Source organism: Dendrobates tinctorius, unplaced genomic scaffold, assembly GCF_039654945.1.
Source record: "Dendrobates tinctorius isolate UK_male_01 unplaced genomic scaffold, ASM3965494v1 ptg000060l, whole genome shotgun sequence".
In the NCBI taxonomy this organism is placed as follows: domain Eukaryota; kingdom Metazoa; phylum Chordata; class Amphibia; order Anura; family Dendrobatidae; genus Dendrobates; species Dendrobates tinctorius.
Window position 1 is genome coordinate 49,395,905 of NW_027361728.1, and position 72,089 is coordinate 49,467,993.

At 42.7% G+C, this 72,089-nt stretch overlaps 1 pseudogene; it reads right to left on the reverse strand.

Annotated features, from left to right (window-relative positions):
- Positions 1-23,741: 23,741 nt before the first annotated feature.
- On the reverse strand, positions 23,742-26,782 carry LOC141092813 (polymerase delta-interacting protein 3 pseudogene; annotated as a pseudogene).
- Positions 26,783-72,089: the final 45,307 nt, after the last annotated feature.

The window sequence follows — 72,089 nt, forward strand, 5'->3', positions numbered from 1 at the left end:
GGTTTTTAACAGGGAGAAATGCAAAGTACTACATCTGGGCAATAAAAATGAAAAAAGCATATATAGAATGGGAGGAATAGGGCTAAGTGACAGCACATGTGAAAAAGAGTTGGGTATACTAATAGATAACAGACTGAATATGAGTCAACAGTGTGATGCAGCAGCAAAAAAGGCAAATGCAATTCTAGGATGTATTAACAGAAGCATACAGTCTAGATCACGTGAAGTCATTATTTCCCTCTACTCCTCTTTGGTCAGACCTCATCTGGAATATTGTGTCCAGTTTTGGGCACCACATTTTAAAAAAGACATCAACAAACTGGAGCAAGTTCAGAAAAGAGCGACCAGAATGGTGACCGGTCTGCAAACCCTGTCTTATGAGGAAAGGTTGCAGGATTTGGGAATGTTTAGTTTGCAAAAGAGAAGACTGAGAGGAGACTTAATAGCTGTCTACAAATATCTAAAGGGCTGTCACATTGTAGAAGGATCAACTTTATTCTCATTTGCACATGGAAAGACTAGAAGCAATGGGATGAAACTGAATGGGAGGAGACACAGATTAGAAATTAGAAAAAACTTTTTGACAGTTAGAGTGATCAATGAGTGGAACAGGCTGCCACGAGAAGTGGTGAGTTCTCCTTCAATGGAAGTCTTCAAACAGAGGCTAGACAGACATCTGACTGGGATGATTTAGCAAATCCTGCTTTGAGCAGGGGGTTGGACCAGATGGCCCAGGAGGTCCCTTCCAACTCTACGATTCTTTGATTCTATGATTCTACGTCTGTGTGTGTATGTGAGTATGTGTATGTATATGTGAGCATGTGTGTGTATATGAGAGTACGTGTGTGTATATGTGAGTACGTGTGTGTGTATATGTGTGTACGTGTGTGTGTGTATATGTGAGTACAGTACATGTGAGTGTGTGTATATCAGTATGTGTGTGTGAGTACGTGTGTGTGTATGTAAGTATGTATGTATGTATATGTGAGTACATGTGTGTGTATGTGAGTACGTGTGTGTATGTGAGTACGTTTGTGTATATGAGTGTGTGTGTGTACGTGAGTACATGTGTGTGTATATGTGAGTACATGTGTGTGTATGTGAGTACATGTGTCTGTGTATATGTGAGTACGTGTGTGTGAGTACGTGTGTGAGTACGTGTGTATATGTGACTACATGTGTGTATGTGAGTACATGTGTGTGAGTACGTGTGTGTGTATGTGAGTACGTGTGTGTGTATGTGAGTACGTGTGTGTGTATGTGAGTATGTGTGTGTATATGTGTGTACGTGTGTGTATGTAAGTATGTGTGTGTATATGTGAGTATGTGTTTGTGTGTATATGTGAGTACATGTGTTTGTATATGTGAGTACATGTGTGTGTGTATGTGAGTGTGTGTGAGTACATGTGTGTATATATGTGAGTACGTGTGTGTGTCTATGTGAGTACATGTATGTGTATGTGAGTACATGTATGTATGTGACTAAGTGAGTGTAAGTGAGTACATGCGTGTGTTTATGTGAGTACATGTGTGTGTATGTGAGTACGTGTGTGTGTATGTGAGAATGTCTATGTGAGTACGTGCGTGTGTATGTGTGTTTGTGTGTACTTGTGTGTACGTGTGTGTGTACGTGTGTGTGTACGCACATGTGTGTGTGTACGTACATGTGTGTACGTACTTGTGTGTGTATGTACATATGTGTATGTATGTGTGTATACATGTGTGTATGTACATGGTGGGCAGGCAGCGCCGGGTCCAGCGGCGGCGGGGGTCTTGGCGGTGCCCAGCCGGCAGGAAAGACCACGGCTTGCGGACTGTGCTGGAGATGGGGTGCGGGCGCCACTAGAGGGCACCCGCACCCCATCTCCAGCACAGGCCGCACGCCACGGTCTTTCCTGCCGGTTGTGACGGAGGTGGGTGGGCAGGCAGCGGTGGGTCCGGCAGGGGAATACAGCGGCGGGAGGGTCCTGGCAGTGTCCCACTGGTGGTACTGTGGAAGGGCCTGGTGCCACCAACGGGTGCCATAATGAAATACCCATCACTTGGGAATTCCAATATGGCAGTCGGCGTACTTCCGGTGCGGCGCGGTGGATTGTGGGATTCGGGGACATCCAGACGGAAGTGGATGTTGGACAATTTAAGGCAATTATATATATATACACTGTAGATGCTTCTTATGTTTATAATGCTTTGGTGTCTGTAGAAATCCCAAAGCATAATAAGGAACATTCAATTTGCAGCTAATAACATCAATGTGGATAAAATTTCCCTAGTAAATCAGGAGATTTGCTAATTCAGTCTACTCTATCTGCTCTTATTTTGATTTTTCAATTAGTTTCCTGAATACAGAAAATTTGCAATAGTGAAAGTGCCTGTGACATGTTTAAAATGAACGAGTAGAGATGTCATCAGATATAGATTACTTGACACTTCATTGTAATTTCAGTCTAATTTTTGAAGACGTGTATGCTCCATATCCTGAGGAATCTCCACTTTATCCCACTTTATACAAAGGACATATGACAATTCTTGCCTAGTGTCATTCTTACATAAAAGAACTCTGCCTGCGGCTACAGGCTTTTCTACAATCATAGAATTCCTTACTGACTTGTAGTATTCGTGTAATATCAGTAGGGAGTCCATTTTAACATTTAAAACACTAATTTTATAGACTTTCTATAGAATTGACATGACTTTCTCTTATCCTATGTAACTGAAACTGCTATAGATAGTTTTTTTCCTAGGAAACGAAAAACACTACTTATCATGGTTCAATGTGCTTTGACCCTTATATAAAAGCAATGTTGACATCCATGTTGAGTCAGTGGCATTTTTTTTCATAATAAATATGAGGGTTTATTATCTATGGTAAAAGCATTTTTGTTATCTCATGAGAAAACCTATGTATCTATTGAAATATACATAATAAATGAAGATCTGTTTGACAAAACAATAATCTGTGTGAATATCAACCCCATTAATAGTTTTAATTAAAGGGATGATAACAAATGGATTTTGGGGAAGTAGAACAGTTTATCACATTGTGTAATGGCAGTAAATGGTACTGCAAGCTTCCTCCCATTAACCCTTTAGTTACAGCCAATTTGATACTTAAAGACCAAGGGAATTTTTACAATTCTGAGCACTGTCACTTTATGAGGTAATAGCTCTGGAACGCTTCAACATATCCCACTAATTAGGAGTTTGTTTTTTCTTGATATATTGTACTTTATGTTAGTAGTAAAATTTCATTGATAAAGCTTGCGTTTATTTATGAAAAAACTGAAATTTGGCAAAAATTTTGAAAATTTTACACTTTTCAAACTTTTAATTTGTGTACCCTTAAATCAGAGAGTGGTGTTATGCAAAATAGCTAATAAATAGCATTTTGCACATGTCAATTTACATCAGAACAATTTTGGAAACATATTTTTTTTCGTTAGGGTTAATAGCTGACCAGCGATTTCTCATTTTTCCAGCAAAATTTAGAAAAAAAATTTTTTTATGGACCACCTCACATTTGAAGTGAGTTTAGGGGGTCAATATAGCAGAAAATGCCCATAAATGACACCATTCTAAAAACTGCACCCCTCAAGGTGCATAAACAGATACCCTAGCTAGCCCTGATGCCCTAATTGCTTCAGATGGTGAAGATTCTGGGGCCACGTACCTTGCCTTATCTGGTGAATCTGCTCTCAGTCTGTACCCTTCCCCTGCCTAAGGAAGAGAAGAGTACTAGTGTACCGTAATACACAAACCAGACTAACAAGGTAATGCAAACAGGTATAAAGGAAAATACCAATCATATAAATATATTCATTCAAGCAACAGAGGTAAACTCCAGGGAGCAGAGGATGGGGTAAAACCAAAGTAGGAGAAGGAGGGGAATTATCACACACCCAAAAACCTAGCAACAGTCTCAGATAAATCCACCAAACGCCTTCTCAAAAAGCAACCAAAAACCATCATCTCCTAACCATGCAGCATAAGCCAGCTATGACAATGAGTGATAGCCAGGGCCCAGATTATATACACTACCAATTGCTATTTCTGCCCCACTTTGAGAAAGGAGTTTCAAGGAAAAAGAAGTGGACTTTACAGTTCCAAACATTCCATCTGCCATATGCTCAATACCACATACAGAACAACTGCAAGTTCTAAATGCACTAGAAACATTTTCAGTCGAGTCAAGTGAGGAAGAAGACGATGCTTGATGTCATGAAGCATCTTCCTCTCATGACCCAGTGTTTCTGTCAGCAACTTCAATTGAACCACACCAAGATATTACGTCTATGGAGAAAAGATATCAAGTAAAATGTAATCCATCAATACTTGCAGAATACTGTTTGATAATTTTAAGAGATGATCTGATGCAGGAGTACAAGAGACCAGAAAAAAAGAATTGTTAATGAATGAGGACCACATTTTGTAGTATAATTTCTATAACTGTTTATAATTCACAATAGTGTTTAGAAATGTTTTAGCTATTTGAATTGTGGCTAAGTTTTCGCTAAATAAATATTAGAAAACTGGCATAATAAAATATTCTGCATCTTTTCATTTGCAAAAATAATAATGTTTCAAAGTATTGAAACTTTTATGCATTAATTGTATGTAGCAATAAAAGGAATACACTTTATCGTTGAAACAAGAGCAAACTAAAAATTCTTATTGTCAGATTTGAATTCAGGTCGTCAAAATCTTTAATAAATGGCTTATTTAATAACTAAACCTTTCAACATTTTTGCGTAATAACAGGAAATTCTGTGTTTCCTAATTTATGAAGCGTTTGCTAAACTGTTGGTTACTAACTAGATGGTTACCAATCTGTTGGCCCTCACTGAAGCCTGGATTCAGAATTCTGACACGGTCTCCCCTTCTGCTATTTCTCATGGTGACTTACATTTTACCTATTCCCCAAGCAAACTTGATGGTGGAGTCGACATACTTTTGTCCCCCCAAGACACTTTCCAGGTCATTTCCTCAATTCCATCACTCTCATTTCCTTCTTTTGAGGTCCACATCTTCAGGATCTTCCATCATATCCTCAGAATTACCAACTCTTATCCTGGGAGACTTCAACATATATGTAACAGCCCCACCTCCCCATCTGCATCTCAGCTTCAAACTATAACCACTTGCCTTGGCCGCTCACAGCTCTCAATCTCTGAGACACACAAAGATGGTAACACCCTTCATCTGGTTTTTGTCTGGATCTATTCAATCTCCTACTTAGATAACTAGTGGCCTAGTGTCCTCCCACTTTACAAAAAAAGGGAAAATATCTGTCAGGAAATCAACTCCCAGCCACCAAATGCTGTGACTCCCATCCCTCCCCACATCTCCTCTTGTTCACTCTCCACCATTTGACCCCATCACAGAAGAAAAAGTCTCAGGGCTCCTCTCTTCTTCTCGTCTTAATACATGCACTTCTGACCTCATTCCCTCATACCTACTCCAGTCTCTCTCTACAGTCGTCACTACTCACCTAACTAAAATTTTCAATCTCACCCTCTCCTCTGTTATTTTCTCCTCCTCCTTCAAACACTCTATCATTATTCCATTATTAAAAAAATGACTCATCCTGCACAAATAACTACAGACTAGTCTCAAATCTCCCTTTCATCTCCAAACTCATGGAGCTCCTGGTCTAATCTCGCCTTACCTGTTACCTCTCCACTCACTCTCTCCTAGATCCATCACAGTCTGGCTTCCACCCCCTACATTCAACAGAAACTACTCATCAATGTGACCAATGACCTTTTGACGGCAAAGCGTAATGCTGACAACTCTCTGTTCATTCTTCTTGATCTCTCTGCAGCTTTCAACACTGTTGACCACCACCTCCTACTCTCTATGCTCCATTCAACAGGCATAAAGGACACTGCTCTCTCCTGGTTCTTTTCCTATCTTTCTAACCGCTCCTCAATGTATCATTTGCAGGCTCCATTTCTTCTCCTCTTCCTCTCACTATTGGTGTCCCTCAGGGTTCGGTCCTTGGTCCTCTTCTCTTCTATCTCTACACAGCCCTAATTGGACAGACCATCAGCAAATTTGGTTTTCAGTACCATCTTTATACTTATGTCACATAATTATACACTTCATCTCCTGACCTAAACCCCAGTGTACTGCAGAACACCAGTGACTGTCTGTCCACCGTTCCAAACATCATGTCTGATCTCTATCTGAAATGCAATTTTTTCAAAAACGGACCTCCTTCTGCTCCCGTCTACTGACCTCCCTAGAGCTAACATCTCCATCTCTGTGAATGGCACCACAATAATGCCTAGGCAGCAGTTGAGCTGTCAAGCTGTTATGTTTGACACTGATATTTCCTTCATCTTCCAGACACAATCTCTTGCCTGCTTTTGTTGCTTGCAACTGAAGAACATCTCTAGAGTCTGCCCTTTTCTCACCATGGAAACAACAAAAACCCTCACTGTTGCCCTGATCTACTCCCAGATTGACTATTGTAATTCTCTATTAATTGGCCTCTACCACACTTGACTTTCCTCTCTCCAGTTCATCCTTATTGTAACAGCCAGGGTCATCTATCTGGATAATTGTTACTCAGACGCCTCTGCTCTATGCCAGTTATTGCACTGGCTACCCATACATTAAAGGATCCAATTTAAACTACATGTTCTCACATACAAAGCTCTCCACAGTGCGAAACCCCTCTAAGCTCCTCCCTTATTTCTGTTTATCAGCCTACCCATGTGTTACGCTTCGTAGGTGACTTTTGACTAGCATCCCCACTAATCCATACCACCCACTCCTAGCTCCAAGACTTATCCCAAATTGTGCTAATCCTCTGGAATGCTCTATTCCAAGAAATTAGGACTATCCACAACTTACACAGTTTTAGGTACTCCCTAAAAACACATCTGTTTAGGGCGGTCTATTACATTCCCTAATTGAATTCCTTTTATATATAGCCTATTCACTATTTCTCTGAAAATAATTCTCCATCAAATTCCTCCACACCGAAAAGCACTACAATTATTGGTTGGTGTCTAGCTCATACAGCCTTTATTTATACCTCATTCCTTCAAGATGCCTGGACCATCATTGTAAATAAGTACCTATATTTTGCATCTCTACAAACTCATTGTAGATTGTAAGCTCTTACGAGCAGGTCATCATTATTGTGCTTTAATATTGTATTATCTTTAACTTTGTTACTTATTACTGTTGTGTATGAGCTGTTGAATTGTAAAGCACTGTGGTATTTTTTGGCACTATATAAAGATTATTATTATGATGAGGTGACCCCCTAAGTTCTCTGAAAGAACAACACTTTTACATATTCTTGGCCCTTTCACTTGTGCTAACGACTAAAATAGGCCACATCACCTCACTTTCTAACTGAACGACCCATTGTGTTCCTGCCAGTGCCAATATTTCAAGGTCAACTGGGTATCTTCTACATGACCATCATTTTATACATACTGGAGTACACATCTTCCTGCATACCACTTCTAACTCTCCACTCTGCTACTCTTGCCACAGCCACTGTGCAGCACCACCAGCCACACATAGCTTGGCTGCCCATTGTGTTTCATATTGACACTGTACTACTGATGCTGGGAAAAAAATGCACCCTCCTGAAAGTATACAATCACGGGTCAGCTCTAGCAAAGCTGTAAAAAAAGTTAAGCAAAAAAAATACTGGTACAAAATGTATGCAAAGCCAAATGTGTCATGTATGCAAAGCCAAATGTGTCACATGCAATATATATGTTTCCTAATTTCTGAAGCTTTTGCACAGCCGGCTGCTGTCAACTGTATATATAACCAGATACCCCTCTCTGCTCCCTGCAGAGTCAATACTTCCCCACTTGTGTATGCCCTGCAAAGGAAAGGTCAGAAAGGTCAAAATTATTCAAAATTGTCAAAAGAAAATTGTTTAATTAATTAATAATAATAATACAATCTTAGTGGCAGCAAGCCATAGCCTCATCAATTTGAAAACAGTGCTCCTGTTTTGTCTATCTAAAAAGAAAATTTTTTAGGGCTTGAGAAAAAAGCCTTTTCTAATTGCCTAATCATTTTGTGATTAGAAAACCAGTTGTTTACCCCCAAACAATGGATAATTTTTCACTCCTTGTTGATAAACAATAACTTCTACAGTATACCTCTTTTGTCTTTATAATTAAAAGAATACTTTTTGGCATGCTTTTGAAAAAACTTTGAACCACCTGTTTATAAATTACAGCATGCATATGCCCCTAGAAAGGGATAATTTTTTGACCATCTACACAATATTAATAGACTACACATTCTAAAACTTGTCAGAGACACCGCACTACAATTGCTCATAGAGCCAGTGCGCGTGTCCTGAGTACAGAAGCAGTGCTAAGAGTTACCTGGGGAGCAGGGCAGCAGAGGTGACAATGCGTGCTACAAGCTAATAGTGTCAGGGTCCATTCAGCGCTGGAAAGTAAAGAGGCACGGGACCTGCGGACACTGAAAATGAGCAAGCTTGCATGGGACCTATGGTCATGTGACTGCAAGGGGGCGTGGCTTAGCGTCCTGCTTTCAGATATGACAGTACAACTCAGAGTCAGGCAAAACGGAGGTCACAACAGTACGGGCAAACGGAGTACAGGAGGGACAAACAGACGGGAAGTCAGACAAAGCCAAAGGTCATACACAGGATCACAGTACAGTACCAGGGATGAGACAGAGCGGATAATCAGGGCCAAGCAGAGATCAAAACCAAACAGACATAGGAGGTACCAGGCAGAATCCAAAGCGATATCCAGGGAACAGACCGAGTCATACACAGAGAATCAAGCAACCAGAACACAGCACTAACACACTCAGGGGTCACCACACAATGCCAAGGGCAAGAGTATAACTGACAGGGATGGGAGCGTCCTGAAGCTATAAGAAGCCTCCCCAGAACCAGGGAGAGGCCACAATCATAGCCCCAGGTGTGCAGGTAAGCCTGCATCAGGATCACAACCTTTAACCCCAGAAATGCCAGTCATCAGCACTGGTTCCAAACATTAACCCCACGTGTGCGAGTCAAACCCGCACTGAGATCATGACAGTACCCCCCTCTCAACGGGGGGCATCTGGACCCCCAGGCTTGCCCGGGTACTTAGCATGGAAAGCCCGTACCAGGCGATCAGCATGCATCAACCGGGCCGGTACCCAGGACCTGTCCTCCGGTCCATACCCCTTCCAATGAACCAGGTACTGTACCGACCGCCATACCAACCTGGAATCTACGATATGACCAACCTCGTACTCCACCTGCCCCTCGACCAAAACAGGAGAAGCAGCAGACTCTGAGTCTCCCCGGACTGCTTCAAAAGGTTTCAGTAGAGATTTGTGGAAGACGTTAGGGATCTTGAAAGAGGGTGGAAGGCACAGCCTATACGCCACTGGATTGATTTTTTCCACAATCTTGTACGGGCCAATGAATTTGGGTCCTAACTTGGCTGACGGAATCTTTAACTTAATGTTTCGCGTGGAGAGCCAAACTTTCTCTCCAACCTGAAACGTGGGACCAGGTGTTCGTTTCCTGTCCGCGAAAAACTTATACCTGCCTTGAGACCTGGATATACGCCGCTGGACTTCTGCCCATGTATCTTTTAACCGCTGAACAGAGTCCTCAGCCCCGGGGCACCCCGAATCCAGACGAGAAAACTCACCAAAATGAGGACTGAACCCATAGTTAATCAAGAAAGGGGACCTACCAGTGGATTGACTCACCCGACTATTGAAGGCAAATTCAGCCAACGGCAATGCATCGCACCAGTCACTCTGTCTAGCAGAGGTTAGGCACCTGAGGATCTGTTCCAGGGACTGGTTAGTGCGCTCCGTCTGCCCATTGCTCTCAGGATGGTATGCAGACAAAAAGGACAGAGACATACCTAATTTTTTGCAGAAAGCACGCCAAAACTTAGCCACAAACTGCACACCACGATCAGACACCACATTCAGGGGTACCCCATGCAACCGGATCACATGCTGCACAAACAACCTGGACAAAGTCTCAGCTGACGGTAGTGGGAGCGTCCTGAAGCTATAAGAAGCCTCCCCAGAACCAGGGAGAGGCCACAATCATAGCCCCAGGTGTGCAGGTAAGCCTGCATCAGGATCACAACCTTTAACCCCAGAAATGCCAGTCATCAGCACTGGTTCCAACATTAACCCCACGTGTGCGAGTCAAACCCGCACTGAGATCATGACAAAACTGCTATGTTTGATTATTGCTGATTATTACCATCCTTTTTTTCTAGACACATAGGTTAAAGTTGCTTTGTCATTACAAAGGCTATGTTTGCATTTCACAGCACAAAATGAGTTTAATAGACTTCAATGTGAATCCAAATTGTTATATACATGTTTTACAGTAAATTAAAGGCTTTATTATTATGATAATCAAATTGTTTGGAATATTTCGCAAAGCCAGTAAATTCAAATGTCAAAAGACATACTCATCTTATGATCCCACCATTTTCATGACCTTTCCTAAAAATAAGTCAATTAAAATCTGAAAAATTCCTGATACATGCTGCGCAAATAACCGGCACTAAACATTGGAGCCTGGGCGCATGATTGAATTCAGATATTTATTTATTTGTAATTTACCAGTGTTTCAGAAAGATCATAGTTTGAAGATCATTGTAGAAGAGATGAGTCCGCAGTGGTGTGCTGGCTTCTCCCTACCCCATTTCAAATGACTGACAGGTTTCTAAATATGTAATCACATGGGGAAAACATGTAAATCACTTGGAATGTGGATGGGAGAAGTCGCAACAGACTCATCTTGTCTCTTCTGGCATGTTCTTCAATCTGTGACTTCTCTGGACAGGTTCCTTTTAAAGTAGGGTCTCAACATTTTATGCGTCACATGCACACAAGACATTCTGGGAAAACTCAAACATTTTTTAATTATTTTAACTTTTTTTAATTTAAAAAAAATTAGAGATGAGATGATCAAAAATAATGAAAAGTCATTGTCACAGTGGCCATGACATTAATCCTCACCTGTCATCCAGAGTGCTGCAAACCTCCTTCTACCTACCAGAATCCCCAGCATTGTTTTATGTTTTAGATATCCCAAAAAAATGGAAGAATACGGCGCATCACAAGACAAATAAATGCAAATAGATTTTCTTAATGCCCATATGGCATAAAAACAAGAGAAGAGACAGACAGGTGTGAACACCAAACCAGTGATGCATCAATCCATAAAAGGTAGCATGATAGAAAATTGGTACATGTATACAATGTAGCACATCAACAGTAATGACACATAAGAGCATGTGCGTTAAAAAAGGCTACAAAGCAAACAAGAAGGATAAAGTGCTATGTGCATATCTATGGTTAAGTAAACCTGTGCTGAATGAGGTATTGGAATAATCATGAACCTAATAATGAAGCTGAGTAGACATAATATTGTAATATACCATATGGAAATGTGTATATAGGCGCATACAGGAAATGCTGCCTATTATATCAGTGCCCATAATTTAACCAAACTGTATCACTCAGAAGGTATCCGAGGATTCCAAATAAAATTTATGATAATAACCCTAAGGTTGGCACATGAAAAATAACAGCCTGGAAAAATAGCACAATATCTGCAAAACATGCACCAGATAAATGTAAACAATTATCAGCAAAGTGTTGGATGCATACCTGGGGGTGAAAGAGCAACCCCGACGCGCGTTTCGCGTCAGCTTCCTAATTTTTCATTTTTTAATTATTTTAACTTTTTTTAATTTAAAAAAAATTAGAGATGAGATGATCAAAAATAATGAAAAGTCATTGTCACAGTGGCCATGACATTAATCCTCACCTGTCATCCAGAGTGCTGCAAACCTCCTTCTACCTACCAGAATCCCCAGCATTGTTTTATGTTTTGTAGGTGCAACACACACTTGCTGTCATGGACCTACTAATAAGAATAGGTCTCAGTGATGATACTGGCTGGAGAAGGAAATCATGACTCTGTTCAATGGCTATGGACTTCTTAAGTAAACACAACCCTAGGGTCTTGCGAAACTTTTAAATCAAATTTGTTAATATTGCATTTCAGTTGGAACAGCCACAACAAACCTCTCAAAAGTCATGCTTTAATCAACCTAAGACACAAACTTCTGCATTGCAAAACCCTTTGCCATAATTTGTACACTGCAAGAACACATTAAATCCCCCTTAATGACATCACTGAAAGATTTCTCTGAGACATTTATGGCCCCAGTGCCTGTATAATCAATGGAGCTCCATATTTGCCTTAACAATTAGGTCCCAAAAGGAAGAACCCTGATAAATCTCATACTTAAGGACAAGCTATGATTGTTGAGCTATTGGAAAAGCCCTTCAAATGAATATAACAATTGATAATTATTGCATTATGGTTACCAATAGAAATTAACATTCTCAGAGAAAAAAAAATAGGCAAACAAGCAAAGCATTGCTTGCATTTGTAAGTTTTATTATACTGATTTTGGTGCAAAATCCTAGTCAAACTATTAATTCTCTTGTACATATACACTACAAGACTATATGCTGTTGATTTTATGAAGTGCCATGTGTTAATGGCATTGTGTTGAGTGACCACAGTATTCACAAGTCTGTCAAATTAATGCCAATAAGGGAAGTACAATTTTTTGAATTAGGTTGGCTTATATCCAAAATATTTGAAAATAAGATAAAAATGTCTTGATAAAGTTAAATAGGTAACGCCTACCAGTCTTAGATTTTATCCCTTCACCTCCGGCCAATTTCCCTTTTTTCGTTTTTGTTGTTTACTCTTCTTCTTCTTCCAAGAGCCATAACTTTTTAAATTTTCAGTCAAAATAACCAAATGAAAGTTTATCAGCACATAAATAACAAACTTCGCTGATAATTTTTCTGGAGTGAAGCCCATTTGCTAACCGCAGTTGAATCGGGCACTCCAATGGCATGCAGTGATGAAGGAGAGCGTAGTTATATTAAGGCAGCGGTAGTATAGGCGCCATACCTTGAGAAAGAGGGACGGGTCCCTCAAAACGAGTCTCGATTGGCCCCGTGTGTGTCCGGTACTACGAGCAGGTGACGTCATGCCCCCCCGCTTGCTACGCTGCCACACGGCGGTGCCATCGGCTAAGGATGACCAGCGGATCTTACAGCCATGAGCGTAAGGGGAATCTTCTGAGAAAGGGGAGGAAGCTCCCTTGTTCTGGACTACATTCATCTTCATCTGCACGGACTGAACAATATTGTAATCAGTAACATCAGGCATGTACAAGTAAGTGCCATTTTCTATACTGCACGGAGATTCAGTGATTTTGGAGCAGCATTCACAATTTGCTACTAGCGCGACAGCCAAGTTTGTTACTTATGTGCTGATTGATTTTCAGGCAGGGTTGCACACTTTACCTGCCAGGGTGCCAGCGGCTTTTAACAAAACTGCATAAGGCCAAGCGCCAGTGTGATCTTTTACACATATGAAAGTTAGTTTTTTTTGCCGGACGAGTTGTACTTTGGAATGACATCATTCATTTTATCGTGTGATACATTGGAAAGTGGGAAAAAAATTCCAAGTTCATTGAAATTGCAAATAAAATTACAATTTCACATCTGTTTTTTGGATTTCTTATTTACCATGTTCACTATATGGAAAACTGATGGGGCAACATGATTTTCCAGATCAGTATGAGCACACAATAGCCAAATATGTATAGGGTTTAATTAAATGGTAAAACAATGTCAGAAATTTAGAAGAAAAAAAAATGTTTGTATTGCCATTTTCTGAGACCTGTAATGTTTTCATTTTCCTGGGTATGGGGCTGTGTGATGACTTATTTTTTGCACCTTGAGCTGATATTTTTAGTAGTATAACTTTTAGATAGATAAGATGTTTTGATTGCCTCATATTGTATTTCATTGTCTTTTTAATTATTTTTTCCTTACGCCTTTTACAAATCAGAATAATTTATTTTATATTTTTATAGATTTGACTTTTACAAACACATCAATACCAAATATATGTATTATTATTTTTTTAACCTATTCACCACTCAACCTGCTTTTCACCTTCCTTACCAGGCCAAATTTTACAATTCCGACAAGCGTCATTTTATGTGGTAATACCCCTGGACCACTTCAACATATCCCATTGTTTCTGATATTATTTTTTTGATATGCGTTTTACTTCATGTTAGTGAAAAATTTAAGCTGATAATTTTGCATTTATTTGTAAAAATATTGTTATTGTGGAGAATATTTTGAAGGCTTCAAACTTTAGATTTTTATGCTCTTAAACCAAACAGTTATAGCAAACAAAATATTTAATGAAAACATTTATCATATGTCTACTTTACATAAGCATCCTTTTTTAAAGATAATAAAAAAATTAGGAAGTTAGAAGGGTTAAAAGATCATCAATCTCTCAATTTCCAACAAGATTTGCAAAGCCAATTTGTTTAGGGACCACATTACATTTGAATTGACTTTCAGGAGACTATATGATAAAAAATACACAAAAGTACCAACATTTTAAAAACTGCACCCCTCACAGTGCTCAAAATCACATTCAATAAGTTTATTAACCCTTAAGATGCTTCACGGAAATTAAAGTAATTTGGAAGGAAAATTGAAAATTGTACTTTTTCCATCAAAAAGGTTGATTGCATTTTCACAAGGATAACAGGAGAAAATGAACCATATAATTTCTTGCACTTGAGTACACCGTCACATTCGGATTCGTGATCGGAAACACAAACATTTTTTCTTAGCAGTCGTGAACAGTAAAATCACATCAGGACCTGACAGAATAGAATAGATGGATTACATATATTATATCCACATAGAAGAGATAGATATATGGATGTCAGTGACATATATAATTAGCACAATGTGTGTGCAGCTTGCTGTACATATATTTAATTATTAAAAGTTTATTTTTCTGAAAAAATTGGCATGGGCTCCTGTATAATTTTCATAACCAGCAGAGGGAAAGCCAATGGATGAGGGCCAATGTTTATAGCCTGGGAAGGGGGTAATACCCATATAGCTTCCCAAGCTATTAATATGAGCTCACAACTGGTATACTTAGCCTTTACTGGCTATTAAAATGGGGGACCCCCAAAAAATGATGTAGGGTCCCCCTTTAATTAATAACCAGCAAAGACTAGGCAGACAGCTGAGGGCTGATATTTATAGCTTAGGAAGGGTCATGGATATGGTTTTTAAGAATCCATTATATCAAACATAGGTCAGAAAAACAAGTGTATTATAGGAAGAATCCATATTGTAGCTGCTCATTGAGTCCCAATGCGCTGTTTGTTCTCATTCTTTGAATTCATTTTGCTTTCTTCTGCAATATTTATTTGTTCCAGTCTCCTCCTCTAGGTGATGGTGCAATGACCTCAATAACATTGGCTTCTTTTGAATGGTGTTCTACTTTTCAGAAGTGCACAAAATTGTGGCCGACTGTTGTTTTATGCACTCTTAAAAAGACAGACACGACTGAATAATAAGAGAGACAGAGTCCACAGTATCTCCATCTGCCTCAATACAGGCAATCTTCTGCCAGGATTTCTGTCTGAATCATGTATTTCAGAGATTTAAATGGAAACCCTGCTTTAAGTGTTGAGGGCTGAGAGAAGGATAAATGTGTGGCGAGCCTTACTGCATTATACTGCATTCCAAAGACATAATGATAGGGAATTTAGATTGTGAGCCCCATCGGGGACAGTGATGATAATGTGTGCAAACTGTAAAGCGCTGCGGAATATGTTAGCGCTATATAAAAATAAAGATTATTATTATTATTATTATTATACATGTCAGTGCTGCACTGACAGTCACTTAGACCATGCTCTGATCTTGGTCTCAGGATTAAGGAAGGGAAAAGTAGAGGTCACTGAGGGAGCGGCGGGAAGGTAGATCTGAGAGGGCTTAGTGTCAAGAGGAGATCCACAGCAGCTCCAGCCATACAACTCCAATGGAGGACAATAGCGTTAAGGGTTAAGAGACATGGTTAGAGGATCTCTAGGAACACCAAGACATAGATGTATTGCTTCAATCCACCGGATTGAAACAACACATCTGTGTCTTGGTGTTCCTAGCACTCCTCTGACCATGTCTCTTAACCCTTAATGGTCTAGCAGAATTGTCATAGCTTGGTTACCTGTATGTCATCATGATAATAATAATAATAATAATTTTTATTTATATAGTGCCAACATATTCCACAGCACTTTACAATTAAGCGGGGACATGTACAGACAATAAATTCAATACAAGTTAAGACAATTCAAACAATGACATTAGGAGTGAGGTCCCTGCTCGCAAGCTTACAATCTACAAGGAAATCATGATGACCTCAGGTTGCCACAGAAATTATTCTGTCCTAGTGATGACATAGAAGAGTTGCTAATTGAATGGAAAAGGAAGCCCCCTCCCTCACGCATCCTTCTAAATTCTGTGATTGATATCAATCCCAAGATTTAGGGAATTAAAATGCCTGGGGTGGTGCGGGAAATGCTCGTGCCAGTGACAGCCAGGTCTATGCCTTAATTTAAGCTGAGCACCTGGCGGCAATCATACGGGCACACCTCCTGTGCCCTGCGTGATCGCCATGATGTACACATACGTCAAAGTTCGGGAACCCTTCCGATCTATGATGTATGTGTACATCAAAGTTGTGAAGGGGTTAAATGTTTTATTTTAATGGGGCGAACATGGGAAATTTGAACATTTGTTGGAGAGGTTTGAAGGGATGAAGCTTGAGGAGGAAAATTTGCATATTCCAGGTGCCTTCTGGGAAAAGCAAAGAGTCTCCCTCAGCAAGAAGATCATTGGGTACAGCCGGGACCAGCTGCCTGGAAAGCATCACCAAACCAGGGATTGAAGCTTAAGGAGGACAATTTGCATATTCAAGGTGCCTTCTGGGAAAAGTGAAGAGTCTCCTAAAGCAAGATGATTATTGGGTACAGCCGGGACCAGCTGTTTGGAAAGCATCGCCAAACAGCGTTACTTACGGCACGCAAATTTTTGCCTCTGGGACATTATTTCAAGAAAGCTTGGCTGATTGAGTAGATTACACAAGAAGGTTACACACAGTAGATTACACAAGAAGAAATGCACACAGCAAGTCAGCAGGATCTAGGAGCAACATGGCAGATGTAACAACCTATATGGTGAGCTGCAACATGTGCTACATGTTCACAGATCGACCAGAAGAAGAATCCAACTTCAACTGCCAGAAGTGTAGACTACTGGCCTTTTTAGAAGAAAAGGTGCGGGGTCTGGAAGAAAAAATTGCAACTTTGAAACTCATCAAAGCAAATGAAGACTTCCTAGACAGAACAGAAGCATCTCTACTGGTCACAGAAGGTGAAGAAAGTGGCAGAGAACCTCCAAAGGTAGACAAGTGGAAGCGTGTGACCAAAAGAAGCAAAAGACCATGGAGACATCACCAATCACACAGCTGAGAAACCAATAACAAGGCCTTGTGGAAGATGAAGATGGCACACCTAAGGATGAGGCACTACCTGCAAGCAAAGAAGAAAAGGACGCACAGCAACACCCAGAAGGGACAACAAAAAGTACAGTCAAGAAGCAAAGAAGAGTGGTAGTGGTGGGAGAATCACCTACTGAGAGGCACAGAAGCAGCCATCTGCAGACCGTACATAATTGCAAGGGAAGCATGCTGCCTCCCATGTGCAAAGATCAAGGATGTGACCGATAGGATACCAAAGCTCATCAGTTCCAAGGATGACCACCCATTTCTTCTGATACATGTTGGCATCAATGACACAGCAAGGAAGGACCTACCGACAATCTGCAAGGACTTTGAAGAGTTGGGAAAGAAAGTAATGAAACTGGATGCACAGGTAGTTTTTTCTTCTCTCCTTCCAGTAGACTGGCATGGCACCAGGAGACGGAACAGGATCCTTGATGCAAACAACTGGCTAAGATGACAGTGCAGAAAGCAAGGATTCTGATTCCTGGACCTCGGTGTGAATTACCTGTACAACGGACTCCTCGCCAGAGACGGATTACACCAAAAGAAACCTGGTAAACACACATTCGGCAGAAGACACGCTACACTCATCAGGAGGTTGTTAAACTAGAAGAAGAGGGGACAGGAAGAAACACATTAGACTCAAATATGAAACCAAAAAAAATAATGATGAAGGCTTTGAGGAGGTGGCAAAGAAGACCAGAGACAACATACTCGGAAGGAAGGTAAGAAAATTTCAAAAACAATCTCCAGGGAGGAGATTAGAACAAAACAGAATCCTCTAACCTGCATGCTCGCAAATGCCAGAAGCCTGACAAACAATATGTAAGAGCTTGAAGCAGAAATATCTACGGGTAACTATGACATAGTAGGAATAACTGAGACATGTTAGATGAAAGCTATGACTGGGCAGTTAACTTACAGGGATGCAGTCTGTTTAGAAAGGATAGTAAAAATCGGAGAGGAGGAGAGGTTTGTCTTTATGTACAGTCTTGTCTAAAGTCCACTTTAAGGGAGAATATTAGCAAAGAGGATGAGGATGCTGAGTCCATATAGCTTGAAAAACATGGAGGGAAAAATAGTAACAAAATTCTCATTGGGGTCTGTTACAAACCCCCAAAATATAACAGAAATCATGGAAAGTCTGGTACTAAGGCAGATAGATAATGCTGCAACCCATAATGAGGTCCTTGTTATGGGGGAATTTAGCTACCCTGATTTTATCTTGGAAACAGAGACCTGCGAAACCCATATAGGCAACAGGTTTTTGCTAATAACCAAGAAAAAATATCTTTCACTATTGGTGCAAAATCCAACACTTTTAGACCTAATACTATCTAATAGACATGACAGAATACTAAATCTGTAGGTCGTCGGGCATCTAGGAAATAGCAACCACAATATTGTACAATTTCAGTTGCTTTCGCTAGGGGGACTTGTCAGTGAGTCACAAAAACACTGAACTTTAGGAAGGAAAGTTTGACCAGCTTAGAGATGCCTTTAATCTGGTTAACTGGGAGAATGTCCTCAGAAGTAAGAATACAGATAATAAATGGGAAATGTTTAAGGACATCCTGAGTAGGCACTGTTAGCGGTTTATACCTAGTGGGGATAAAAGGACAAGAAATAGGAAAAACCCAATGTGGCTAAACAAAGAAGTAAACAGTAAAAAGAAAGCATTTAAACTACTAAAGCAGGATGGCACTGTTGAAGCTCTAAAAAACTATAGTGAGAAAAATAATTTATCAACAACACTAATTAAATCTGCCAAAAAGGAAACCGAGGAACACATTGCTAAGGAGAGTATAACTGATCCCAAACTGTTGTTCAACTGTATCAAACTGTGCAAACATTGTATTGCAGAGTTTACTGTGTGTGTAATTTGAGAAGGAAAGACTCTTCTTCTGACAGAAAGCTTGGCCACTGTAAGATACATCATACCATGTCAGGAATACAACCCTAAGACATACACCACTTGAGAACACCACTACCCTAGTTAGTGACACTATTTTGCTGTAAAAAATAAAAATACAGGCCACATATTTTACAGTGTGGTATCTCTGTCACACGCCTCACCTATCTGTGGGCTAAAAATTGTGTCATTTGAGGGACCCACAAGATGTTGAGCAGCGATGATGCCGTAATTAGCATCACCAGCCCACTTCTCAGTGTTCTGAAATGCTCTCTGCTCTCAATCAAAGAGTATGCATTGCAGGCAGAGATTGATGAGATGAAGCAAGAAACCATACAGGGTGATTACACACAGCCCAGCCTCATCTCATGCCAATTTGGATTGGGTGACAATGAGGAAGAGGAGGAAGAACAGGAGCTACTTACATGCGCTATAGATGGTATTACAAGCACAACTCTCATACCGTCTGTTCAGAGTGGATGGCCTGAAGACAGGGAGGAGGAGGAGAGCATGGTTAGTCTTCCTCTTGGTGAGGACACAGAAATCTTGCCTGTTAGCAGTTAGGCACACATGGCTGAGTTTAGGTTGTGCTGCCATTCCTATGAGCCTCGCATTCTCAACATTTTGGGTGACAGTTATTACTGGTTGGTGACACTTCTAGACCCACGTTACAAGGAGAACTTTCAATCTTTTCTTCCAGAGTCAGACAGGTGTACTAAAATGGTGCAGCGCCAGAAGGCCCTTGTTGTGGAATTATTAAAAAAAATCCTTTCTGAAAATTCTGCCTGCAGACATCACAGTTCATTGGACAACTAAGGAGTACAGGCAAGAGAGACACAACTCCAATCCAGCAGAGGCAGGGGAACACTGGCAAATTTCTGGGAGATTTTCTCAAGATCCTCCCATCACAGTGGCCCTGAGGTGTGGGATATTCTCACTAGAAGTGAAAAGCTTTGGAAAATGCAGAGGGAGCAAATTGCTGACTGTACCATCGTCCCCAGTGATTTCTCTGTGCCTTATAATTATTGGGTCTCAAAGCTGGATACATGGCATTATCTGCATCTCAACGTCTTGGAGGTCCTGGCATGTTCTGCCGCTAGCATTTTGTCATAGCGCATTTTTAGTGCAGCTGGTGGAATTATAACTGATAAGCACATTCACCAGTTAACTGAAAATGCTGACAGGCTGTCTCTTATAAAAATGAACAAGGGCTCGATTGGGCCAGACTTCTTTACACCACCACATGATAACAGCGAAACATAACTTCAAATCCAGTGTCATTTTTTGGGAGGTATATTCCCATGCACCTCTTCACACCCATACATGGTGTGAGGCAGCAACCGGAGTCATATGTGAGGGTCGCTATGTGTCCCCCAGAATGCGCTCAGAAGCATATTATATCCACTGGAGTGCCCTGTCAACCCAGCAATGTGCCTGTGACTCACAGGGCAGAATAAAAGTGAGTTTGAGCCTGGTCAAGTTATTTGGACCAAGGAGTTTATTCAGGAAAACCCGATATGGGCTTTTATTTTTTAAATGGACTGCAGGAAGGTGGTGGGGTCCAGTCTGCTTTCTCCAGCCCAGGTCTTATAAGTGGCCTATAGCCACAGATTGGAGAAAGAAAAAAAAACCCGGCAGAAAGGGTTTGGGTGTGTCAGCTCTGACTTGCACAGAGACAGGGCAGTGGTCTGCAGAGCTGTCTGTGTGAGGCAACACAGGGCCAAGCTGAGCCAAGGTCTGGCACCCTTTCTTACCCGGGCAGTACAGTCGCTCACTGCAACTGGCCACAGACTGTTTTTGTTGCTTCCCGGCTGCGATCCAGAGGATACAGCGTGTTGTAAACTGTGAGTGTTTTTTTGCGGACATTAAACACATTTTTGTTGTTTGAACTTGCTGGGTCACTGCCTCATCACTGCACAGCGTGGACACCGCTGCTTTACAATGGGTATACACTTCCTGATTTTGGCTATTTGCTGATATCCTCCTCCTTTTCCTCATCCTCAGCATCCCCCACCACTAGATCACCAGAGCGAACATGTTCCATGATGCAACAGCCATGCTATCCTTTTCAAGAGTGTTTATGATGCCCATAAAAAATTTTTACACAGTAGGTTGATGTGTACCCCCTGGGTGAAATGTTTCTGTATGAGCATTACAAGTATAGGAGACAGCTCCTTTAAACTGGGAAAACATTTTTCAGAGGCCATCCTCCACGTCTGCTCTGATACCAACTCTAGATCACCAGGGCGAACATGTTTCCTGAATCAACAGCCATGCTATTATTTTCACGGGTGTTTATGCTGCCTGTAAACAAAATGTTGACAAAGTAGGTTGATGCATACCCCCCAGGGTGAAATGTTTTTCAGCCCATACACTTATTGTAAGGCCATTACAAGTATAGGAGACCCGCACCTTTAAATTGGAAAAGTAATTTATAGGAGGCCAACCTTCACATCTCTTCAGCCATCCTATTCTTTTCAATGGGGTGTTTTTAGTGTCAGAAGAGTTCACTTATCATTTCTCTTGCCCCCCCTTCCAACTGAGGAGTCCAAATAAATATCAATTAAAAAAAATATATAGGGTTGTACTGGAAGAGCGAATAGATAGTTGTGATAAGGTCCTGTGCCCTGCCTACAATAGAGATTTTTTTATTACCAGCATTAAGTAGAAATTTGTAAATGCAGATGAAGTTGATAGAAAACCACAATCTGTGTCCTCCCAGCATTCCTCTGTACACATCTCAGTATTTAGATCACTACTAGCATGATCTATTTCCCTTCAGCATTTCTCTGTATTCAAATCACAGATATAACAACATGCTTCAGCCGCAGGGCCCTGATCTAGCACATCCATTACATCTACTCACATCCATAACATCTACGCATCAATATAGATGCACCAAGCCCATTACCCCGCCAAGTTCTCCTGGCAAAAAGCATATGCTTAATTCATCAAAGCCCCTGCAAGTTATAAGACAATATTTTTTATTTAAATACAACAAATATTTCAACAATAACATAAGTTAATAAACTCTGAAATGTACAATTAGTTTACAATACTACAACACAAATTAAAGTAAAACGGCGCTTCAATTCCTGTTACTGGTTTTCTTCAGTCAAATAACCTTGCCTGGGCGGAGAAGAAATTTGGGACAAAAAAGATTGTGGAAACGCGGGATACTTGGGGGGGTGGATCGTCAGGTTTTGCGGAGGACCAATCCTCCACACAGGCGTGCTACGAAGTGGCTCTGGCATTTGTGTCCATGACTGCTCAGAAGGATCACGTTCGAGTACACTTCGTACTGTCGAAGACTCATCCAGTTGACCTGCTGCGGCTTTACTTAAAGTTTCAAATATCACCCTTTCGGCATGGCTCCTTTGTCTAGCATCCAGCTTACCCAGTCTAGCAGCCACAAAGTTAGCAAAAGTGTCGATGCTGGTCTTGGCCTGATTAGCCAAAATTTGATTTGCCAAAGACAGAAGATCACAAGATGGCTGCACGGCAACCTTTCTTTTTCGAGAAAGCTGTTATCCACGAGGTAGAGTAGAGGGTGCTGGCTCTTGACTATACCCCTCACAAGGGTCCTCAATACTGTGCTCACTACCCGTGATGTCCTCAGTTGTTGGAGTAACAAGTTCTTGCTGATGGGGCTGCAGAAAAAGAAAATAATGGATAAAGCAAAACCCCCCCAAAATTTTTGAACATCATGCAGCACAACACATAATTAGTTGGCATTGGATATATCATGACCAGCATGGGTTAACTCAAGATAATGAGAACAGAGTCGGGCAAAAAAGAGTATAGTAGTGTACTTATCTGAGCTGGAAGGGAAAATGTTTGTTAACTGCAGAATTAAACAGGTAAAACCTTAGTTACTATTTTCAATTCAACGATAGGAATGCACATACAAATTTAAATTGCTATATTCTGGGAAGCAAAGAAGGTACTTACACCTCCAACCGGGGAGTCTGGATCATTATGGATCGCAGGGTCTTCTTGAAGGGTCGGCCGCACCAATGATACCGTTGCCTGTGGTAGCTCCTCGTCACGGATGAAGCCAAGCAAGTCATAGTACCACAACGAGGGCACATAAACCTCATCCGTGCCAGCACCAGACTTCCTTGACTTCTCCACCTTGTTGAGCTCTTTATTATACACAGTGCGTATACGTTGGATTTTTTTGCGAGCAAGGCTTTCATCCACCTTCTCGCATGGATTATGCCGCTTAAAGAGGGCAATCATTTTCTCGTATGCCTCCCTTTTTTAATTCTATTACTGTAATCGGCCGACTTAATTTGCCAAAGGCAGGGCAGAGACCGATACAGCTCGATAAGTTCACGAACAAACTCCTCAGTATTGTAAGACATCTGAAATATAGAAAAGCATACAGTGAGCATACATGTAAAATTTAAAAAAAAAGCGCCCTACTGTAGTCGTGAAAATGTGGGTGTGTGCACACGAGTCCACCTAAAATGGCTGCCCATCCACAGATAGAAAAAATGCCCCTCCCTCAATAGCAATGATAGCAGAGAACTTGTAGTTGTTCGATTAAATTGATCAAATGGAAATGCATTTGAGACCACAAAGGGTTCTTTTAGAACCCCCCCAAAAAAGTTGGATGCGCACAACTTATCGGCTTTCACGGGTGTGTGCACACAAGCCCACTTAAAAGGGCTGCCCATGCAAAAGCATATGGACACAGCCACGCCCTCCCTCCCTCACTAGTGATCACAGCTGATAATTGAAAGGTGTTCTTTAAATTACATCTCATTTGAGACCCCAAAGATATCTACGGTGCACAAAGTATAGGTGTTCAACAATAACGTGGAAGAATATAGAATTCGGTTTGGAGTCACAGCCGATGAACGCTACTATGATCTGTAAACCAACACGCAGGCAGGAACAAATAACAGAAGTGCTGCTATGTTGCCTTTGTTCACAGGGACAGGAGCAAAGAACAGAAGCGCCACCAATCAGAATGCAGTAGTGACCACCAATCGGAGATAAAGGGGTGAGGAAAAGGCAATGCTAAACCACGCCTGGGTGCCTACAATGTCACAGAGTACAGCCCACATCATGATCTGCATCGTCAGAACAGAAGTAGTGTGACAGGGTTTCAACGACCACCGACATCGTTACAAAAATCGCAATGGGTCGCTGTATCGTTGCTGCGTTGTTGGGAAGATCTGTCAGTTTGACATCTCACCAGCGATCACATAGTGATGCAGCAAAGATCCTTATCTGGTCGTATCGTTAGCAGGATCGCTGTAGCGTCGTTATGTGTGACGGGGCCCTAAGAGTCGCCTATGATTGTAGAGTTCTGATGACATTTTCACAGAATGAAACATAAATTAGGCATAACATTTTTTTTTGTCTAGAACACAGTCGGTGGACACTTAGTAATTCCCTCCCCATTTACTGAAATATGCAGGTCTTCATATCCATTTGGAGGAATCCAGATATCAAAACTACAAAACAACAAAGATTATCTTTTAAGCAGAAACAGATTATTGAAAACATTTAAACAAGTTATTCAACTTTAAGCCTCCCTTCACATAACAGTAGAATCATAATCATGCTCGATCAGAATACTAAAACAAGGGGAAAATGGAAATTCTTGATGCAATAACGCAACTGCCCCATAACGAAGGAGAACTGTACTACAATGCTGGGAACAGGATTGATTGTCCAATGTCTGATGCCAGACTCCTTCAAACATCAACTTCCTGCTAGAATCATAGAATCGTAGAGTTGGAAGGGACCTCCTGGGCCATCTGGTCCAACCCTCTGCTCAAAGCAGGATTCGCTAAATCATCCCAGTCAGATGTCTGTCCAGCCTCTGTTTGCAGACTTCCATTGAGGGAGAACTCACCACTTCTCGTGGCAGCCTGTTCCACTTATTGATCACTCTAACTGTCAAAAAGTTTTTTCTAATATCTAATCTGTATCTCCTCCCATTCAGTTTCATCCCAGCGCTAAACAAAACACAAGAAGCAAAATGAAGGCTTTTTTTAATTAGTCTCTGGGCCCATATGTGACTTGGGAATCTCTCTTACTACAGTCTCCAATTTGTGTTTTTACTCATCAGAGCCTAATCTTAAATGCAGTTGGTTGGATGACTGCTGATGAAGGATGAGTATTTAAAGAGTGCTTTTAAGACAGTATCAGGATCAACTTCAGCTGTAGGATTTGAATGAACACTGGAGGAGGAGGTTGTTTCTTCTAGATTCACCTTCCTTATTTGATGGGGTGTCACTTAATCTTTGAAGGATGGGCTGGTCTGATGTTATCACGCTACCATTCAAATGAAGACTGCACTTCATTGGTTGTCCATCTGGGTATCTGCTGTTGTATTTTTTGTAGGCTGTATCTTTCTTTCTTATAAACACAACCTCTGCAACTTCGTAGCTAAACAAGCGGGCAAGCTTCAAGGTACCATGTACACATAAAAGCTACATGATATCTTCCTTTGTGACTCTTGGATTCAAATTATTAATGGTCATTTTTTTGCCTTCTAAAGGGCTAAAGACAGATTCTTTTGGAGTTTGCCCTACTGAAGAAATGGCTTCCTTTGTGACAAGTGTCTGTGAAACGTTGGTTACAGCCTTTGTGTGCAATAAAGGTGGCGAAGACTGATGCTGAGTAGACATGGGAGCAGTGTATGCAGCATTCTGTACCACTTTAGCAAGAGGTAAAGTTTGCCCAAGAGAAAATGAATATCCAGATATTCCCGGCATTTTTTGCACAGTATTGGCAGCTGTGATTTTCATCTTTTTGGCAATGTGGGAAAGTTCCAAGTCATCATCAATACCATTATCGTCAATTTCTTGTAAAGAGGAAATCTGTGATTTCCCTGGTTCGTGGTTAACAATGTTTATTCGCATCACTTTAACATTGTTCAATATGCCTGAAGTTATTTTCAGCTGTGAAATTTGGATGGTCTGGGTAATATTTATGGGTGAAGATGACGAACCTTGTGCCACGGGTGAGTTGATAGTTACGGCAGGTGCATTCCTCTTTAAACTTAGTTTTTTACGAGCATCCATCAGTTTGGTTGGTTGTCCTACAACACTGAACTGCTGCTTTCTAGAATTCAGCATCTCATGAGCATCTTGCACTCTACCCTTTATACGGAAATGTGTGTCTTTAGCAACAAATTTTTCAAGGGCATCTTTTATGCCTAGCTTGAGACGCGCATCTGCTTCACCAATCTTTTGAGGGGCATCAAACGCATTCCGGTAATTGGTGGTGGGTAAATGACTAATCATTGTTAGCTGGATCCTGGATCTCATGCCTCCCATAGCCCCCCTGTTATTAATCCTGTGCGTTCCCATTCCCGCCATCACCATGCCCCTTTTACTGATCATTTCATCCAACGACACATACACCATATTTCTGCAACAAATCTGCACCTTCCCAGCAGCAACTGTGCAGGATACCACATTATTGCTTCCAAGGGTGTTTATGATGCCTGTAAAAAAAATGTTGACACAGTATGTTGATGTGTACCCCTCAGGAGGAAATGTTTGTCAGCCCATACACTTAGTGTATGAGCATTACAAGTATAGGAGACCCGCTCCTTTAAAATGGGAAAACATTTTTCGGAGGCCATCCTCAACATTTCTTCCTTGTGGTTAGGAGTGCGTGCAAATTTGGGGCAGGCCTTGTATTCACTTCATGGGTAAACTTTATGTGACTTAAAAAAATCATAATAATGGGAAATTGGTTTCATGTGGCCATTCACTACTTGGGTTCAAAGGCTTATTTGGGTGCATATAACTTTGGCGCAAGGCAGGCCTTGCGTTCATTGCATAAGCAAACAGTATGGGAGTACCAAATGAATAATGCAAACTTCGCTTTCCTGTGGCCATCCAGTATGTGGGTTCAAAGGCTTATTGGGGTGCATGTAATTTTGGTGCACAGCAGGCCTTGGATTCAAAGCATACACAAACAGTATGGGAATACCAAATGAAAAATGTGAACTTAGTTTTCCTGTGACCATCCAGTACGTGGGTTCAAAGGCTTGTTGGGGTGCGTGTAACTTTGGGGCAGGGCGGGCCTTGCACTCAATGCATAAGCAAACAGTATGGGAGGACCAAACCAAATGAATAATGCGAACTTCGTTTTCCTGTGACCATCCAGTACGTGGGATCAAAGGCTTATTGGGGTGCATGTAACTTTGGGGCATGGCAGGCCTTGCATTTAATGCATACATAAACAGTATGGGAGTACCAAATGAATACTTGGAACTTTGGTTGCATGTGGTCATCCATGACATCTGTTTAATGGGTTGTTGGGGTGCCTCCAAATTTTGGGCAGCCCTGTCACTCAATGCATACACAATAACAGTATAAGGGACCCACTGTTTAATAATGGGAACAACAAAGCATAGCTGGCTGATTTATTTATTTATTATTATTTATTTATATAGCACCATTGATTCCATGGTGCTGTACATGAGAAGGGGTTACATACAAATTACAGATATCACTTACAGTAAACAAACTAACAATGACAGACTGATATAGAGGAGAGAGGATCCTGCCCTTTCGGGCTTACATGCTACAGGATGGTGGGGAAGGAGATGGTAGGTTGGTGGGTTGCAGCAGTTCCGGTGTTGGTTGAGGTGATATCACCGGTAGTGATGAGAGAGAAAGAGGTAGCGGGGTCATTGCAGGCTGTAGGCTTTCTTGAAGAGGTGGGTTTTCAGGTTCCGTCTGAAGGATCCAATTGTGGTTGATAGTCGGACTTGTTGGGGCAAAAAATTCCAGAGAATAGGGGCTATTCGGGAGAAGTCTTGGAGGCGGTTGGGTGAGGAGTGAATAAGTGTGGAGGAGAGAAGGAGGTCTTGGGAGGACCGGAGATTACGTGAGGGAAGTTATCGGGAGATTAGTTCAGAGACATATGGGGGAGACAGGTTATAGATGGCCTTGTAGGTCAGTATTAGTAATCTGAACTGGATACGCTGAGGGAATGGGAGCCAGTGAAGAGATTTGCAGAGGGGAGAAGCAGAGGAGTAGCGAGGAGAGAGATGAATTAGTCGGGCGGCAGAGTTAAGGATGGACTGGAGAGGTGCGAGGGTGTTAGCAGGGAGACCACAGAAAAGGATGTTGCAGTAGTCGAGGCAGGAGATGATGAGGGCATGCACAAGCATTTTAGTAGATTGAGGGTTGAGGAATGGACGGATTCTGGAAATATTTTTGAGTTGGAGGCGACAGGAGGTAGAAAGAGCTTGGATGTGCGGTTTGAAGGACAGGGCAGAGTCAAAGGTTACTCCGAGGCAGCGGACTTCTGGTATGGGGGAAAGTGTGATATCATTAATTGTTATAGCTAGGTCGAGTAAGGAAGATGTGTGAGATGGAGGAAAGATGATGAGTTCAGATTTGCCTACATTGAGTTTGAGGAAGCGAGAGGAGAAGAAGGAGGATATGGCTGATAGACACTCTGGGATTTTGGACAGCAGAGAGGTGACGTCTGGGCCAGAGAGGTAGATCTGAGTGTCATCATCATAAAGGTGATAGTGGAATCCGTGGGACTTTATGAGTTGCCCCAGACCAAGTGTATAGATTGAGAAGAGTAGGGGTCCTAAAACAGAGCCTTGGGGGACTCCAGCAGAGAGAGGGTGGGATGAGGAGGTGGTGTGGGAGTGGGAGATGCTGAATGTGCGGTTGGGAAGGTATGAGGAGATCCAGGATAGGGCAAGGCCTTTGATGCCGAAGGAGGAGAGGATCTGTAGTAGGAGGCAGTGGTTAACTGTGTCAAATGCAGAGGACAGGTCTAGAAGCAGGACTATAGAGTATTGTCCATTTGATTTGGCTGTAAGTAGGCCGTTAGTAATTTTGGTCAGGGCTGTCTCAGTGGAGTGATGGGGGCGGAAACCAGATTGTAGATTGTCAAAGAGAAAGTTAGATGATAGGTGGGAGGAAAGTTCAGCGTGGAGGTGCTGTTCCAGGTTGATGGCTCTCTAAAGATAGTGATGGCTAACTGCTGGCCCTGTAAAATTAGACTTTGTGACTTTCAGAGTCCCTCCTTCAAAAATTAAACAGGATGTCTCTGATGATGTGTCACACACCACATGGCCAAATAAGTTTGTGAAATGTGAAAATTACATTTCCCAGTGAATGCATTTGTCTTGGTTGAAAGCAATGCTAAAGTTGAAAAACACATCAAAACGCTATGTGTGAACATAGCCCAGTAGTGAAGGAACATTTTTGTTTTGGGTTATTTATTTTGCCCTACATAAAAATTATTACCCTGGAAATGATGTTCCTTAACATATTTCCAAGGAAAATACATTTTGGTTTCATTTTTGTATGTTTTATTGTGCGCCTGTTTAAATGTCATAAGTAGTGTTGAGCGATACCATCAGATACCCTAAAATATCGGATCGGATGGTATCGGCCCAATACGAAAAAAGTATCGGGTATCGCCGATTCCGATAGTCCCATTCAAGTCTATGGGACTTCCGGTATCGGAATAAGAAAAACCCTTTTCTGTCCTTGTACAGCCTCTCAGAGGGGGTGTACGGACCTTCCGGGGGTCTGTGCGGACTGCCGGGGGTCTGTACCGACTGTCCGGGGGTCTGAGCGGACTGCCGGGGGTCTGTAACGGCCTGCCGGGGGGCTGTGCCGGCCTGCCGGGGGGCTGTGCCGACTGTCCGGAGGTCTGTGCAGACTGCGGGGGTCTTTACCGGCCTGCCGAGGGGCTGTGCCGGCCTGCCGGTGGCCTGTACCGACTGTCCGGGGGTCTGTGCAGGCTGCGGGGGTCTGTACCGGCCTGCTGGGGGCTGTGCCGGCCTGCCGGTGGTCTGAACCGACTGTCCGGGGGTCTGTGCAGGCTGCGGGGGTCTGTACCAGCCTGCCGGGGGGCTGTGCCGGCCTGCCGGTGGTCTGTACTGACTGTCCGGGGGTCTGAGCGGACTGCCGGGGGGCTGTGCCGGCCTGCCGGTGGTCTGTACCGACTGTCCAGGGGTCTGTGCAGGCTGTGGGGGTCTGTACCGGCCTGCTGGGGGGCTGTGACGGCCTGCCGGTGGTCTGTACCGACTGTCCGGGGGTCTGAGCGGACTGCCGGGGGTTTGTAACGGCCTGCCGGGGGGCTGTGCCGGCCTGCCGGGGGGCTGTGCCGACTGTCCGGGGGTCTGTGCAGACTGCGGGGGTCTGTACCGGCCTGCCGAGGGGCTGTGCCGGCCTGCCGGTGGTCTGTACCGACTGTCCGGGGGTCTGTGCAGGCTGCGGGGGTCTGTGCAGGATCGTCCAATGGGACTACAAGTCCATTCGGGCGATGCTTGCTACCATGACGGTGATTGACACATTAGCCAATGATGGGACAGTAGTAGTCCCATTATCCAGCCTATGTGTTGAATATACAAAAAAATACATACTACATGCTACATACATGCTATATACATGCTACATACATGCAACATACATACTACATACATACTACATATATACTACATTCATACAACATACATACATACTGCATGCTACATACATACTACATACATGCTACATACATACTACATATATACCACATGCATGCAACATGCATACTACATATATACTACATGCATGCAACATACATATATACTACATATATACTACATGCAACATACATACTACATATATACTACATGCATGCAACATACATATATACAACATATATACTACATGCATGCAACATACATACAACATATATACTATATGCATGCAACATGCATATATACAACTTATATACTACATGCAACATACATACTACATATATACCACATGCATGCAACATGCATACTACATATATACCACATATATACTACATGCATGCAACATACATACTACATACATACTACATATATACCACATGCATGCAACATGCATACTACATGCAACATGCATACTACATATATACTACATGCATGCAACGTACATACTACATACATACTACATATATACTACATGCATACTACATATATACCACATGCATGCAACATACATATATACTACACATATACTACATGCATGCAACATACATATAAACAACATATATACTACATGCATGCAACATACATATATACTACATGCAACATGCATACTACATATATACCACATGCATGCAACATGCATACTACATATATGCCACATATATACTACATGCATGCAACATACATACTACATACATACTACATATATACCACATGCATGCAACATGCATACTACATGCAACATGCATACTACATATATACTACATGCATGCAACGTACATACTACATACATACTACATATATACTACATGCATACTACATATATACCACATGCATGCAACATACATATATACTACACATATACTACATGCATGCAACATACATACATACAACATATATACTACATGCATGCAACATGCATACTAGATATATACCACATATATACTACATGCATGCAACATACATATATACTACATATATACTACATGCAACATTCATACTACATATATACTACATTCATGCAACATGCATACTACATATATACCACATGCATGCAACATGCATACCACATATATACTACATGCATGCAACATACATATATACTACATGCAACATGCATACTACATATATACTACATGCATGCAACATACATACTACATATATACCACATGAATGCAACATGCATACTACATGTATACCACATATATACTACATGCATGCAACCTACATACATACAACATATATACTACATGCATGCAACATGCATACTACATATATACAGCATATATACTACATGCATGCAACATACATATATACTACATGCAACATTCATACTACATATATACAACAAGCATGCTACATATATACTACATGCATGCAACATACATACTACATATATACTACATACACTCACTGGCCACTTTATTAGGTACACCATGCTAGTAAGGGGTTGGACCCCCTTTTGCCTTCAGAACTGCCTCAATTCTTCGTGGCAGAGATTCAACAAGGTGCTGGAAGCATTCCTCAGAGATTTTGGACCATATTGACATGATGGCATCACACAGTTGGCGCAGATTTGTCGGCTGCACATCCCTGATGCGAATCTCCCGTTCCACCACATCCCAAAGATGCTCTATTGGATTGAGATCTGGTGACTGAGGAGGCCATTTGAGTACAGTAAACTCATTGTCATGTTCAAGAAACCAATCTGAGATGATTCGAGCTTTATGACATGGCGCATTATCATGCTGAAAGTAGCCATCAGATGTTGGGTACATTGTGGTCTTAAAGGGATGGACATGGTCAGCAACAATACTCAGGTAGGCTGTGGCATTGCAACGATGCTCAATTGGTACCAAGGGGCCCAAAGAGTGCCCAGAAAAAATTCCCCACACCATGACACCACCACCACCAGCCTGAACCGTTGATACAAGGCAGGATGGATCCATGCTTTCATGTTGTTTACGCCAAATTCTGACCCTACCATCCGAATGTCGCAGCAGAAATCGAGACTCATCAGACCAGGCAACGTTTTTCCAATCTTCTACTGTCCAATTTCGATGAGCTTGTGCAAATTTTAGCCTCAGTTTCCTGTTCTTAGCTGAGAGGAGTGGTACCCAGTGTGGTCTTCTGCTGCTGTAGCCCATCTGCCTCAAAGTTCGACGCACTGTGCGTTCAGAGATGCTCTTCTGCCTACCTTGGTTGTAACGGGTGGCAATTTGAGTCACTGTTGCCTTTCTATCAGCTCGAACCAGTCTGCCCATTCTCCTCTGACCTCTGGCATCAACATGGCATTTCCGGCCACAGAACTGCCGCTCACTGGATTTTTTTTCTTTTTCGGACCATTCTCTGTAAACCCTAGAGATGGTTGTGCGTGAAAATCCCAGTAGATCAGCAGTTTCTGAAATTCTCAGACCAGCCCTTCTGGCACCAACAATCATGCCACGTTCAAAGGCACTCAAATCACCTTTCTTCCCCATACTGATGCTCGGTTTGAACTGCAGGAGATTGTCTTGACCATGTCTACATGCCTAAATGCACTGAGTTGCCGCCATGTGATTGGCTGATTAGAAATTAAGTCTTAACACACAGTTGGACAGGTGTACCTAATAAAGTGGCTAGTGAGTGTATATACTACATGCATGCAACATACATATATACTACAAACAATACATTCATACAATACATACATATAGACATACAGTACATATAACATAGAGTACATAATCACCATCACTTGTCACTTTGATCCCTGAAGCCATTGTCATTTTTGGAATAAATATTAAAAAAACAAACAATATACTCCCTGATCCGCAGAAATCCACGAGTGTCCCACGACGATCTTGCGTGGAGAACAGCAGCATCAGCTGATGCTACTGTTCTCTACGGGCTCCAGGAAACCAGTGTCAGGAGGTAGGCATCCTTCCACCCTGTATTCCTCCGCCACTGTAAAAAAAAAAAAGTCCCTAGTCTCACTTTATGGCAAAAGCTGCATGGGAAATTTCTCACACAGCAATGCCATGAAATGAGACTAGGGACTTTTTTTTTTACAGTGGTGGAGGAATACAGGGCGGAAGGATACCTACCTCCCGACACTGGTTTCCTGGAGCCCGTAGAGAACGGTAGCGTCAGCTGATGCTGCTGTTCTCCACGCAAGATCGTCGTGGGACACTCATGGATTTCTGCCGATCAGGGAGTATATTGTTTGCTTGTTATTTGAATATTTATTCCAAAGATGACAATGGCTTCGGGGATCAAATTGACAAGTGATGGTGAGTATGTACTCTATGTTATATGTTCTGTATGTCTATATGTATGTATTGTATGAATGTATTGTATGCAGTATGTATGTATGTTGCATGCATGTAGTATATATGTGGTATATATGTAGTATGCATGTTGCATGCATGTGGTATATATGTAGTATGTATGTATTTTGCATGCATGTAGTATATATGTAGTATGCATGTTGCATGCATGTGGTATATATGTAGTATGTATGTATGTTGCATGCATGTAGTATATATGTATGTTGCATGCATGTAGTATATATGTGGTATAAATGTAGTATGCATGTTGCATGCATGTGGTATATGTGTAGTATGTATGTATGTTGCATGCATATAGTATATATGTAGTATGCATGTTGCATGCATGTGGTATATATGTAGTATGTATGTATGTTGCATGCATGTAGTATATATATATATATATATATATATATATAGTATGCATGTTGCATGCATGTGGTATATATGTAGTATGTATGTATGTTGCATGCATGTGGTATATATGTAGTATGTATGTATGATGCATGCATGTAGTATATACAGTTGGGGCCAAAAGTATTGACACCCCTGCAATTCTGTCAGATAATACTCAGTTTCTTCCTGAAAATTATTGCAAACACAAATTCTTTGGTATTATTATCTTCATTTAATTTGTCTTAAATGAAAAAACACAAAAGAGAATGAAGCAAAAGCAAAACATTGATCATTTCACACAAAACTCCAAAAATGGGCCAGACAAAAGTATTGGCACCCTCTGCCTAATACTTGGTTGCACAACCTTTAGCCAAAATAACTGCGACCAACTGCTTCCGATAACCATCAATGAGTTTCTTACAATGCTCTGCTGGAATTTTAGACCATTCTTCTTTGGCAAACTGCTCCAGGTCCCTGATATTTGAAGGGTGCCTTCTCCAAACTGCCATTTTTAGATCTCTCCACAGGTGTTCTATGGGATTCAGGTCTGGACTCATTGCTGGCCACCTTAGAAGTCTCCAGTGCTTTCTCTCAAACCATTTTCTAGTGCTTTTTGAAGTGTGTTTTGGGTCATTGTCCTGCTGGAAGACCCATGACCTCTGAGGGAGACCCAGCTTTCTCACACTGGGCTCTACATTATCCTGCAAAATTTGTTGGTAGTCTTCAGACTTCATAATGCCATGCACACGGTTAAGCAGTCCAGTGCCAGAGGCAGCAAAGCAACTCCAAAACATCAGGGAACCTCCATCATGTTTGACTGTAGGGACCGTGTTCTTTTCTTTGAATGCCTCTTTTTTTCTCCAGTAAACTCTATGTTGATGCCTTTGCCCAAAAAGCTCTACTTTTGTCTCATCTGACCAGAGAACATTCTTCCAAAACATTTTAGGCTTTTTCAGGTAAGTTTTGGCAAACTCCAGCCTGGCTTTTTTATGTCTCGGGGTAAGAAGTGGGGTCTTCCTGGGTCTCCTACCATACAGTCCCTTTTCATTCAGACGCCGACGGATAGTATGGGTTGACACTGTTGTACCCTCGGACTGCAGGGCAGCTTGAACTTGTTTGGATGTTAGTCGAGGTTCTTTATCCAACATCCGCACAATCTTGCTTTGAAATCTCTTGTCAATTTTTCTTTTCCGTCCACATCTAGGGAGGTTAGTCACAGTGCCATGGGCTTTAAACTTCTTGATAGCACTGTGCACGGTAGACACAGGAGCATTCAGGTCTTTGGAGACGGACTTGTAGCCTTGAGATTGCTCATGCTTCCTCACAATTTGGTTTCTCAAGTCCTCAGACAGTTCTTTGGTCTTCTTTCTTTTCTCCATGCTCAATGTGGTACACACAAGGACACAGAACAGAGGTTGAGTCAACTTTAATCCATGTCAACTGGCTGCAAGTGTGATTTAGTTATTGCCAACACCTGTTAGGTGCCACAGGTAAGTTACAGGTGCTGTTAATTACATAAATTAGAGAAGCATCACATGATTTTTCGAACAGTGCCAATACTTTTGTCCATCCTCTTTTTTATGTTTGGTGTGGAATTATATCCAATTTGGCTTTAGGACAATTCTTTTTGTGTTTTTTCATTTAAGACAAATTAAATGAAGATAATAATACCAAAGAATTTGTGTTTGCGATCATTTTCAGGAAGAAACTGAGTATTATCTGACAGAATTGCAGGGGTGTCAATACTTTTGGCCACAACTGTATGTAGTATGCATGTTGCATGCATGTGGTATATTTGTATGTTGCATGCATGTAGTATATATGTATGTTGCATGCATGTAGTATATATGTGGTATATCTGTAGTATGCATGTTGCATGCATGTGGTATATATGTAGTATGTTGCATGCATGTAGTATATATGTAGTATGCATGTTGCATGCATGTGGTATATATGTAGTATGTATGTATGTTGCATGTATGTAGTATGTATGTAGCATGTAGTATGTATTTTTTTTTTTACATTCAACACATAGGCCGGATGATGGGACTACTACTGTCCCATCATTGGCTAATGTGTCAATCACCGTCATGGTAGCAGGCATCGCCCGATGGGACTTGTAGTCCCATCGAACGATGCCTGCACAGACCTCCGCAGCCTGCACAGACCCCCGGACAGTCGGCACAGACCACCGGCAGGCCGGCACAGCCCCCGGCAGGCCGGTACAGACCCCCGGCAGGCCGCACAGACCCCCGGGCAGTCGGCACAGACCCCCGGGCAGTCGGCACAGACCCCCAGGCAGGCCAGGACAGACCCCCGGGCAGGCCGGCACAGACCCTCGGGCAGGCCGGCACAGACCCTCGGGCAGGCCGGCACAGACCCCCAGGCAGGCCGGCACTGACCCCCGGGCAGGCCGGCACAGACCCCCGCGCAGGCCGGTACAGACCCCCGGGCAGGCCGGTACAGACCCCCGGGCAGGCCGGCACAGACCCCCGGGCAGGCCGGTACAGACCCCCTGGAAGGCTCGAACTGACAGCGCATCATGATGCGCACAGACCGCGCATCATGATGACGTCATTTCGGCAGCCAATCAGAGCCACAGCAGTGGCTCTTTGCATTATGGGAACTTCCGATTCCGATATCCGATATTGAAAAAATATCAGTACTCGGTATTGGAATTCCAATACAGCGAATATTGGCCGATACCCGATATTTGCAGTATCGGAATGCTCAACACTAGTAGTATGTATGTTGCATGTAGCATATATGTTGTATATATGTATGTTGCATGCATGTGGTATATATGTAGCATGCATGTAGTATATATGTGGTATATATGTAGTATGTATGTATGTTGCATGCATGTAGTATATATGTAGTATGCATGTTGCATGTACTTTATATGTATGTTGCATGCACGTAGTATATATGTAGTATGCATGTTGCATGCATGTAGTATATATGTTGTATGTATGTTGTATGCATGTTGCATGCATGTGGTATATATGTAGTATGTTGCATGCATGTAGTATATATGTAGTTTGCATGTTGCATGCATGTGGTATATATGTAGTATGTATGTATGTTGCATGCATGTAGTATGTATGTAGTATGTATGTAGCATGTAGTATTTGTTTTTTTTGTTTTGTTTTTTTTACATTCAACACATAGGCCGGATGATGGGACTAATACTGTCCCATCATTGGTTAATGTGTCAATCACTGTCATGGTAGCAGGCATCGCCTGATGGGACTTGTAGTCCCATCGGACGATGCTTGCACAGACCCCCGCAGCCTGCACAGACCCCCGGACAGTCGGCACAGACCACCGGCAGGCCAGCAAAGCCCCTGGGCAGTCGGCACAGTCCCCCGGGCAGTCGGCACAGAACCCCGGGCATTCGGCACAGACCCCCGGGCAGTCGGCACAGATCCCCGGGCAGGCCGGCATAGACCCCCGGGCAGGCCGGCACAGACACCTTGGCAGGCCGGCACAGACACCCGGGCAGGCCGGTACAGACCCCCCGGAAGGCCCGAACTGACGGTGCATCATGATGCGCACAGACCGCGCATCATGAAGATGTCATTTCGGCAGCCAATCAGAGCCACAGCAGTGGCTCTTTGCATTATGGGAACTTCCGATTCCGATATCCGATAGTGAAAAAATATCGGTACTCGGTATCGGAATTCCGATACAGCGAATATCGGCCGATACCCGATATTTGCAGTATCGGAATGCTCAACACTAGTCATAAGACTCTGAAAACATTGTCAGAGTTCTGACCTGGGAGTCAGAAATGCTTCCAGGGGTCTTCCCCATGATGTTCCCATTTCATTTGAGCACTGTTCCCATTGATTGATTGATATGGACCCTTAAAAGACCCCTGGGGGCTGCTGCAAAAATGCTCTATTTTCCCATAGACTTACATTGGGCTCGTTGCTCGGGTCAAGCACCCAAGCATTCCAATTTGCTTGACCTGAGCATTTTAGTGCTCGCCCACCACTAATTAGCACTTACAGCTACCAGATAGTGATGTGTGAGTGTACTCGGGTTTTTCCTAGCATGCTCTGGTGACCTCCGTGTATTTTGACGTGCTCGGAGATTTAGTTTCTGACGACGCAGCTGCAAGATTTGCGGCTCCTGGACAGCTTGAATGCATGTGAGGAATGCCTGTTTGTTAGGGAAGTCCCACATTTAATTCAGGCACACCAAAATACTCGGAGGACACCCGAGCATGCTACGGAAAACCCAAGCAACGAGTATACTCGCTCATCACTACTACCAGCTTTTGCATGTAATTTTATTGTGATTTTAGAAAATATGCATTATAGAATTATTAATATCATAGATATTTCTGGTGGGAATATAATATGCTAATGTATGAAAATAATGTATTTTACTAAATGTGAAATATTGTCTCATACACTCCAAACTATTAAGTTGCAGAACGATTAAGCATCAGTACAGAGCTCTTAAAAACATGTAGTACTTGACATGTGACTTGAAAATATTGCAGTCGTTGCTCAAATTATTTGTTTTCTGCAGGGGATTTTTTTCTGTTGCAATTAAAGCTTCTAGTTCTCAGTTTGAAAGCTTTCATTGATCTTCAACTTCCAGTTTTAAATCTTTCTTTGCAACTTAATGAGCAATATATATATTTTTTTTTAAATTAGATCTAAGAGCTGCCAGTATTTGACATTTTCTCTTTGACGCGTAAAACATTTCAGCATTGCCTTTCAAGGACCTTGTACATCAATATTTGCCTCCAGTCAAATCATTTCATTGCATAATTTGATTCTCTTTCAAATCTAAGATGTAATACTAAAGTATTGTTTAAAATTTTTTTCTTAATAACTGTATACCTTGTTTAAAATTAATTTTATTTGAAAAATCAGTCACTTGTACATTACCTTTGCATATAGGATGAAAGGAAGGGTCCATCATTCATGCAATGAGTTGAATAGCCAACTCATGATATAAAATGGTTCCGTTAAGATCTAAGCAGGCTTTCATTTATTCAGGACATACTATGTCATCAAAGCAATCCAGTGTAAAATGTTTGTTTAAATAACAAATTGAGAATTTTAAAACTACAAGGGTGACTGAGAACTCCTTCAAAAACACTGGTTTGGGTCTTTATTACTTGTGACTATCATATGTTTTTGACAATCATTTTTGCGACTTTCTGTGTTCACATATAAGAGTTGCATTTTCTTACAAAAAGAACCCATGGAAAAATCCTCTAAAAATTTAAGAATTTGCTTTAATTTGAAAAAAGTATAGAAAATATGCAAACATAACCAAATCAATCTACAGTGTATACCATATATACTCACGTATAATCTTAATTTTTCAGCACTTTTTTATGCGTAAAACGCCCCCTGGCTTATAGTCGAGTTATTGTCCCAGAATACGGTGTGGGAGAGTAAGGGGCATAGCAGTGAATATTCATTTCTCTTATAGTGCGCACAGTGTCAGCTGCAGCAGCTGGCTTATAGCTGCTGCCGGGCTATTACGGGTGCTCACTACTTAAGAGTTATGAATATTCACCTCTCTCCACTCCCATAGGTAAGGGGTGGAGTGAATATTCATTACTTTAAAGAGTTGGGACATATGATTGCCCTGCTGCTGGAGCTGCGGGTACTGGAACAAGATGCAGCGAGGGAGCGCAGGGAAGGTAAGTAAGATTTTGTTTATGCTTTTCTCATTGGGGCCATGCATACAAGGATAGGGATGTGGAACCATACATACAAGGATAGGGATGAGGGGCCATGTATACCAAGATAGGGATGAGGAGCCATGCAGACAAGAATGGGGATAAAGAGCCTATCAGACAAGGATGAGGAAAAGGAGTCATGCAGACAAAGATGGGGATGATCAAAATAAAGGCAGCAAAGGAATGCTTAGTGTTGGTGGGGGTATCCGTAATACTTAGTGAAATTATAATGTAAAAACGTATGGAAATGAAAATCCCTGCAACCAAGAAGCCAGACCTAAGTGATGATATCCTCAGGCTGGTAATAGGCCATTGATATAGGCCCCCTGAGCCTAAAAACAGCAGCCCTCAGCTGCCCAGAAAAGGCACATCTATTAGATGCGCCAAATCTGGCACTTTGCCCGGCTCTTCCCACTTTTCCTGTAGTGGTGGCAAGTGGGGTTAATATTTGTGGGGTTGATGTTACCTTTGTATTGTCAATTGACAACAAGCCCAAGGCTTAGCAATGGAGAGGAGTCTGCAAGACACCCATCCATTACTAATCCTATAGTTACAGTTGTGGCCAAAAGTATTGACACCTCTGCAATTCTGTCAGATAATACTCAGTTTCTTCCTGAAAATGATTGCAAACACAAATTCTTTGGTATTATTATCTTCATTTAATTTGTCTTAAATGAAAAAACACAAAAGAGAATGAAGCAAAAAGCAAAACATTGATCATTTCACACAAAACTCCAAAAATGGGCCATTCTAAAGTATTGGCACCCTCAGCCTAATACTTGGTTGCACAACCTTTAGCCAAAATAACTGCGACCAACCGCTTCCAGTAACCATCAATGAGTTTCTTACAATGCTCTGCTGGAATTTTAGACCATTCTTCTTTGGCAAACTGCTCCAGGTCCCTGATATTTGAAGGGTGCCTTCTCCAAACTGCCATTTTTAGATCTCTCCACAGGTGTTCTATGGGATTCAGGTCTGGACTCATTGCTGGCCACCTTAGAACTCTCCAGTGCTTTCAATCAAACCATTTTCTAGTGCTTTTTGAAGTGTGTTTTGGGTCATTGTCCTGCTGAAAGACCCCTGACCTCTGAGGGAGACCCAGCTTTCTCACACTGGGCCCTACATTATGCTGCAAAATTTGTTGGTAGTCTTCAGACTTCATAAAGCCATGCACACGGTCAAGCAGTCCAATGCCAGAGGCAGCAAAGCACCGCCAAAACATCAGGGAACCTCCGCCATGTTTGACTGTAGGGACAGTGTTCTTTTCTTTGAATGCCTCTCTTTTCTCCTGTAAACTCTATGTTGATGCCATTGCCCAAAAAGCTCTACTTTTGTCTCATCTGACCAGAGAACACTCTTCCAAAACGTTTTAGGCTTTTTCAGGTAAGTTTTGGCAAACTCCAGCCTGGCTTTTTTATGTCTCAGGGTAAGAAGTGGGGTCTTCCTGGGTCTCCTATCATACAGTCCCTTTTCATTCAGACGCCGACGGATAGTATGGGTTGACACTGTTGTACCCTTGGACTGCAGGGCAGCTTGAACTTGTTTGGATGTTAGTTGAGGTTCTTTATCCAACATCTGCACAATCTTGCGTTGAAATCTCTTGTCAATTTTTTCTTTTCCGTCCACATCTAGGGAGGTTAGCCACAGTGCCATGGGCTTTAAACTCCTTGATGACACTGTGCACGGTAGACACAGGAGCATTCAGGTCTTTGGAGACGGACTTGTAGCCTTGAGATTGCTCATGCTTCCTCACAATTTGGTTTCTCAAGTCCTCAGACAGTTCTTTGGTCTTCTTTCTTTTCTCCATGCTCAATGTGGTACACACAAAGACACAGGACAGAGGTTGAGTCAACTTTAATCCATGTCAACTGGCTGCAAGTGTGATTTAGTTATTGCCAACACCTGTTAGGTGCCACAGGCAAGTTACAGGTGCTGTTAATTACACAAATTAGAGAAGCATCACATGATTTTTCAAACAGTGCCAATACTTTTGTTCACCCTCTTTTTTATATTTGGTGTGGAATTATATCCAATTTGGCTTTTGGACAATTCTTTTTGTGCTTTTTCATTTAAGACAAATTAAATGAAAATAATAATACCGAAGCATTTGCGTTTGCAATCATTTTCAGGAAGAAACTGAGTATTATCTGACAGAATTGCAGGGGTGTCAATACTTTTGGCCACAACTGTATATGTTAAATAAAGACACAGCCAGAATATAATCCTTTAGTTGAAAAAATGACACAGACTCCATTAATATTTTCAATTAAACCATACTTACTGCATCGCCTAATACCTGTGAAGCCCACGATCTCTTGTAATAAAAATAACGTAAAAAAACATCAATATACTATACCTGTCCATCTTTCTGTCCCACGTTGTAATCCATGTCTGGGGAATAATTAGTTTTCAACCTGGACGGGGCCAAGAAGACTGAAAACCACTGGTGAATGAACAGCTGCTAGCGCAGCTTCAGAGACTAGAGGTGATGTCTCTGAGTCTCTGTTCCCAGCTGGAATGAACTGCGGTGACCTCGGTGAGATCCCAGCTAGTACCGTGAGAAAGTCACAGAGATGAGTTTACCAGGAGAATCTCACCGGGAGAATTTCACTGCAGTGAACTCGTCTCTGCACCATGTGACTTTCTCATGGTGCTATCAGGGATCTCACCGAGATCACCGCAGTTCATTCTGTCTGGGAGTGGAGTCTCAGTGACGTCACAGGTAGTCACTGAGGCTACGCTTGCAGCTGTTCATTCACCAGTGGTTTTCAGCCTGAAGGGTTGCATCTTGGCACCGTCCAGGTTGAAAACTAATTATCCCACAGACATGGATTATGGCGTGGGACAGAATGATGGACAGGTATGGTATATTGTTATTTTTTTGGTTTATTACAGGAGAATGAGGTGCAATTAGGCAAGGGCGTAAGTATGGTTAAATTGAGATTATTAAAGGAATTTGTGTCATTCTTTCAATTAAAGGACTTTATTCTTGGTGTCTGTGGTTTTATAAAATGTGTCTATGGAGTTAGTAATGGGGCGTCGTATTGACGCTTCTTCATTACTCTCCTTGGGGCTTGATGTCACCTGACAATACAAAGGTGACATCAACCCCTCAGCAATTACCCCACTTGCCACCGCTACAGGGCAAGTGGGAAGAGCAAGGCTAAGTGCATCTTAGAGATGCGCCTTTTCTGGGGTGGATGAGAGCTGATATTTTTAGTCTGGGAATTGTAGTATCTATGGCCCATTCCTAGACAATTAATATCAACCTGCAGCTGTCTGCATAGCCTTTGCTGGTTATTAATTTTAGGGGGACCCTAGGTAATTTTTTTGGAGTCCCCCATTTTAATAGCCAGTAAAGGCTAAGTACAGTATACAGCTGTGAGCTGATATTAATAGCCTGGCAAGCTCCGTGGGTATCACCCTCTCCCAGGCTATAAACATCGGACCCCAGCCCTCAGCTTTCCCTCTTCTAGTTACCAAAATTACGCGGGAGCTCACCCATTTTTTTCAGTAAAATAATCTTTTATTAATTAAGTACATGTACAGTTATTTGCACACACACTCCACTAATTGTGTTTGTCACTGACATCTATATATCTACCTATTATACTTGTTTTTATTGTGGGTAATCCATCTCTTCTATCCAGCTGTGATTTTACACTACTGCGGCTACTGAATTACCAGCTTTTTCTCTATCTATGTAGTACATATACAGTATATACAGTGGGGCAAAAAAGTATTTAGTCAGTCAGCAATAGTGCAAGTTCCACCACTTAAAAAGATGAGAGGCGTCTGTAATTTACATCATAGGTAGACCTCAACTATGGGAGACAAACTGATAAAAAAAAATCCAGAAAATCACATTGTCTGGTTTTTTTCATTTTATTTGCATATTATGGTGGAAAATAAGTATTTGGTCAGAAACAAAATTTCATCTCAATACTTTGTGATATATCCTTTGTTGGCAATGACAGAGGTCAAACGTTTTCTGTAAGTCTTCACAAGGTTGCCACACACTGTTGTTGGTATGTTGGCCCATTCCTCCATGCAGATCTCCTCTAGAGCAGTGATGTTTTTGGCTTTTCGCTTGGCAACACGGACTTTCAACTCCCTCCAAAGGTTTTCTATAGGGTTGAGATCTGGAGACTGGCTAGGCCACTCCAGGACCTTGAAATGCTTCTTATGAAGCCACTCCTTCGTTGCCCTGGCGGTGTACTTTGGATCATTGTCATGTTGAAAGACCCAGCCACGTTTCATCATCAATGCCCTTGCTGATGGAAGGAGGTTTGCACTCAAAATCTCACGATACATGGCCCCATTCATTCTTTCATGTACCCGGATCAGTCGTCCTGGCCCCTTTGCAGAGAAACAGCCCCAAAGCATGATGTTTCCACCACCATGCTTTACAGTAGGTATGGTGTTTGATGGATGCAACTCAGTATTCTTTTTCCTCCAAACACGACAATTTGTGTTTCTACCAAACAGTTCCAGTTTGGTTTCATCAGACCATAGGACATTCTCCCAAAACTCCTCTGGATCATCCAAATGCTCTCTAGCAAACTTCAGACGGGCCCAGACATGTACAGGCTTAAGCAGTGGGACACGTCTGGCACTGCAGGATCTGAGTCCATGGTGGCGTATTGTGTTACTTATGGTAGGCCTCGTTACATTGGTCCCAGCTCTCTGCAGTTCATTCACTAGGTCCCCCCGCGTGGTTCTGGGATTTTTGCTCACCGTTCTTGTGATCATTCTGACCCCACGGGGTGGGATTTTGCGTGGAGCACCAGATCGAGGGAGATTATCAGTGGTCTTGTATGTCTTCCATTTTCTAATTATTGCTCCCACAGTTGATTTCTTCACTCCAAGCTGGTTGGCTATTGCAGATTCAGTCTTCCCAGCCTGGTGCAGGGCTACAATTTTGTTTCTGGTGTCCTTTGACAGCTCTTTCGTCTTCACCATAGTGGAGTTTGGAGTCAGACTGTTTGAGGGTGTGCACAGGTGTCTTTTTATACTGATAACAAGTTTAAACAGGTGCCATTACTACAGGTAATGAGTGGAGGAAAGAGGAGACTCTTAAAGAAGAAGTTACAGGTCTGTGAGAGCCAGAAATCTTGATTGCTTGTTTCTGACCAAATACTTATTTTCCACCATAATATGCAAATAAAATGAAAAAAAAACCAGACAATGTGATTTTCTGGATTTTTTTTTATCAGTTTGTCTCCCATAGTTGAGGTCTACCTATGATGTAAATTACAGACGCCTCTCATCTTTTTAAGTGGTGGAACTTGCACTATTGCTGACTGACTAAATACTTTTTTGCCCCACTGTATGTGTGTGTCACTGACATCTATATATTTATGCATTCTATGTGTATATAGCTATTCTATCTTTTCTATTTTAACCTGTCACTCTGTGATTTCACTGAATGCAGCACTTGAATTACCTTCTTTTATTCATTCTTTAACCGAACGTTACCAACTTTTTCCAATTTGAAGAAAAATGCTCGTGCTACCGATCACGAATCTGAATGTACCATATTCGTGCCGAATTTATGTTTGGCAATCGTTTTCCAAACATATTCGCTCATCTCTATTTGAGATACGCATCTATTACACCTACTGTATTTTCTGACGAACATCAAGCACTCTCTTGTAATTGTGTTAGGTAAATGCATAATCACTGTAGGCTGGATCCTGGATCTCATACACTCATAGCCGCCCTGTTATTGATCCTGTTGTATGATCCCATTTCCGACATCATCATGCCCCTTTTCCTTATCAGTTCTTGTAACAACACATCAGCCATATTTTTCCAGCTAACCTGCACCTTACTAGCAGCAACTGTAGAAAAGTGGGCGTTCCAATGCCACAGACAATCTTCTAGATCATACAGGTCACATACACACTAAAATATTATTTTTATATTTTTATGTTACTAATGTGATACAGAAGGGGAGATCTTGTTTGAAATTGTTTTGAGCCTATCTTCTAGATTATGTGCATCTTTGGCATCCAATTTTTTCATGAGCCTCTTTTATGCCTAGCTTGAGACATGCATCTGTTACACGTATCTTTTGATGAGCATCAAATGCTCTCTGGTAATTGGTAATGGGTAAACGAGTAATCATTGTAGGCTGGATCCTGGATCTCGTACCTCCCATAGCCACCCTGTTATTGATCCTGTTGTACGATCCCATTCCCACTGTCATCATGGCCCTTTTCCTAATCAGTTCATCTATTGACACGTTGGCCATATTTCTCTGGCAAACCTGCACCTTACCAGCAGCAACTATAGAAAAGAGAGCATTCGAATGCCATGGACAATCTTCTAGATCATACAGTCCACATACACGCGAAAAATTTTTTTTATGTTACTAACGTGATACAGAAGGGGAGATCTCAGTTTGAAATTGTTTTGAACATCTAGTCTGTGCTATACAGGCCTCATCGACTGAACCAAAAAATTCTTCTGTTACTAATGTAATACAATAGGGACCTCTTATGGAGACATTGTTTGGAACATGTAGTCAATGTTAAACCCATTTCATCCACAGAAATAGAACAAAAAAAAATCTGTTACCATTGTCATACAGTAAGAGACATCTCAGTCTGAAATTTTTTAAAGCATATCTTCTTTGTCATACAGGCCTCATTCACACTGAAACAATTCTTTCTTCTGTGAGTAACATGATTAATCACGCCATATTTCACCTTCTAAATTTGTGCTGCTAAAATTCAGATGTGTGCAGAGGTTGTGCAGAAAAAAAAATCTAGGGGGATTAGGCTTGGTATTCGAGGTGTACGTGGGGTAGGTGTTAATGTTTCTGAAAGCACTAGTGAACCAACAATGTGACATACTATCCAAAGGCAATTGTAAACTTTTATTACTGGTTGTTCTCACGCATTTGTAGTCTCTGATATCTTCAGTGGGGCTTATGTGCCTGCTTTTGCTTCTCCTGCTGCTGGAGATGTTAACATTAATTTGTGGAAATATTAACAGTCCTGCTTGGGTTTCCATCTTCTGGGTTTGTGTAGTGGAAGACCAATTTTGTTGTGAAATTGATGAAACACAGAAAAACACTGTAAAACAAACATATAAAAATACTGTTGAAAAAAAGTAACAGTAAACAGCATGTGCTAGTAAAAAGATGATAACTAAGCAGAGTATTTGGTTGATACGTTTTTTGCAAAAAAATGTATACTAAGCCGCTCTACCAAATGTCAAGGTATACCCATATCAGAGCAGTCCCAGACTGATGTACGTAAAAACCTGATCATGTGTATAGTACCTGTATGAGCAAGATTCAGGCAGGCAACATCTGATGTGGACACGCAATGGAAGACAGCTTTTGTGTGCATGGCCCATAAGGGAGGGGTGGAAACCTCCCCATCTCACAAAAGCAAGAAACTGATTAGACACAAACACATGGGCCATGCACACAATGAACAAGTCTGTATGACAGTGTTCACACCACCAAAAGACTGAAACACAAAAAAACACAGTAAAACAAACGTATTAAAATACTCTGTTGTAAAAAAATAACAGTAAACACTAAGTGCTAGTAAAAAGATGATAACAAAACAGGGTATTTGGTTGATACATTTTTTGCAAAAAATTTATACTAAGCCGCTCTACCAAACGTCAAGGTATACCCATCTCAGAGCAGTCACTAACTGATGTATTTAAAAACCTGATCATGTATACAGTACCTGTATGAGCAGGATTCAGGCAGGAAACATCTGATATGGACACGCTATGGAAGATGGCTTTTGTGTGCATGGCCCATAAGGGAGGGGTGGAAACCTCCCCATCTTGTTTGTGTTGTAAAATTGATGCAACTTTGTTGGTGTCTTCCACTATTTTTTTTAAATATGAAAACACTCCTGGCTGGGAGTCCATTTGCTGGGCTGAATGTAGTGGAAGAATTGTCACTCCCTATTAGACTATATCTACTGTGGTGCAATTGATGCGAATTTGTTGGTGTGTGCAAACAAATTTTTGTAAATATGGAGATTCTGTGTTGTGTCTCCTTCATTTGTGTTGCCTGTAGCAGTATGCCTCTGATACCAGCTCTCCTCCACTGTCTTCGAGTCAACTACCTGTGTTACTATCCTTACATTTTTTTGACAATAGTAATCTATGAAACTGATATGTGTGCCACCTGAGTGTGGCTGAGCATCCCAGTCAATTTTTGGGGGGTTATATCACTTACATAGCGCCAATAATTCAACACTCGCTTTACAGACATTTACAGACATTACTGGCAATGTCACCATTGGGACTCCAAATCTAAATTTACTATCTGTATGTCTTTGTAGCATGGGTAAAAAAAAAATTACTGGGAGTAAATCCGTGCAAACACGGGTAGAACATACAAACTCTGAAACGCTGCTAATGTTTTTGCGTTGACAACTGAACGAGTCTGTGGTTGGAAGGCTATCACTGTGATGCAAACTGTGTGCCTCACTGTTGTCTTAGGGAAAACCACTGTCGAGATTGTCTTCCAGCATATTTTGATACTGCAACATGGGTGTATCACTTTCCAGAGGGGGAAGCAACTGGCAAAATTTACTTTTGTATTGTGAATAGAACATACACTTAACCCAGTGGTCAGTACTATTTAGAATCATAACTATATGGGCAACAATCATGTTGCAGAGAGTGCTGCAAGAAGGCGCTCATGGGTTGGTCTCTTTCTTGAGGTCCAACTCCACAATGTGTTGGTTGTGGGATAACACTTAAGCTTTCTTCCTCCATCCCCTCCTGATAACCATGGAAAACATAGAAGGAATCATTATCGTCTTCATCTCCTAACTGTTGCACATCCATCACCTCTTCCTTGTCATCCTTTTCATGGTCCTTCTCCAGTGCCGTGACAGACCTGAACTTATAGATACTATTAACCCTAAAGGTATCCTCTTCTGCTTCCTCCTCTTCCCCTGGGACCACCACCTCTTCACCCATACTATTTAAAGTTTGCTTCAACATGTATATGACAGTAATAGGGATGCTGATGATGGCATGATCACTGCTAACCATCTTAGTAGCCATTAAGAAAATGTGCACAAGGGTGCAGAGGTCCTTTATCTGTATCCACTATGCAAGTGTGGATTGCACCACATCCATACTGCGCTGTGCCAAGCTATAAAAAATCTCATACTGCACGATGTCTCGGCGCTGCTGCCAGAGTCACTGCAACATGTGCAGAGTTTAATTCCACTGTGTGGTCTTATCACATATCAAACAGTTAACCACTAATTCGAAAGATCTCTATACCAGCTGATGTGGAATGGTGGAAGTCAGCACACAATGACAGTGGTTTCTGTAGCAGCACATCCAGGCAGGGACAGAGGCAGAGGAATTGCTGTACCGTGAAGTTGAGGATTCAAGCCATGCAAGGCACATGTGTAAGTTGGCACAGTGTAGGGCCGCCACCAGGTTTGCACTGTTATCGCACACGACCTTCCTTGGCTCTTGGTTGAGTGTAGATAGCCATTGCTCAAACTCGGTATGGATATTTGTCCACAACTGTTGAGCTGTATGACTGCAATTTCCAAGGCATATTAATGTAAATACTGTCTGATTATTGTGATCCCTGGCTGCGCAGTACAGAATGTGGGGGGATTCTCTCTGCAGTGTCTGCAGTGTTGGAATATGTGTTTAGCTATTGTAGTGAATGAGGGTGCAGGAGGAGGTCCTAGAGGAGGTGGAGGAGGCAGAAACACTGGAGGAACTGTTACATACAGAGGTTTGTTCCACAAGCCCTGGGGATTCCAAGTCTTGGTGCCTAGTGACACCTTGGTATCTACTGCTTTAGTTCTCCATCCTCTGGTGTGTACTAGTTTAGTTCTCCAATCCAAGCTGTTTAGTAGTTTAATTGTCAAATGCCTGTTGTCTATTAGTTTAGTTCTCCATGTTTTGGTGTGCACTTCTTTCCTTCTGCAATCATAGCTGTTTAGAAGTTTAGTTATCTAACCCCTGCTGTCAATTACTTTAGTCCTCCATGTTCTGGAGTTAATTTGTTTTGTTCTGCAATCATAGCTGTTTAGTAGTTTAGTTCTCCAACCCCTGTTGTCTAGCAGTTTAGTTATCCATCTTATGGTGTTTAGTGGTTTACTTCTGCAAACCTAGCTGTTTTGTAGTTTAGCTCTCCAATCTCTGTTGTCTAGTAGTTTATTTATCCATCTTATGGTGTGTAGTGGTTTATTTACCCATCTTCAAGTGCCCTGCAAGCCTTGGGGATTGCAAGACTTGTAGAGCAGCCCCTCCCTCTACTGCCCCCACAGCCACTAGGGTAACCCAGTGCCCAGTCATCGAGATGTAACTCCCCTGTCCATGCTTGCTTGCCCAGGTGTCATTGTTGAAATGCACCCTGGCAGACAGAATTTTTCAGGGAACTGATGATGGTGTCTGAGACTTGTTGCTGTAGTGCAGGCATATCTTTCTTAGAAAAGTAATGTTAACTGGGAAACTAGTACTGGGGGAGTGTGACGGCCATCAGCTTTCTGAAACCATCTGTATCCACAAGGTGGAAAGGCTACATTTCCATAACCAACAGATTAGAGTGGCCATGCATGCAATAATCACAAGTAGAGTTGAGCGAAATGGGTCGAAAAAATTCAAAAGTCGCCGACTTTTGGCAAAGTCGGGTTTCATGAAACGAAACCCGACCCTAGGATGAGGTCGGCCACGAGGTCGATGACTTACGCACCAAAGTCGCATTTCAAAAGTTTGTTTTGCGCTCTTTTTCAGCCAATCAGGATCCACGGACACTGTGGGCAACGTGATGACATAGGCACGGGTCACCACCATCTTTCAGAAGGGCATGCAAGTGATTGGCTTGCTTTGGTGGGCGTCACAGGGGGTATAAAAGGGCGTGCACGCCGACCGCCATCTTACTTCTGCCGATCTCAGTGTAGGGAGAGGTTGCTGCTGATTCTGTAGGGAGAGCGTTAGGCAGGGAAGAAGACCAAAAAACTGCTTCTGCTGCTAGCGATTTGGCCTGCACAACACACCAGTCACTGTGTGTGCAGTGCAAGGGGAGGCTATATAGTGGTGTATCAGTGGTGTTGGTTGTTGGGCTGCCTTCTAAGGCTTCCTGACAGGCTGGCATTGCTGTTTACCCACTGCTCCGCAAACTGCTTTTTTAAAAGCAATCCAATCTCCCTTATCCTCTAGTCACTTTGGTCACAGCTGTGCCATCGAGCCTGTCACATAGCGCTCAGATATTCATTGGGCCTCAAACTGCTTTTTTAAAAGCAATCCCAATTTTTTTTTTTTGTCCTGCTGAGAAGAAAAAAAAACTGCTTCTGCTGCTGATAGCAATTTGGCCTGCACAACACACCAGTCACTGTGTGCAGTGCAAGGGGAGGCTATATAGTGGTGTATCAGTGGTGTTGGTTGTTGGGCTGCCTTTTAAGGCTTCCTGACAGGCTGGCATTGCTGTTTACCCACTGCTCCGCAAACTGCTTTTTTAAAAGCAATCCAATCTCCCTTATCCTCTAGTCACTTAGGTCACAGCTGTGCCATCGAGCTTGTCATATAGCGCTCAGATATTCATTGGGCCTCACACAATCCAAAAGTGTCCAGTGTCCAAAAGTGTGTGCAGAGATTCAAACTCTCACTTATCCTCTAGTCACTTTGGTCACAGCTGTGCCATCGAGCTTGTCACATAGCGCTCAGATATTCATTGGGCCTCACACAATCCAAAAGTGTCCAGTGTCCAAAAGTGTGTGCAGAGATTCAAAATCTCACTTATTCTCTAGTCACTTAGGTCACAGCTGTGCCATCGAGCCTGTCACATAGCGCTCAGATATTCATTGGGCCTCACACAATCCAAAAGTGTCCAGTGTCCAAAAGTGTGTGCAGAGATTCAAAATCTCACTTATTCTCTAGTCACTTAGGTCACAGCTGTGCCATCGAGCTTGTCACATAGCGCTCAGATATTCATTGGGCCTCACACAATCCAAAAGTGTCCAGTGTCCAAAAGTGTGTGCAGAGATTCAAAATCTCACTTATTCTCTAGTCACTTAGGTCACAGCTGTGCCATCGAGCTTGTCATATAGCGCTCAGATATTCATTGGGCCTCACACAATCCAAAAGTGTCCAGTGTCCAAAAGTGTGTGCAGAGATTCAAACTCTCACTTATCCTCTAGTCACTTTGGTCACAGCTGTGCCATCGAGCTTGTCACATAGCGCTCAGATATTCATTGGGCCTCACACAATCCAAAAGTGTCCAGTGTCCAAAAGTGTGTGCAGAGATTCAAACTCTCACTTATCCTCTAGTCACTTTGGTCACAGCTGTGCCATCTAGCCTGTCACATAGCGCTCAGACATTCATTGGGCCTCACACAATCCAAAAGTGTCCAGTGTCCAAAAGTGTGTGCAGAGATTCAAAATCTCACTTATTCTCTAGTCACTTAGGTCACAGCTGTGCCATCGAGCTTGTCACATAGCGCTCAGATATTCATTGGGCCTCACACAATCCAAAAGTGTCCAGTGTCCAAAAGTGTGTGCAGAGATTCAAAATCTCACTTATTCTCTAGTCACTTAGGTCACAGCTGTGCCATCGAGCTTGTCACATAGCGCTCAGATATTCATTGGGCCTCACACAATCCAAAAGTGTCCAGTGTCCAAAAGTGTGTGCAGAGATTCAAACTCTCACTTATCCTCTAGTCACTTAGGTCACAGCTGTGCCATCGAGCTTGTCACATAGCGCTCAGATATTCATTGGGCCTCACACAATCCAAAAGTGTCCAGTGTCCAAAAGTGTGTGCAGAAATTCAAACTCTCACTTATCCTCTAGTCACTTAGGTCACAGCTGTGCCATCAAGCTTGTCACATAGCGCTCAGATATTCATTGGGCCTCACACAATTCAAAAGTGTCCAGTGTCCAAAAGTGTGTGCAGAGATTCAAACTCTCACTTATCCTCTAGTCACTTAGGTCACAGCTGTGCCATCGAGCTTGTCACATAGCGCTCAGATATTCATTGGGCCTCACACAATACAAAAGTGTCCAGTGTCCAAAAGTGTGCGCAGAGATTCAAACTCTCACTTATCCTCTAGTCACTTAGGTCACAGCTGTGCCATCGAGCCTGTCACATAGCACTCAGATATCAGTGGGCCTCACACAATCCAAAAGTGTCCAGTGTCCAAAAGTGTGTGCAGAAATTCAAAATCTCCCCTGTCCTATAGACACCTTGTTTTACATACTATATAGTTTGTTGGATTTTGTCTACATTTCTACCAAAAATGAGGAAGGCTGGTGGAAGAGGCCATGGAATTGGGCGGGGGTTGGCAGCTGGTAATGATGGTGTTGGTGGTGGATCTGATGGTAGTGGCAAGAGCAAAATAGGACCGAATGCAGGAGGTGTTGAGCCTGCGTCATCGTCTGGCTACATAAGGCCTCGAACGCTTAGTTTTCTAGGAGTTGGCAAACCGCTTTTAAAGCCAGAGCATCAGGAAAAAGTTTTGTCTTACATTGCTGACTCAGCCTCCAGCTCTATCGCCTCCTCTTCTTCAGTTGTAAAAAGTAAAAGCACTCAGTCGTCATTGGAGGCTCATGTTCATGAACCACACCTTTCCTTGTGTCCTTCACCCCAACCAAGATTGAAGGATGACGCAGGCCATACTACTGATTACTCCATGGAGCTGTTTTCACATACCATGCCTGGATTATCAAGTCAAATGGTGAATTACCCAGGCCAAGATGAATCTGACATGGAGTGCACTGATGCACAGCCGCTGATGGATGATTCTGCTGGTACATTCACTCAGAGCACTACATTGTCCTCGCAGTGTACAGAGCCAGATTCTGACCCTGATGAGACTCAGGTGCCCCTTCCCGCACACTATACCACCATACACGGTGACACAGAGGAAGGTGCACATGACATAGAAGAGGAGGTGATGGATAACTCAGTTGTTGACCCAGATTGGCATCCATTGGGGGAAGAGGGTGCTGCTTCCAATAGCTCAGATGAGGAGCATCCACAGCAGACATCGACATCGCAACAGCTGTTATCTGGCAGGCCCGGAGCACTCCAAAGACAGGTTCCAAACATCAAAAGAGTTGCTGGACAGCTTGTCCAGAGGGTCAAAAGATCACAGCGTGCTAGGCCGCAAAATGTCTGCCAAAGTAGGAAGAGTGCAGTGTGACACTTTTTTGAACAAAATCCTCATGATCAGGCCAAGGTTATCTGTAAGAAGTGCGCAAAGACCTTTAGCCGAGGGAAAAATCTGAAAAATTTGAATACCAGTTGCATGCTTAGACATTTAACCAGCATGCACTTGCAAGCGTGGACACAACTCCAAACCTCAAGTGCCACATGTGCAACTGATCACAATGAAGGTAGTCAGCAACGCTACATTGTTTCCCCCACTGTAAGCCCACCGGTTAGCACAGCAGCAAATGTTGAGGTGTCGTTGCAAGGCCACAGCAGTCAGGGAATCCCACTGTTATATCAACGAAAGACTGATTCTAGGCCATCAGAAAGAACACCAACTCCATCACCATCATCAACCCTCTCTCAGTCCGCCCTGTCCACCGCTACTTCCACCATATGCAGCTCTCAAGTCCAGCTCACCCTCCCAGACACTATGAGTAGGTCAAGAAAGTACTCAGTCTCTCATCCGCGTACACTGGGTTTGAACGCCCACATTGCCAAACTAATCTCGTTTGAGATGATGCCCTTTCGGTTGGTGGAAAGCACAGCTTTCCGCGAACTCATGGCCTATGCAGTACCACGCTATGACCTACCCAGTCGCCACTTCTTCTCTCGCAAAGCCATCCCAGCCCTCCACCATCATGTGAAAGACCGCATTGTCCATGCACTCAAGCAGTCAGTGAGCGGAAAGATGCACCTCACAACTGATGCATGGTCCAGTCGGCATGGCCAGGGCAGTTACGTGTCCATCACTGCGCACTGGGTTAATGTGGTGGATGCAGGGTCCACAGGGGACAGCGGTGGTGGGACAGTGCTGCCTAGCCTACGGTATAGGAAACAGTTGGCTGTAGGCGTTCGACCCTCCTCCTCCTACACCTCCTTCAGAAGCGAAAGCTCGTCCACAGAGCGCAGTCGTACGAGCACGCCATCTGCAGCTGCCACTGTTGCACACGATGTGTCCCGCTATCGAGCAGCTAGTGGAAAGCATCAGCAGACTGTGTTGCAGATGATGTGTTTGGGCGACAGACACACCGCCGAGGTGCTGGCCGAGTACCTGAAGCGACAAACTGAGTCATGGCTGGGCAGTGTACATCTTGAGGCAGGCAAGGTAGTTAGTGATAACGGCCGTAATTTTGTGGCAGCCATAGCCCTTTCAAAACTCAGCCACATACCTTGCTTGGCTCACACCTTGAACCTGGTGGTGCAGTGCTTCCTCAAAAATTATCCGGAGTTAACAGCCCTGCTCCAGAAGGTGCGAAGACTGTGCGCGCACATCCGCTGGTCGCCTGTACACTCCGTTCGTATGCAGAAGCTGCAGCGATTGCTCCACCTTCCCAACCACCGCCTCATTATCGACATTGCAACAAGGTGGAACTCCACCCTGCACATGGTGGAGCGGCTGTGCGAGCAGAGGCAGGCCATAATGCATTTGTGGGAGGATACATGGCCAGGCACTTTGAGAGCAGACATGGAGTTGACAGGTGTGCAGTGGTCGAAGCTGAAAGACCTTTGTAAAGTCCTTCAGTGTTTTGAGGAATGCATACGGCTGGTAAGCGCAGACGACGCCATCCTAAGCATCAGCATCCCACTTATGCGTCTGCTCATGCAAACTTTGATGCACCTTAAGGAGCAGGCGTCTGCAGCCAATGTTGATGAGGAGGAAGAGGAGGAGGGAATCCTTGATGACATTCAGCCATTGTCTGCTCAGGGACCTCTCCTGGACGAGGTGGAGGAAGAAGAGGAGGAGGAGGAGGATGATGGGGATGATTACTTAGGGGAGGAGGATGCATCTCATGGGGCAAGTGAAAATGTTGGCGTGGCAAGGTCTGGTACAGGGTTTGTGCGTGACTGGAGGGATGTGGATTTGCCAGAAAGTGCTCCTCCACCCAGCACTCGCAGTGCATCATTGACACCGGGAACATTGGCCCACATGTCAGATTATGCCTTGCAGATCCTAAAAAGGGACCCCCACATTGCCAAAATGATGAACGATGACGACTACTGGTTGGCCAGCATCCTGGATCCACGCTATAAAGGCAAATTACAAAACATCATGCCACAGGAGAACCTTGACCTAATATTGGCTAATAAACAAGCAACTCTGGTAAATCGGTTGCTTGAGGCATTCCCAGCACACAGCAGCGGTGATGGTTCTCACACGAGCCATACGGGCCAGGGGCAGCTTGGCAGAGGTGTTCGTGGTGCACACAGCAGAAGTGGCGTTGGAGACAGGGGTTTCATGACAATGTTGTGGACTGATTTTTCAAATACCGCTCACACAACTGGTAATACTGCATCGATGGAAAGTGACAGGAGACAGCAGTTGTCATATGGTTACAAACTACTTTTCCTCCCATATCGATGTTCTCCCACACAGGTCATTCCCCTTTGACTATTGGGCCGCAAAACTAGACACCTGGCCTGAATTGGCACAATATGCCTTACAGGAGCTCGCTTGCCCAGCTGCAAGTGTGCTATCGGAAAGAGTCTTCAGTGCAGCTGGATCAATCCTGACAGAAAAAAGGACCCGTCTGTCAACCCAAAATGTGGATGATCTAACCTTCATTAAAATGAACCACGCATGGGTTTCCAAGGATTTTGTCCCACCTTCCCCTGATGACACATAGGGTGACAGAAAAATGGCTTGCTTTGGTCCACCTCTTCCTGGTACTTCACCTATTTCGCCTTTTGCATCAGCTGAATGTCCAACATCAACATATGCCACTTTCTAAAACTCCCTAACTGTGCTGCCTCCCCCCCCATGGCCGGGGTCACCACCTACTGCACGACACCGTGCGAGTGCCGTTGCCCTGGACAGGTGGGTAGGCCGACTCTTGGGCGCGGGCACTGGCACAGGGTCGCTCATAGTGCAATCAAGTGTCTCTGACGGTGGTGGTGCACACCCGCCGTCAGACACACCGCTTTACTATGAGGGGCCCAGTGCCAGTACCGACGCCCACGAGTGGGCCCCCCTTGCTTGGGCAGGGCCCCAGCATTTGCAATCTTTACCTCTCCCTGCTCCTCCGCTGTGTAATCTGGGCCGTCAAATCCATACTGTGCCTGACAGCATCTGAGCCTGCCTCCTGAGACATATATTTTGAATGTGTACGCTATCCATACATGTTATCCAGGGATACGGTACCCTTTCTAACCTTTGTGCAATCACGTGCAATCCATACTGGGCCTAACACCGTCTGAGCCTGCCTCATGCTGTATAGACATATATTTTGAATGTGTACGCTATCCATACATGTTATCCAGGGATACGATACCCTTTCTAACCTTTGTGCAATCACGTGCAATCCATACTGGGCCTAACACCGTCTGAGCCTGCCTCATGCTGTATAGACATATATTTTGAATGTGTACGCTATCCATACATGTTATCCAGGGATACGGTACCCTTTCTAACCTTTGTGCAATCACGTGCAATCCATACTGGGCCTAACACCGTCTGAGCCTGCCTCATGCTGTATAGACATATATTTTGAATGTGTACGCTATCCATACATGTTATCCAGGGATACGGTACCCTTTCTAACCTTTGTGCAATCACGTGCAATCCATACTGGGCCTAACACCATCTGAGCCTGCCTCCTGAGACATATATTTTGAATGTGTACGCTATCCATACATGTTATCCAGGGATACGGTACCCTTTCTAACCTTTGTGCAATCACGTGCAATCCATACTGGGCCTAACACCGTCTGAGCCTGCCTCCTGAGACATATATTTTGAATGTGTACGCTATCCATACTTGTTATCCAGGGATACGGTACCCTTTCTAACCTTTGTGCAATCACGTGCGATCCATACTGGGCCTAACACTGTCTGAGCCTGCCTCCTGAGACATATATTTTGAATGTGTACGCTATCCATACATGTTATCCAGGGATACGGTACCCTTTCTAACCTTTGTGCAATCACGTGCAATCCATACTGGGCCTAACACCGTCTGAGCCTGCCTCATGCTGTATAGACATATATTTTGAATGTGTACGCTATCCATACATGTTATCCAGGGATACGGTACCCTTTCTAACCTTTGTGCAATCACGTGCAATCCATACTGGGCCTAACACCGTCTGAGCCTGCCTCATGCTGTATAGACATATATTTTGAATGTGTACGCTATCCATACATGTTATCCGGGGATACAGTACCCTTTCTAACCTTTGTGCAATCACGTGCAATCCATACTGGGCCTAACACCGTCTGAGCCTGCCTCATGCTGTATAGACATATATTTTGAATGTGTACGCTATCCATACATGTTATCCGGGGATACGGTACCCTTTCTAACCTTTGTGCAATCACGTGCAATCCATACTGGGCCTAACACCGTCTGAGCCTGCCTCCTGAGACATATATTTTGAATGTGTACGCTATCCATACATGTTATCCAGGGATACGGTACCCTTTCTAACCTTTGTGCAATCACGTGCAATCCATACTGGGCCTAACACCGTCTGAGCCTGCCACATGCTGTATAGACATATATTTTGAATGTGTACGCTATCCATACATGTTATCCAGGGATACGGTACCCTTTCTAACCTTTGTGCAATCACGTGCAATCCATACTGGGCCTAACACCGTCTGAGCCTGCCTCATGCTGTATAGACATATATTTTGAATGTGTACGCTATCCATACATGTTATCCGGGGATACGGTACCCTTTCTAACCTTTGTGCAATCACGTGCAATCCATACTGGGCCTAACACCGTCTGAGCCTGCCTCATGCTGTATAGACATATATTTTGAATGTGTACGCTATCCATACATGTTATCCGGGGATACGGTACCCTTTCTAACCTTTGTGCAATCACGTGCAATCCATACCGGGCCTAACACCGTCTGAGCCTGCCTCCTGAGACATATATTTTGAATGTGTACGCTATCCATACATGTTATCTGGGGATACGGTACCCTTTCTCACCTTTGTGCAATCACGTGTAATCCATACTGGGCGTGAGATCGGCTGGCGAGCTGTTAAGCAAGCTACAGCACCTGTCCAGACAAGTACAGGGATTCCCTAGCGAGGAGACTTATTTCATTGTTTTCAATGTTGGGACAGCAATTTTTGGGGAGCACTATACTCTGGAGAATGATAGATGGGGCCCACCATACACTGGAACATTCCAAAGGTGGACATCAGACACTGGAGCAGCATTTACAGGGCCCATTATACACTAGAGCATTAGAAATGGGGCCCATTATGTTTGGAGCATTATTTGGGCCCATAAGACAGTGGAGCTTCATCCATGGGGACCAACATATACTGTAGCATTATGTGGAGCTCATCATATACTGTTTCAAACATTATATGGGACCAATGATTCTGTATGGAGAAATAGATGGGCCTCGTCATGAGATGTAAAAAGTGAGGTATTTTTCATTGTACTATACCGCTATTTCTCTGCCGTATCGGAGCATGATGAGTTGTGGTATGTGTTAAAGGGGCGCTCTTTCGCCCAGGGCACATGAAAACCTGGAGCCAGCCCTCCCCCCCACAGTTTGTAGCCAAATAACCCCCATTTTTCAGTGCGTAACTTGTATTATGAAGTTAATTAAGGTTGACAAGCTTAAGAAAGAAGAATTGATGCTTTTGGCATTCAAATGGGCACTGTAGGTGTGTTTCCTGTCCTCCTCTCACTGCCGACTTTTATTCCCCATTGACTTACATTGGGTTTCGTGTTTCGGGACGACCCCGACTTTTCCCTATAATCGGACGATCTTGCTCGACCCGACTTTTGGAAAAGTCGGGTTTCACGAAACGAAACGCAACCCTAAAAAACCAAAAGTCGCTCAACTCTAATCACAAGAGATCAAAGGTCATGAGTCATACAGAAACAAGCGCTGTGATTTTTGTAGCGAATAGCTATTAGCTGGCCTCTATTGTCCAGACAATGACATGATTGGGCGACGAATTATCCAAGGAGGCCGCAGGCTGTTCACAATAATTAGTTCTCAGAAAAGTAATAGTGAGTATGCGGCTTAGCCATGTCTAGAATAGAACACATGGAATATGTGTATATCCCACTGTATAATCACTGTTAAATCCAGGATAGCCCTACACTCCTCGCTGCCAACAAAAATCCTGTTTTTATTCAAATAAATACAGTCCGTTTGGACACCATCAGAACATCAGGGTAGCAGTCATATTTCAGCCCCCAGGCTCACCAACCCATTTCTTTGACCACTTTTATGCATTGCAGTCACACTTCATGTCCTCAGAATAGACAACCCTTATCGTGGAAGACTTCAACAGCTCCACATCCCCAACTGCATCCCAGCTTCTATCTCTAGACACTTCTCGTGGCTGCTCACAACTTTCAAACTCTGAGACATACAAAGACGGTAACTCCCCTGATCTGGACTTTGTCTGGCTCAGTTTAATCTCCTTCCTAAATAACTCACCTCTTACCCCATGTCCCCCATGAAAAAATAACAGCTTAGACATTTTTAGTCACTCCCTAAAATCACATCTGTTAAGGCCAGCCTATCACATTCCGTAATCAAAGTTTATATATATACTAGCTGAAGAGCCCGGCGCTGCCCGGGCATAGTAACTAACTGTGGTTTGTTATAGCAAATTATAATTATCCTCCATCCCATAGTCCCGTGCCCATATACCCATCATACATATCCTCCATCCCATAGTCCCATGCCCATATACCCATCACACATCCTCCATCCCATAGTCCCATGCCCATATACCCATCATACATATTCTCCATCCCATAGTCCCATGCCCATATACCCATCATACATATTCTCCATCCCATAGTTCCATGCCCATATACCCATCATACATATTCGCCATCCCATAGTCGAGTGACTATATACCCATCACACATCCTTCACCTCATAGTCCCATGCCCTGCCCATATACCCATCATACATATCCGCCATCTCATAGTCCCGTGCCCATATACCCATCATACATATCCTCCATCCCATAGTCCTGTGCCCATATACCCATCATACATATTCTCCATCCCATAGTCCCATGCCCATATACCCATCATACATATTCTCCATCCCATAGTTCCATGCCCATATACCCATCATACATATTCGCCATCCCATAGTCGAGTGCCCATATACCCATCACACATCCTTCACCTCATAGTCCCATGCCCATATACCCATCATGCATATCCTCCATCCCATAGTCCCGTGCCCATATACCCATCATACACATCCGCCATCTCATAGTCCCGTGCCCACATACCCATCATACATATGCTCCATCCTATAGTCCAGTGCCCATATACCCATAACACATCCTCCATCCCATAGTCCCGTGCCCATATACTCATCATACATATCCTCCATCCCATAGTCCCGTGCCCATATACCCGTCAAACATATCCTCTATCCCATAGTCCAGTGCCCATATACCCATCACACATCCTCCATCCCATAGTCCCGTGCCCATATACATATCCTCCATCCCGTAGTCCAGTGCCCCATAGTCAACCATTATGACATCATAATGAGCGGCGGCGGGGCTTGCAACCTTTGATGACATCAGCGTTGCCATGGCAACCATTGTGACATCATAATGAGGGGTGGGGCTTGATACGCACACACTGCTTCCCCAGTATGCAAATAGGGGCATTATGACATCACAATGCGGGGCGGGGCTTGACGCGCACACACTTTTTCCCCAGTATGTAGATAGGGGCAAAATTGTTTGGTGAATTGGAAAGCGTGGGGATAAAATTTCGCCTCACAACATAGCTTAGGACGCTCTCGGGGTCCAGACGTGTGACTGTGCCAAATTTTGTGGCTGTAGCTGCGACGGTGCGGATGCCTATCCCGGACATACACACATACACACACACATACATACATACATACACACATACATACACACTTTGAGCTTTATATATTATAACAGCAATAATGCAGGAAAGTCGTGCAGATAGGACTACGCGTTTCAGCGGTAGAACCCGCCTTCTTCACGGTCCAGATTCTTCACGTTATTGCTGGACTTTGCTTTGTCGTTGTTCACATTTGTATGGATGGACTCCTACATCCAGATCCGGGCACAATGGAGTTAACCAGGTCAGCTGAGGTTCCAGGTGGTTCACAGGAGTGAGCTGGTCTACATTGTTGGATTTATATATATATATATATATATATATATATATATATATATATATATTTATTATTCTCTACTTCTCTGAACATAATTTGCCATCAAACTCAACAGTACCCAAAAGGCTAGTGCAGCCTTTATCTATACACCATTTTCTCAAGATGGTTGTACCATTATTGTAAATAAGCACCTGTAATTTGTGTCACCCCCACTTCATTGTAAATTGTAAGCTCTGAAGAGCAGGGTCATCATTATTTTTGCTTTAATTGTTTGATTATCTTAAACTTGGTCACTTTTGGCTGTTTTATATGAACTGCTGACTTGTAAAGCTATGCAAAATATGCTTTCGATATATAAATAAAGCATATTATTATTAGTAGATTGAAGATGATGAAGTTCAAGCTTTTTTACAGGAGGAAAGAATATTTTGTGTGAGCAAAACTGCACAAATGAGGACTCGCTGTGGAGCTGACACATGGTGGAGTAGGGTGAACATGACAAGCTACTGGACTGTGAAAGAGGTGCAGGCGCAGATGTTATGGTGGATTGAGAAATATGGGTTGTGCTTGATATGTAAGATCAGTCAAAAACATGAGGTATGTCCAATTCCATATTAGCTGACAGGCTCTCAGTCACCCCAACTGTAGGGGGTAAAGAAGTGGAGGTTTTTCGGCCAGAGACCTGTGTGACAACACTGGCCACAGTGAGAGAGGAGGAAGAATCAAAAGATGTGGTTGATGGTGTGCATTTTAGCACAGTGACATTCCCAGATTAACGCATGTTGAACGTGCATGTGCCAGTTCATGCATGTAGTACTGAAATTAGTTCATATTTTTTATACTCTACTATGTTGTTTTTAAAAAGTTGACAGATAACATGATTCTTTAGAGTTTTACTAGTCTGAAAAAAAGACCCAAGCTTGGCAATTGCAGAATTGTGAATGCTGCTGTCCACTGCCAGATTTGGGGCTTATTATCCATTGGTTGTCGTGGTTGGATATCTCTGTGTCAATGTATCCTTGTTGTCTTCATCCTCCATCTACTCTGCTGAGATATTAAGCTACATGCCTATGGGTTTACAGCAAGTTTGATCTACTAGCTCATCATCACTCTCTCTGTTCTCCCACTCCTTTCCCTGAGAGTCACCCTTTTCCTCTTCCTGCCCTGACAGCACAGTACAGTCCACAGGTGCCTCAAGTATCTGAGTTTCATCATGACTGGTCACCTTCACCCAATGGGGATAATGTTTGTTGATGAGAGTTTAGATTATGCTCAGACCCAACTTCATCTGGCCATGGATCAACCTGAGAAATAGTTTGACCAGCGGTGCAGATGATTTCCTCCTCTTAAGTCTGTGAATCTTTGGAGTACACTTCCGATGCCCATGGAAAACATTGTGTGATCATATCTGCTGACTCAGCCATCTTTGGTTCTCAACAAGCTTTTGGGTGGTTGGAGAGTGGTGATGTGGGAGAAACAAGGGTAATTGGGGTGCCACCACTGAGGAATGTACTGTGTGTGATGTAAACGTGGAGAAAGAGGAGCAGACAAAAGTCTCCTTGTACCTAAGAGACAAGACATTCAGTGTCTCCCACGCACACACCTCCTCATCTCTCCCCCTATGTGTCAGTGTCCTTCAAGGTTCAGTTGTAGGACCGGTCACTATGCTTAGAGTGCACGCACTCCCTGCCTCTTAAAGTAAGCGCCCACATCAACCTAAGCTATTCCCAGTCTATAGCTGGGCAACACATTCTATTTAAGGCTTCTCCTTCAATTTGTCGGTTCCTATGCTTTGTTGTTAGTTTGCTTTGAATGTTTGCTAATTATCAGATTCCCCAGGTTCACCAGTCTGCTTGTCTACTCTGTACCCACCTGCTCTTATCTGTCTGTGCCCATCTGCACATCTGCATCGTACCTGTCTGTTCTCTTCTGTCCATCAGCCGGTCCCATCTGCATCCATGTTTACAGAGTCCCTACAGTGCCTGCCTGCTTTCTTCATCCCTCTTTTGGGCCATTGCAGCCTACCCACTATAAAGGTCAGCTGCCACCTTCTGTAGGTTAGCTATTGAGTAGCACCTGGTGCCACCTCCATGTCTCTCCTTGGGTTGCAGTTTTCGCCTGCTGCCACTTATCTGAGTTGGGATTTGGCAAGTCAACCAATTTATGCCCCTCTAGGCTTTCTGAGGGATATGGGACAGTGGTTTCACCACCTTGCCTGTACAGTTTGCATCTGCTGGGTTCGCCATAGTGGAAGAGGTGTCGATCCCCACTATTCTAGTTATACTTTATTGCAATTGATGACACTTTCTTGGTGTCTGCCATTAGTTTTTGTAAATGTGTAGACTTCTGGTTGGGTCTCCTTCATGCATGTTGCCTGTAGCAGAAGGCCTCCAAGACCGTCAGGATTCCACTGCCTTCCATGTGTTAGGCATCGAGTTCCCACCACTGCACAGGGGGAATCTCAAGCCATGTCCTCTGTGGTCTCCCATTCTTCTTCAGCCACATAGGTTTCTGCTCAGTAGAGATGTCGGTCCCAGCATCTTGCTCAGGCTAATGCTATCAGACTCTCACCTACCATCGCAACCTTCAAAAAGAGCCTGAAGACCCACCTCTTCCGACAAGCCTATAACCTGCAGTAACCACCGATCGACCAAACCGCTGCATGACCAGCTCTACCCTCGCCTACTGTATTTTCACCCATCCCTTGTAGATTGTGAGCCTTCGCGGGCAGGGTCCTCTCTCCTCCTGTACCAGTTATGACTTGTATTGTTCAACATTATTGTACTTGTTTTTATGTATACCCCTCCCTACATGTAAAGCGCCATGGAATAAATGGCGCTATAACAATAAATAATAATAATAATAATGTGTCTGGTTGCTGCTGCCACCCCAGGTTCAGCTATAGCATTCAGCATTAGTCAGTGGTGAGCAGACGCTCCTGGAACTAAGTCCTGCTATTTCCCATTTGAGCATGTCCATGAGACGACCACTCATTGGTGGTCGGCGGTCACATGCTCAGGTCCTCAAGCAGCTCACATTGGGCCATCAGCAAGGTCCTGAAAGTGTAAGGTTATGCACATGGGAAGGAGAAACAGATGCTACAACTACTTACTAAATGGGAAACTGCTGGGGAAATCAGACATGGAAAAAGACTTAGGCATCTTAGTCAATAAGAAGCTAAATTGGAGTGCCCAGTGTCAGGCAGCTGCCACCAAAGCAAATAGGGTCATGGGATGCATTAGAAGAGGTCTGGGGACATGAGATGAAAACTTAATTCTTCCTCTGTACAAATCACTCGTCAGACCACACTTGGAGTATTGTGCGCAATTTTGGAGGCCGGTGCTCAAGAAAGACATTACTGAACTTGAAAGGGTTCAAAGGCAGGCTACTAAAATGATAAATGGAGTTGGCTCACTACAATACCCAGAAAGGTTATCAAAATTAGGTCTATTTACTCTAGAAAAGAGAAGACTTAGGGGAGACCTAATATATATGTACAAGTATATCAGAGGGCAATACAGAGATCTCTCCAATGAACTGTTTGTACCAGGACTGTGACAAGAACAAGGGGGCAGTCTCTTTGTTTGGAGGAAAGACAATTTCTGCACCAGCATAGAAGAGGGTTCTTCATGGTAAGAGCAGTGAGGCTCTGGAATCCTCTTCATGAGGAAGTGGTGATGGCCAACTCACTGAATGAATTTAAGAAAGGAATGGATGCTTTTCTTGTAACAGTATAGAAGGTTACGAATAACATAATATTATAGGTAGATGGTTGACCCAGCTTAGGGGAAGGAATTTTTTTCCCTATGGAGAAAATTGGCTTCTACTCTGTGGGTTTTTTGCCATCCCCATGATCAACAATGCAGAACAGCTGCACTAAAAATAGGCTGAACTAGATGGACATAAGGTCTTCCTTCAGCCTTCAAAACAATGTTACTATGTTACTATAAAAGGATATCACGGCCGCACGGCCATGCGCTAGTATAGTCCATGTGGAGTGAGTGTTGTATGCACGTATGAATATCTCTGGTGAATGACTCATTATGAAACCCCTACTCTTGGTACGCATGTGTTATTCAGCCTTGCCAGTTAGTGCCTAGGTTGCAGGTAGGAGGCAGAGTCGGGAACTAGCTTCAGCGACAAGTAGTGGCTTTGCCTGTATGCCACTGTGCACTTGGTCTGCACTCCACAGTAGCCAGTGTCTATTACTGGCGTTTGCAGGTGCGTCGCTGTGTGCTTAGTGGGTCCAGGCTCTTACTCTGCGTCCTTGGGGCAGAGACTTGTGACTGTACACTAGCCCTGATTCAGCTGTGCTCTGTGACAGTAAACAGGGTATGGCATCTGTGTTCTGTGGTTCCTTGGCTCTGTGAAGCAGCAGAGCCCATTGCTACTACACACTGGGTGGCGTTTAACCCACGTGTGTCCAGTGCAATACCACCATTTTGTGTCCGCCATTAAGGAGCAGCAGTTAACATCTCTGCATGGTAGACCCCGGGCTGCAAACGCACCTTACTACCATCTTCTTATTATTTGGTGCGTTCCGCCAGCCCCTAACACCATGTTACAATCATTGTATCTTTCTGACAATAGCAGTCTGCGAAACAGATTTTTTTTGCCACCTGAGTGTGGCTGAGCACAAAAGCAGGTTGAGCTGTTGCATGTGGTATCAGGACTTACAGCAGAGTAGGCATACACCATTCACTAACCCAACTCATCTTACTTTGACGTTCAATTGAAAACTGAAAATGCTGGCCCAGACCCCGATACCTCATGCATGGCTGATTGCTGCCATGTCAGTCTACAATTTGTACTGTGGGTGAATTGAAGCCACTTTTCTGGTGTCTCCCCTAATTTGATGTGTTTTGACAGCTTTTGTGGCCATTTGAAGATGTTGTGCATGGATTTGTTTTTTCTTCACATTGACTTGAATGGTGTTCGGCTGTGTTCAGTGAATATTCGACAAATAAATCGGCGATTGTAATCCGAACCAAACCTTGAAATATTTGTTCTTCTCTATTTACCACTTCACAACACATATATCTACCGCTTCAAAGTCCAGCAATGGCATGTAGTATGCTACTCAATCAAAAAATATTATGCTTTGCAATGTAAAGATATATGCAGGTGTTCATACAAAAAAAAAGCATGGTATGAATCCCCCTGTCCATAATTTTGTTGCTGAAGTTATTGACAGAGAGATATGAGAACTTCGCAATTATTGGGTCATCAGAGTAATGGTGACTTTTGTGCACTATGTGCCTTAGCATTTGACAATCCCGGCTCTGTAACTTTATGTCTGATAATTTATGAATGACTTGCTGTAGTTTACAAATGTATCAATTTTTCAATGATATTACACCGAGTTGATTATAGAATATAGGAAGAAATTACTTGTTACAATGGTTACATTATTTTAGACGACTAAGCTCAAATTTAGTGAGCTCTTCAGAACGACCTATTGCTTCCCAAATGTTTTTAAAAGCGTAAAAACAGACTGCATCATTAGATACTTGATTTTCAATAAATATAGTAATGGGAATAAAAATTCAATGATTAAAATGTATGTACCAATAGTTTTGCCCCTATAGTGTATCAATAACACTTGCTAGTGGTATGCAGGATGAATGCTATAACGTAATTTCACATTAAACATATTAGTGCATATGTGACAATAAAATGGCATTTACATAGCGACAAAATTAGGTAACTTGGTGATATTTCCACAACAACAAGATCAATAGTGACCTATGGCAACCATTAAAGCATACAAAAGTCCAGGATATAACAATGATTGAGTACAGCAGTATCATGGATGTGCGACATGTCACCGATGCAGGAAAATGAACGAAGACTGGAAAGGACCACCAGAGGGACTGCACTGTTGCAGCTGGGAATTTGTGAAGTAATTTATTTTTATCTTAAGATGAGTCAAGACAGAAGAGATATCACATGGATTAATAATAAACTGTATTATTCTAGCTTTGTTGGTTTATTTGTGTTAACGAAGCAATAGAATTATCAAATGATATTTAGTGCTTTGTACTTTGACCAACTATCTTCAACTCTAAATAATGAGAAACTTATGGAGTTTAATACCCCATGATACACAGTTTAAGTTAATAAGTAATTCTGATATTATGTGAAACTATTAGTTATGAAAGATATATTCTGATAACAAGTTCAAAAGTTTGCTGCATGAGAGAATAAAACGAACTGAGAATGGTAGTATAGACTCGGTTTAAAGTCTTAACAAGACTATGTGACCTTCTTAATCCCATGTGTACATCTAAATTCCTGAAAATTATATTCCATATATCTGCTTTTAGAGGGGCGAGATTTGCCACAGCAGACGGGAGCATAGAATTTTATTACTGTGTAAGACGTCATCCTCCTGTGAGATATGAGAGTTCATGCACAGTTATACTAACACTATTATTGCATACATTTGGATACAAATAGAGTAGTGTGTGTCTTCTGGCTGAAACACAGAACATAGATGTCAAAAGTGTTGTGAACCTAGCTTTAAAGAGGTTGTCCCACAAGCAAAGTATATTTTAATCAATAAGTCTTGGAATAAAATAAAGGTCCATAATTGGATATTTTAAAATAATGTTCCTGTGCTGAGATAATTAGTGATGAGCGCGCACTACAATGCTGCATCGGGAACCAGGATACATGGAGCATTTCAGATTATCAGCTATTTGGCGCTGCAGCTGCATATGTTGCCGCTGTGTGACAGTCGCAACACACAGGCTCTCCATGCAATGCATGTTGTGACTGTCACACAGCTGTGACACATGCAACTGCGGCACCAAAGCACCTACAACCAGGCTGCTTTATATGATGTCGTGAATCTTCTGACACTGTGGGATCCATCTGCCTCCTTATGAACTCAAATCATGGGAGGGAAATGTGTTGAGGCTGTTGAATTACCACTTTTAGATAGACGATAAGTTTTTTTACTTCTATGGTTAATGTACCATTGTTTGAGGACAAGGTATTAAATCTGTGCAAATATGGGGCATCGTGCAATTTTAGTGATAGAGCTTAATCATCATGAGGTACTCTGTATTTGTTTATAAATGCACTTGGGCACCTTGAAATTATTTTAATAATACCGTGTCTCAATTGTCATGCATATTCTCCCTTTTTTCCTCTCCATTCCTCACTCCCTACCCCAACTTAACAAATAGTGTAAGGAAGTGTGATTAGGGTAAGTGAGATTGAGCCACCATTGAGCGGGGGCACCACATTGCGTACAAGCTAGGGTGCCAATCTATGGAGCTAGGTAGGGACAATTGATTAGGGATTTCTGGAGGGCTAGGCGTATTAAATTGAAATCCGTCGCTAAACCCTAAGGTATCTGTTGTATTGTTTGGTCAAAGAATCTAGCCTATATTGGCAATGATGTGCCCTATGTTTTTTTGAATGGTTTTGGGTTGTGCCTTACACGACTGTTTTTTGGCAGGGCCTCATTATATAGACATCTTCAGCACCCAGATTTACATCTACCTTACACCCTAACACCCCCCTATTTCTTATCCTTTGATTTTTCTGTTACCATTTGTGAACCCTCCTTACCAGATCTGAATTGTTTCAAATTGGTATGTTGTTATCTTGGTTTGGTGATTTGTGATCACCAGAGCTTATTTGTATATGAATTATTCTATAGGATAGGGAGTTCTAGGGTATCCTAGGTGCAGCTGTTGGTGAGCGAGGGCACCATATTGCATTCAAGTTAAGGTGCCAACCTCCATGAGGGAATTACAGGGCTAAATAGGGTGCATATTGTTACATGGTTAGTTCATTATTTTGACCACTTGGTGACCTGTAAAGGCGACATTAGTTAGTTTGTTTACTGTGTTAGAGTTTTAACAAATTTAAATAAAAGGTTATTTTAAGGTATTAGTTTTTTTTGTGAGCCAATTTTTGTAAAACCTCTTATCTGTCTCTGAGTATATTTGAGCTGCGTCACCGAACAGCTGATTATCGGGAGCACTCCAGGTATCCGGGTTCCCGATGCAGCTTCTTTGGTAAGCGTTATAGCTTGCCGAATAAGGAATAAGGGAGCCAACAATGTTCGCTCATCTCTAATTGTAATGTTCGAGTACTCGACCCGAGTAATGAGTATAATGGAAGTCAATGGGAAACTTGAGCATTTTTCCGGCGCCCCCCCCCTTGGAGGTCTGGAGTGGGTCTAAAAATTGCAGAAATCCATGAAACAACCCTGAGATGGTATGTGAACAGCATGGGGAAGACCCATGAAAATATTGCTGAATTTCCATTTCACTGATGCGAACAATGTTGACAGAGAATTAAACCACTGACAATAAAACATACAAAGCCAAAATTCAAATGGATTTTAGTGGAAAAAATATTGAGAAACATTCTTTCCAGGATAATGTCTTGTATATAAGGCAAAATAAATAAGTGAGAAAAAATGCTCATCCACACCTTGGCTATGTTCACACGCAGTGTTTTTGCACGTTTGCATTGCTTTCAATGTTGAAAAAAAACAATCTCAAGGAAATGTTATTTTATCATTTTACTCCCTTATTTGGCCATGTGGTGTGTTAGACATGATCAGACACAACCTGGTTAATTTAGGAAGGCGGGACTTTGAAAGTCACAAAGTTTTATTTTCAGGGCCCCAGGCGGCTCTCACTATTTGTAGAGGACCTCAGATGACCCTTACTATTGTTAGAGGGCCAACAGGCGTCTTCTAAACAAATATGACCAAAATAGAGCTTTTTGGTAAAGCAAATTATTCTACAGTTTATTGTGAATGAAATGAGTACTGCAAATCAAAGAACACAGTTGTAACAGCTAAATATTCTGGAGGGTCAAAGATATTTTGGGGTTGTTTTGCTGCCTCTGCCAGTTGGTGCCTTGACTGTGTGCAAGACATCATGAAATGTGAAGATTCTCAAAGGATTTAGGGACGCAATGTATTGTTCAGCATCAGAAAGCTTGGATTGCATCCTAGATCATGAGTCTTCCAGCAATGACCCCAAACATACTTCAAGAAATCCCAAGGAATGGATGGAAACAAAGCACTGGAAAGTTCAGGAGTGGTAATTCCAGCTCTAATAGCTTAAAGTCTCCCCCCACTGCCTCTTACATACAGCTGCTACAGTGAAACTGTGAATGGACATATTAAATCAGTTAAATTTACCTATTTTGACAAATTTCTGAATACAGATCGCCATAAAAGACATAAATCTGTCAATGAGTGTATGGAAAAAAGCAATGATGTTATGGGAAGATATGTGTGTGACCAGAATGAACACTCAATTTCAGCAGATGATACCCGCCACCTATCCCTACACTAAACAGAGCTAACAGCGGTATTAATAGGGAATAGAATAGATGTTACCTTGATATTTTTTTTAGGTGGCAGCAGCAAGGATTATAATTTATAAGGGAATATTTTCTGACTAGATGGCTGCATCATGCTATTCCTACTGCAACAACTCACAGATGAATTGCAGATAAGAGAGGTATTATTGTAGAATAAAGAAGGGA